General features: G+C 45.9%; 1 protein-coding gene and 1 pseudogene across 2 annotated transcripts; one reads left to right on the top strand and one right to left on the bottom strand.

Moving 5' to 3' along the window:
* Window positions 1–1226: 1226 nt before the first annotated feature.
* Window positions 1227–1725, bottom strand: LOC132487470 (large ribosomal subunit protein uL11-like; annotated as a pseudogene).
* A 13158-nt stretch (window positions 1726–14883) lies between these two features.
* Window positions 14884–68132, top strand: ARID3B (AT-rich interaction domain 3B). Of its 2 annotated transcripts, none has more exons than XM_060097011.1 (9): window positions 14884–14963; window positions 17538–18168; window positions 46123–46194; window positions 46402–46474; window positions 59318–59501; window positions 60752–61032; window positions 61151–61405; window positions 62830–62931; window positions 65668–68132. In XM_060097011.1, the coding sequence occupies exons 2-9, from the start codon at window positions 17617–17619 to the stop codon at window positions 65829–65831; spliced, it is 1683 nt and encodes a 560-aa protein (XP_059952994.1). In that variant the 5' UTR covers window positions 14884–14963; window positions 17538–17616; the 3' UTR covers window positions 65832–68132. The 2 variants fall into 2 exon arrangements, with proteins under 2 accessions (XP_059952994.1, XP_059952995.1); XM_060097012.1 differs by having other exon boundaries at window positions 14887–14963; window positions 17540–18168; window positions 62833–62931.
* The last annotated feature ends 2888 nt before the right edge of the window (window positions 68133–71020 follow it).

Below are 71020 nucleotides of genomic sequence, written 5' to 3'. Positions count from 1 at the left end.
AGAGTAATGACTATTAGAGGGGGCTGGGCATTTCTGTTACTTAACTGATGTTGTTTGGGAGACTAGCATTTCAGGAGGAATTTTACTACATAAGAGTAATCAGCAAAGTTGATGGATTTGACCAAGGTGAAAGGGGCAAGGGAAAACCAGCCATAGAGAATGAACTAAAGGGCCAGTGGAAGACAAAAATTAAGATGCTTTCTGATTTACACCCTGTAATGGAGACCTCTAGCTCCCTACTTATATACATTCTGTCCTTTACAATTTGATATAACCTCTAGACTAAATTCTCTCTAATGGGATGTAAGATGGATTAAGGGGTAATCGATGGGTGCCACTTCCAGGACTGGCCTAGTAAACACCTCCCCCCATACCCACACACAATGAAACTCTTTCTTTCCTCTCCTCCTAGCTGGATGCAAGTGGTGACAGAGCCATGAAAGATGACAGATAGAAGGAATCTTGGTCCATGAATGACAGGGAGGATGAGAGCTGCCCCACCAAGCTGAACACCTGTTCAAGACTGCTAGGTGAGGAGAATCTAAACTTCTGTTTTGTTAATTCATTGCATTTTAGGTTTGCTTATATTAAAGGAATCACAGTTCTTTCAAATCTAGAAAGAAAAACGAACACACAAAATTATTTATTTAAGAAATTATTTATTTCCAGGCAAGGGAGAATGTAAGGAGACAGATAATCTCTGTGAACAAAGTAAAAGATAGGGTTTATATAGGGCTTGGGGGAAATGTGGGGTTTAGGTTAAATATGAGTGATTGGCTATGACTGGCTCAAAATGAAGTGGGGTTAGTCATTGATTAGGTGGATTTCAAGAGCAGACCTATTGTAGCAGGGTTTGGTTGTCTGTGGGTGATTCAGCCCAAGACTGATATTGAATGGTCTTTCCTTTTCCCGTTTAAATACCTGAGGACATGAGTAACATTCTTCAGGCAAGGGTAGAATTTTCGGGGCTTCCCTGGTGGCGCAGTGGTTGAGAGTCCACCTGCCGATGCAGGGGACACGGGTTCATGCCCCAGTCCGGGAAGATCCCATATGCCACAGAGCGGCTGGGCCCATGAGCCATGGCTGCTGAGCCTGTGCGTCCGCAGCCTGTGCTCCGCAAGGGGAGAGGCCACAACAGTGAGAGGCCCGCGTACCAAAAAAAAAAAAATAAAAAAGAGTAGAATTTTCTTTTTTTTGGTTGTCAAATAACCCTTTATTTTTCTTTGCAGTTCTTAACTAGTTGGGCATTCCACTGCACCACTGTTGATGTCATCTATGATGTCGTGAGGGTGGCGGCCATCAACATTGCAGCCCACAGACTGGGTGGCCCCCAGGATCTCTTTAATGGTTCCAGAGAGTTCTCTAGCTAAAGATCGATACCGCATCTGTCAGGCAATGTTGACAATCTCATCAAAAGTGATGTTTCCACTGTGCTTAATGTTTTTCTGCTTCCTTCTGTCTCTTGGCAGTTCCTTGGGGCCTTGATGATCAATCCTCAACCTGGGCTTGTCTGTTCTGGATGGTCAGTTTCACAGTAATCCTCAGACTCTTCCAATCACCAGTTGCCTTGGAGATGTCATCACCAAACTTTTTTGGAGACAGACCCAGGGGGCCAATCTTGGGGGTCAGGGCAGATGTGGCACTGACTTCCCCACTGGTGCACCTCAGGTACACGACTTTGATCTTGTTGGGGTCGAACTTAGGCAACATGGTGGAGGCAGCTGGTGTCCGATGAACCCGGATTTGGGACGACTGAAGAAAGTTGCACCTTGGCCTCCTCTGAGCCAAAAGCTGGAAGTCTTCTTTTTTTTTTTTTAATTTTTCTTGAAGTATAGTTGATTTACAATGTTGTGTTAGTTTCAGGTGTACAGCAAAGTGATTCAGTTATACATATACATGTATCCACTCTTTTTTAGATTCTTTTCCCATATAGGCCGTTACAGAGTATTGAGTAGGGTTCCCTTGTGCTATTTAGTAGGTCCTTGTTAGTTATCTATTTTATATATAGCAGTGTGCATATGTCAATCCCAATCTCCCAATTTATCTCTCCCCTAACCCTTACCCTGGGTAACCATAAGTTTGTTTTCTACATATGTAACTCTATTTCTGTTTTGTAGGTAAGTTCATTTGTACCCTTTTTTTAGATTCTACATATAAGTGATATCATATGATATCTGTCTTTCTCTGTCTGACTTACTTCACTCCGTGTGACAATCTCTAGGTCCAACCATGTTGCTGCAAATGGCATTATTTTGTTCTTTTTTATGGTTGAGTAATATTCCCTTGTATATATGTACCACATCTTCTTTACCCATTCCTCTGTTGATGGACATTTAGGTTGCTTCCATGTCCTGGCTATTGTAAATAGTGCTGCAATGAACATTGGGGTGTACGTATCTCTTCAAATTATGGTTTTCTCCAGTTATATGCCCAGAAGTGGGATTGCTGGATCATATGGTAGCTCTATTTTTAGCTTTTTAAGGAACCTCCATACTGTTCTCCACAGTGCTGTACCAATTTACATACCCATCAAGTGTAGGAAGGTTCCCTATTCTCCACACCCACTCCAGCATTTATTGTTTGTAGACTGATGATGGCCATTCTGACCAGTGTGAGGTGATACCTCATTGCAGTTGTTTTTTAAAATAAATTTATTTATTTTATTTTTGGCTGCATTGGGTCTTTGTTGCTGTGCACGGGCTTTTCTCTTGTTGCGGTTCGCGGGGACTGCTCTTTGTTGTGATGCGCGGGCTTCTCATTGCGGTGGCTTCTCTAGCTGCGGAGCACAGGCTCTAGGTGCACGGGCTTCAGTAGTCGTGGCTTGCGGGCTTATTTGCTCCGCAGCTTGTGGGATCTTCCCGCACCAGGGCTCGAACCCATGACCCCTGCATTGGCAAGTGGATTCTTAACCACTGTGCCACTAGGGAAGCCCCTCATTGCAGTTTTGATTTGCATTTCTCTAGTAGTGATGTTGAGCATCTTTGCTTGTGCTTTTTAGCCATCTGTATGTCTTCTTTGGAGAAACGTCTATTTAGATCTTCTGCCCATTTTTTGATTGGGTTTCTTTTCTTTTCTTTTCTTTGATATTGAGCTGCATGAGCTCTTCATATATTTTGGAGATTAATCCCTTGTTGGTTGCTTCGTTTGCAAATATTTTCTCCCATTCTGAGGGATGTCTTTTCGTTTTGCTTATGGTTTCATTTGTTGTGCAAAAGCTTTTAAGTTTAATTAGTTCCCACTTGTTTAGTTTTGGTCTTATTTTCATTACTCTAGGAGGTGGATTGAAAAAGATCTTGCTGTGATTTATGTCAAAGAGTGTTCTGCCTGTGTTTTCCTCTAAGACTTTAATAGCATCCGGCCTTACATTTAGGCCTTTAATCCATTTTGAGTTTATTTTTATGTATGGTGTTAGGGAGTGTTCTAATTTCTTTCATTTACATGTAGCTGTCCAGTTTTCCCAGCACCACTTAAGAGACGGTCTTTTCTCCATTGTATATTCTTGCCTGCTTTGTCATAGATTAGGTAACCATAGGCTCGTGGGTTTATCTCTGGACTTTCTATCCTGTTCCATTGATCTATATTTCTGCTTTTGTGCCAGTACCATACTGCTTTTTAAAAAAAATTATTTATTTTTGGCTGCGTTGGGTCTTCATTGCTGCGCGGGCTTTCTCTAGTTGTGGCGAGCAGGGGCTACTCTTCATTGTGGTGTGCAGGCTTCTCATTGAGGTGGCTTTTGTTGCGGAGCACAGGCACTAAGCATGCGGGCTTCAGTAGTTGTGGCACATGGACTCAGTAGTTGTGGCTCATGGGCTCTAGAGCACAGGCTCAGTAGTTGTGGCGCATGGGCTTAGTTGCTCCACAGCATGTGGGATCTTCCCGCACCAGGGCTCAAACCCATGTCCCCTGTATTGGCAGGCGTATTCTTAACCACTGAGCCACCAGGGAAGCCCCATACTGTTTTGTTTACTGTAGCTTTGTAGTATAAAGAGTGGAATTTTCCAGTCTCATCTCCCTTTTGGTCCTCATTGACAGATCATGGAAGTGGCTATTAAATATTGTCTAGAACAAGAATGGGCAAATTTTTAAAAAGCTACAAATGAACTTATTTGCAAAACAGAAAGAGACTCACAGATATAGATAACAAAAGTATGGTTACCCAAGGGAAAGAGGGGTGGGGAGTGATATATTAAGAGATTGGGATTAACATACACACACTACTATATATAAAATAGATAACCAACAATGACTTACTGTATAGCACAGGGAACTATACTCAATATTTTGTAAAACCGATAAGAGAAAAGAATCTGAAAAAGAATATACATATATATATGTATAACTGAATCACTGTGCTGTACACCTGAAACTAACACATTGTAAATCAACTATACTTCAATTTAAAAAAAGATATTAAAAAAAGAATGCTAAAAAATATGTGCACAGATATGATAGGACACATTTTATTAAAAATCAGAAAAAAAGAATGGGCAATTTTTTTTCCTGCAAAGGACCAGAAGGTAAATATTTTAGGCTTTGCAAGCCATCTGGTCTCTGTTGCAGGTACTCAGCTCTGCTGCTGTAGTACAGAAGCATCATGGACAATATGTAAACAAATAAGTGTGGTCATGTTCAAATAAAACTTTATTTACAAAAACAGCTTGTTGGCCAGATTTGATCCACAGGCCATAGTTTGCTGACCCCTAGTCTAGAATTCTAGATCTAATCTATCTAGGTTAGATATGGTTATGGTTTTCCCTGCTGGGTGAAATGATGGTTGTAGTGGTCATCATGATTTCATTTTGTTTTTGATTCAGGATCATTTGTTGCACCATCTGATGAGGCAGCCACCACATAGTTGAGTTTAATTCCGACACCAACTACATAGAATATGACTGCAACATAAACAAATATACAACTAGTAGAATAAGGAGGGACTGGAAAGTTCACCAAAGTCATAATTCACATTTTCACAGATTAAACCGCCAGATAAGATCTTCTTCTTTTTTTTTTAATATTTACTTATTTATTTTTATTTATTTTGGTTGCACCGGGTCTTAGTTGTGGCACTCGGGATCTTTGTTGAGGCATGTGGGATCTTTAGTTTTAGCATGCGGGATCTTGCTCTTTTTTTTTTTTTTAAGTTGCGGCATGCAGGCTTCTTAGTTGCAGCATGCATGCGGGATCTAGTTCCCCGACCAGGATAGAACCCAGGTCCCCTGCATTGGGAGCGCAGAGTCTTACTCACTGGACCACCAGAGAAGTCCCAAGATCCTCTTCTTGACCTAAGTTACAGTAATAAGACAAGGAGTATAGACCAGGTTGTTACCTTCTGAAATTTTTTGAAGTTTCTCTCACTTTTTTGATAATGTTGAAAACCTGTCTGAGAGATCTTTGGGAATATAAGCTGCTTCAAAGCAAATAGATCTGAAGTTTCTGAGGGAACTGTATTGCCAAAACCCCCCACAAGCTTGGCCTGAATAAATAAGTAAAGCCATAAAACAACACTTGGGTCTCCAACCCTGCACCATCAGGAAGCAGGCTGTCAAAGCTGTATAGTCCCCAAGGAAGGCATGCTCCCACTTCACGTACAGCCAGGGAGAAAAATGGCTGAGGGAGGACTTGCTAGAGGGCAGAACCAGGGTAGGAGAACAATGACAAGAGAATTATTCTTCGAGAACAAAATAGGGTCTAATCTGAGAACTTACTTCACTGCCCAGAAAGGATGTCTTTTTTTACCCGCCCCCATTTGACTTTTTATTTTAACTGAAGTATAATTGACCTACAACACTGTGTTAGTTCCAGGTGCACAACATGGTGATTTGATATTTCTGTACATTACGAGATGATCACCACAATAGGTTTAGTTACTATCTGTCACCATGCAAAGATATTACATAATTATTGACTATACTCCCCATGTTGTTCATTTTATATCTGTGACTCATTTATTTTGTAACTGAAAGATTGTACCTCTTAATCTCACCACCCATTTCATTTATTCCCCTCCCCACCCCCCGGCAACCACCTGTTTGCTCTCAGTATCTATGAGTCTGTTTCCATTTTGTTGTTTGTTCATTTGTTGTGTTTTTTTTAGATTCCATATATAAGTGAGATCACACAGTATTTGTCTTTCTCTGACTTATTTCACTTAGCACTATACCCTCTAAGTCCATTCATGCTGTTACAAATGGCAAGATTTCATTATTTTTTAGGCTGACTAACATTAGATTGTGTGTATGTGGGAGGAGATATATATATATATATATATATATATATACACACACAAATAGATCCAAAACACGACTCAGCAAAATAGTTTATTTCTCGTTCACCTAATAGTCCTGGACAGATATGGTTGATTTACAATGTTGTGTTACTTGTCTTTTTTTTTTTTTTTTTTTGCGGTATGCGGGCCTCTCACTGTTGTGGCCTCCCCCGTTGCAGAGCACAGGCTCCAGACGCGCAGGCTCAGCGGCCATGGCTCACGGGCCCAGCCGCTCCGCGGCATATGGGATCCTCCCAGACCGGAGCACGAACCCGTATCCCCTGCATCGGCAGGCGGACTCTCAACCACTTGCGCCACCAGGGAGGCCCACTTGTCTTTTGATAATAGCTATTCTGACAGGTATGAGGTGATACCTCAGTGTGGGTTTTTTTAAACTGTTAAACTCATTGTTGTTTTGATTTTCATTTCCCTAATGATTGAGCATCTTTTCATGTGCTTCATCCAGGTTAATTAGAAAAGACTGTGATCCAGATATTGATATGAAATTCAATAATTGAATGGGACTTTTGTCTTCTCCCGTGGGGGAAGGGTGAATATATTTGGTGACCAGAGAGGCTGACTGTAACAGAGACCTTGTCTGTCTACCGAAAGCTATTAGTCTCTGGGACTACTAGTTTCCCATATTCCCATTCAATTTGGGTGTAGCCATATGACCAAATTTTCTCAATGTAATGTGAGTGGAAGCAATATCTACCACTTTCTGGGGATGGTAGACCACAAGATGAACAGATCCAAGGACTCTGAATGATGGCAATGTAGGAGAGATTCCTCCCTGACCTGAATATCTGTCCAGGACTGTTAGGTGAGCAAGAAATAAACTATTTTGCTGAGTCGTGTTTTGGATCTATTTGTTGCAGTAGTTTAGCCTGCATTAACTGATATACACCCCATGAGTCATGCTTGTTCAACATAATGATTATATATATACATCCTCTTTAAACATAATTATTAATGGTATCATACTAAACATCCTGTAACGAGCCTTGCTTTTTTCATTTAACGTCTTGGAAAGTGTTCCATATTAGTACATTAAAAACTTCATTTTTATATTCTTTCCTTTTTGCTTTTTGACAGCTTAAGTACAATGTTACCTAACCAGTTCCCTACTGATGGACATCTAGGCTTTTTCTAATCTATAGCTAGTGTTCTATGTTGCAGTTCTTTCAGCTGGTACTCCGCAAATGCAAGGCACAGTTCAGCTTCAGGTCCAGCAGTGTCTGGCTTTACTCTCTGAATTAGGACTTTACTTAGTTTCTTTTAGACAAATTACAAAGCTAATATTTGACCATATTGATTCTCTGTGGCCTACTATTGTAAAATTCAAATGGTTACAAATTCAAATACTTACATTGATGGGAGGAATATAGCATGGTGGTTAGCAGCACAAATTACAGTCAGACAGCCCTGGGTTCAAATCCCAGCTCTGCTACGTGTAACATGTAACTTAACCTTGGGCAAGTTGCTTAACTACTATAAGCATTAGTTTTCTCACCAGTAAAATGGGGGTTATTTTGAGGATTAAATGATAATGTAAGTGAAGTGCTTAGCGCATGATAACCATCAGTTAATAAGCACTGTAGAATTTTCCTTAATATACAATTTTTTTCTAATCACCAAAGAAAGCAAAAATTAAACCTGAGTCTAAGGTTAGGACATGTATCATAACTATCTTTATTGTTAAGATGGGGAATTGTTTTTTAAAAGATTAAATCATTTTTTCTTTTTCAAAATGATTTTATTTTACATACTTTTCTGTAACTTGCTAGTTTCTTTTTAAATTCTACAACTGACAACTTCCTATGTCAGTAGCAACGTACTGACTTCATTCTTTTTAAAGACTGTAATTTGGGGGGTGGAGGATGATTCATTTTTATTGAGGAGAGAGCCCTCAAATCTTGTGACTATTCATTTGAATTTTGTATCAAACTGTCAGGGTTAGATTGTATTGGGTCCAGGCTGATTCTATATTGCAGGTTCAGGAAATTCAGTCATTGCAGATGCCATAATTAATGTTAAAGCAAACAACACAGAGGCTTCATCGAGTTGGGGAGTGAGAGGGAAGTAGCTACAGAAAACATACACAAACGTAAATGCCATCCTCCTAGCACTTGAATTCCAGAAGTGAAACTGGAGGGTTCAACTGTCCATATTAGGAAATGACTGGTTGCTTGATGACCACAGTGTTAAGCTAAGTATTTTGCCCTATTTATTGGGAGGGTAGGAGGAGGCATGAAAGGGAATTGGTCAGGAGGACATTATTAGTTAATCAGTTTTAGTAAAACTAACAGTTTTAAAACCACTCTATTCTCTTCCAACCTAATCTCAGTGCAGTCATAAGCATTATAAAATCAAACTTTCACTTTAAGTGGAGAGACTGAAAACGGAGCTCAGTTCTTTAAGACGAAGTTTATGAAAAAGATTCCCAAATGGGGTTATCTCCTATTCCCTGAAATTACAGCAGAGTTAAGAACCTGTGTTAAGATTGGTTTGAATCCATCAAAGCCTTCAACATGTGCTCTTGCCACAAAGTAGCAAATGAAGGCATGGAGAACAGACAACCCTTTCAACTTCTCTGGCACTGAATATATTTCACCTTAATAAAATGTCAGGAACTCCCACTAAACTATACTTGGTTTCCTTTAGCTCAGATTCAGGATTAACTAGCATTAAGCTTGCAACAGAAACACAGCTGTGGTGCACGTGCTGTGTGGGAGCAATAAAGACATGATGAACCCGGTGCCCAAACATAACAAAAGCAAGTGCTCCCCTCCCTATATTTGGGAAATTTCTTTTCCACTGAAGTTTCTTCAGTATACCTTGCATCTTCTGAGCTCATGTTTCCAAGATCCTTGCCTGGTCTCCTCCACAACATCTCTACACTTGTCTTGATTTTTTTTCTTTTAACACAGAAAGGACAAGAGTCCTGGCCAACCTTGATGATAGAAAAATGTATGTTACTATTCTTGAGAACTCAACCTTCAGTGCTGGTGCTTGGGAGTAAAGATTTTTGATGGATTCAAGCCCCTGGGCATGTGTAGGTGTCTGTGGACACATTTACAGGAACCAGCTGGACCCACAATTCTCCCAGCCAACCAGCCTCACTGGCAGGCCAACTTCAGCTTGGGCACCCTCTCCTCTTAGTCTCACCAGCACTTGATGGTGTCTGGTTTATAATAGCTCTGTCGGATGGGGGCCACATGGCTCCCAAAGAGCCCTGACGAGAGGCACATATCTGAGACCAGATGTCTCGTTCTAGGACAGATGACTTGAACGGCCTCCTGTTCCCTTTTGCTCTGGAAGTCTAAGTCTGCTGAGTGCCAGGGCCACCACAGAAATCTGGGTGGAGCTTTGCAAAGACAGCTTTCAATTCAGTGTCAAGAAGAGTGAAATGATCCAATGTTTTCAAAGATGAACCAATTGCCTTAGAGGACTGATCTCTTCTATTCCCAGGTGAAGGAAAGAACAACATAGTCCAGTTCACCAAAATGTTGGCAAATCCCAGAATCACAGGGTTGGAAAGGACCTTCGTGGTGAGAGCAGGCTGAAAGGGAATGTGGCAAGAGAGCTGCTTCCTGAAGGGGAAGGCTGGCAGTTCCTCAGAGTTGACTGGCTTGTGGAGGCTGACACATCACAGCTCGAGACATCAGACCATCAAATACCAATTATCTGATTTAAAAGATGAACAACAACAACAAAAATACAAACAGTTCTGTGAAATAAAGGACCCAGGAGTCGGCCTGATGGGCATATGCCCCTCTGTAGGAAAACACATTGGAAGCCCAATCAGGCTGCAGGTAACGTTACTGGTACATCCACCACCACAACAGCAAGGTCCCCTCAGGAGTGTGTGGACTGGATATACCTGCCTTCAGCCCCCTGGCCTTGGACTGTCACCTTCTTTCCTTACACACAGTTAATACCATTTACTCATCAGAGGCTTTACACGTGCTAATGGAGGTTCCGGAGGCTATACCTTGATCTCAAAACAAGAAGAATCTTAATCATCTGTTACATTTTAATTTCCTATTACAGTAAAATGTATAGTAACTGCCTCACTGCCCTTCTGCCTTACCTGAAAAACCTCTTGTAAGGCCAATGCAAGTCGAAAACGTAATCACTGTTAATCTCAATGGGAAAACATTTTATATGTTTCAAGTCCCCAAACTGACATCCCTTCATGTGAAAACACCAGATCTCTTTAAGATGGACACAATTACATCAATAATTAACATTGCTTATCGTAAACACATAAAGGCATTTTCTCTTCATTAATTATTACTAATTACACTATTATTCTATAATATGGCCATTTACCTGTTGTTTCTTAGCTTTTATGCCCTGTACTATTTAAGACTAAATTTATAACAAAACATACATACCAATGATACCCAATATTTATACAATTCAACTTTTATTTTTAACAAGAGAAATACAATCAATGAAAACGAAGCAAATGATATCACCTTTATTGAACAGTTGAAATAAAAGAGACATGATGTAAGATTATCCCTGCTATATTTAAGCAAAACACTAAGAAATGTGATGGGAGGACCTAAGGTAACATGGGCCAGCTATGTGAAGATGATACACGGTGACTCTCTTCTTCAGCTCTAAGAATTACACCAAGTAAATCCAACCTGATAGATGCAAAGAAATGCCTTGGGTATCAGTTATCTTTTATTGCAAAACAAACCACCTCAAAACTTATTGGTTTAACTTTAAAACAATAAACCTAATTTTTCACTGGTCTGTGGGTTTGTCTATGGGCTTCTTCTGGTCTGGGCCAACAAAGCTGGGCCTAGATGGTCTACAATGGCCTGGCTCACATGTTTGATGGTTGGCAGGCTAGTTGGTCTAAGGAGCCACACTCATATGTCTGGCAGTTGCTTAGATGTCGGTTGGGGTGATGACCACAAGTCTTTCATCATTCATCAGGTTAGCCAGGAGTTTTTCACAAGGTGGTGGAAGAGTTCTCAGCAGCAAGAGAGAGCAAGCCATAATTGTAAGCACTTTTTAAGACTTCTAGTATCAGAAGACTGCTAATATCCCATAGAACAAAGCAAGTCACATAGCCAAGCCTAGATTCATAAAATGGAGAAACAGACTCCACCTCTCGATGGGAGAAGCTGAAAATACTATGGCTATTCTGTTCAATGTACCACACCTTGGAAGCCAAAGTAGCGAGATTAAATGATATTCCTTGTAACCAGAATGGGTGAATATCTCAGGATTTAAACACATTACTATGAAAGGGGAGGGGGGTGTTTCTGTTTCAACTACTGAGGTTATCTAGTAAGGCTGCCCTCTTGGGTCCTCTACTACATGTGAGGCAAGGAAATAAAACCAAAGAGGTAGGCAGAGGTTAGGGCTCTGCAGGCCACATGAAGGAATTTGGGTCTTGATCCCAAGAGTAATGGGAAGCCATAGAGCATTTTAGGGAGAGAGATAAGATCACTGGGGCTGCAATGAGGGCAGTAATTCTAGAAGCTTTGCCAGGAAGGGGAATCTTGAGATAAGGCTTTAGTCACAGAATATGGGGTCAAAGGAACGGGGTTTTTTTGTTTTTGTTTTTTCAAAGCAAAAGATGGTTGAAACTGATGGAAGGATCCAATATTGCAAGAGGTTAAAGGGAGAACCCTGAGAATTGGGAAAGGAAACTTAAGCATGCGTGGAAAGTTTGGTTTAAAAAAATTATCATACAATAAAATTGATTGTATTTTTCTAATACAGTTCTATGGATTTTAACACATGTATAGACTCATGTAACTACCACCACAGTCAGAATACAGAAGAGTTCCATCACCCCAAAACCCTTCTTTTTGCTATCCCTTTATAGTCACTCCTCCACCCCTAATTCCTGGCAACCACTGACTTATTCTCCATCACTATAGTTTTAATATTTTCAAGATTTTCATTTTGAGACTAGCTTCCTTCATTCAGCATAATGCCTTTATTGTTATCTTGTTATAATGCCAAGTTGTTGGGTGTATCAATACTTCTTCCCTTTTTATTGCTAAGTAGTATTCCATTGGGGTCAGCTTCTGATAGAATTCCCCAGGTAGTAGTGATATCACTATTCTACCAGTTACTTGGGGCAAAAACCTTGATCACCCTTGACTCTCCTCTCTAACCTATACATAATCCATTAGTAAATCCTGTGGCTTTACTTTCAAAATACACCTGAAATCTGACCAGTTCTTACCACCTCCAATGCTGTCATCTACTTCAGGCCACCATCATCTTCTGCCAGGACTAGTGCTTCCACTCTTACTTCGCTACCCTCATTGTCTATTCTCCATACGACAGCTAGAATGAAACTTTTATTTTTTCATTTATTTATTTTTGGCCATGTGGCATGTGGGATCTTAGTTCCCCAACTGGGGATCAAACCCATGGCCCCTGCAGTGGAAGCTCAGAGCCCTAACCACTGGACTGCCAGGGAATTCCCTCAAATGAAACTTTTAGAGACTTAAATCTGATCAAGTTACTCTTGTGCTCAAAACTCTTCAGTGGTTTAAGTGGTAACAATCCGAAGTTGTCACCATGGCCTACAAAGTCCCACATGACTGGGCCCCTGGCTACCTCTCTGATGTCATCTCCTACCACTCTCCCCCCACTCACTCTGTATCAGCTATAGTGGTCTCCTTGCTAATTCTATAGCATGTCAAGCACACTCCTACCTCAGAGCATTTGAATTTGCTGTCTCCTCTGTCTGGAACATGCTTTCCCTAGTTATCCACATGGCTTACCCCCATCAAGTCAATTCCAGTTTCTGCTTAAGTGTCCCTTATCAATGAGTCTTTCTCCGACTAATGTCTACAATAGCAGCCACCTGAGACCAATGTCTAACCCTTATCCTGCTTTGTTCTTCTTAGAATACATATATATATACATATGTATAAAAACAAATATATATGTATTGTTTTTCCATCTCCGCACATTAGGAAGATCCTTGAACACAAGGAATTTTTTTGTTCTTTGCTCAACAAGCACCTAGATGAGTACATGAGTGCCTCATCTGGCATACAGTGGGACTTCAATTAATTTTTTTTTTTTTTTTTTGGCCGCACCGCACAGCATGAAGGATCTTAGTTCCCCGACCAGGGATGGAACTCGTGTCCTCTGCAGTGGAAGCATGGATTCTTAACCACTGGACTGCCAGCGAAGTCCCTCAATGAATAGTTTTGATTGAGTAACTTATAGGAGGGAAGGACAGATGGGAACACATGTAGATTTCTAGATTTTAGGGCATTCTACATTTCCTATTACTTATACAGTAAGATAATCAGGGGAAGGGGTACGGGAAGCATAGGGGATTAGAGACTTGCCAAGAGTGGAGAGCAGGTTAACTAGAAAAATATAATGAAATTTCCAGACACTGTTCAAAGCCCATTTAAGGCTGACATTATAATATTTAGTGATGCCAATCTGTTCAGCAGTACAATTTACTATGACAAGGTACAGGCATTGAGAAGCATGTTAGTCCACCCGGGGTGGAGGACTTAGTTGGGGAAAAGAGGAGTGTTGGAGCAGGCTTAAGAGTAAGTAAGAGGGGGATTGTAATGATGTACCATTGAATCTAAGATGGATAAGGAGGGAACTGAAGAATGAGAATTAAGTAGAAGCTTTCAACAGATTGGAGGTTCTGATAAAGTAAAAAAGACAGTTATGGTGAAGTTCTTAAGCAGTCAAGCTAAAGGTTATCAGGCTGTGGTTGGACAGAGGGATGTTCGAACTACTGATTCATAACAAGATAGGGTTTCTAGTGACAAGGTCCAGGTTTTTGACTGGGATTGGGAGGTTGATGCAAGGGATGAGGCCTGCATGTTAAATGAGTTGTCCACAGTGACTCTGAATTTATCAAGATGGAAGATGGTTAGAGAAGAGAAAGTAAGACAAGGACCTGGATGCACATATTAGCAGATCATCTCTACAGAGGCGGTTAAATGGGCGGCAAAGTCTTACAAGTAAGCGTCAGAGAAGCAAGGGTTTTTACAAGAGGTGACAGTATATGGCACCTTGCCCCCACTTTTGGAACCTGGGAAGCGAGAATACTAACCCATGTGAGGGAGCTCCAGGGGACGCAGCATCCTCAGAGAACAGAGAAAAGCTGATCTGGAAGCGGGAATCTCAGAGGAAGATCGGTTTGAAGTTAGGAGCCTGGGGAGGGGACCGAAGCAGCAGAAAACCCTGACACTCCTTGTCCTTTATTTACCTTCCTCCCAACCTACCGCCCGCCAACGCTACACCAACCTCCACAACTAGAAAACACTCAGAAAAGAGTGTAAGCAGACCGGCTCTTTTCAACTCCCCGCGGATGTACTCACACCGGAACTCCTCCATGTCTGCGCTTCCCCATTGGCGGAAGCTTCCGCCAGCTTCTACTCATTTCCGCCCACGACTCAGTTGGGCGGGGCTTTCCCTAGAAGTCACTTCCGCCCGACCCCGCCCCTCGTTCCCTTTTTGGCCGTTTCCGGCCTCAGGCCCCGCCCCATATCGTGTGACCCCGCCCCCTCCCCGCCCCGGGCCGGCAACCCGGCCCCACGGCGCCGCTTCCGGTGCGGGCCCCGCCCCGGCTGTGGCCCCCGGCTGCGGAGAAGTCCGAAACGCAAGTGCCGCGCCGGGGCCTGAGTGGCTGCGTCTTCCACCGCCGGCGGACCCGGAGCGCCCCGTACAGGTAAGCCGCGCGGGTCCCAGCTCCCTCAGCCTCGGCGGGAGCGAGGGCTGTGGCAGGTGGAGGGGACGGCGGAGTAGGAGGAGAGGCAGGTGTGTAGGGGAAGACGTGAAAACGCGGGCCAGCGGAGCACGGGGGCCAAGGAGGAAAAGTGAGAGCGCTGGGAGGAGCCCGGAGGCGCCCTCGCCCATTAGGGTGATATGAGATAAAGGGATGGGAATAGTGAGGGGCCCCTGGGAACTGAGAGGGCTAGAATAGGTGGGGTTGGGACAATCTAAGAAGAGCCGGCGGATTGGCTGGGAGGGCTCAGTAGAGGTAAAAGTGATAGAGTTGGGTTGTGGGGGTATAAAGAATAGCGGGGGTGGAGGTGTGGGGCTTAAAGGGGGCTGAGGCCAGAGGGATCCGGCAGCGAAGGTAGAGGGAATGGTGGGCGAGGCCGGCTTCAAAGCTGCAAAGGAGTCCGTTGCGCCGGGCTTAGAGGTTCGGGAACTTTAGGGGAAATGGGGGAGGGAGCCGTGTGAAGGGATGGAGTGGTTTAGATTTCTGAGACCTAAGTTTTCTAAAAGTAGGCAGGAGGTATTGTTGTTTGGATCAACTAGCTGCTTAGGGACGGGAAAGATAGGCTCTTTGGGGGAGGGTGTGTGTATCGAGTTGTAGAACTGAGTCATCTCAGTCTTAACTAAAGAGGCTGTGAGACACCACCCCCTCTGCTGGGGACAGCATACAGAGAAGATGGTGCCACAAGATGAGAAGCAGTTGTTCAATGACTGGCAGGACTTGCATGAAAAATTATCCCGCTTGTGATTGATTGATGTTATAATGTTGTAAGGAGAATTAAAATGACCACCGAATTATTTTCTTTATTCTTTGGTTTACTTTTCTTTGATGCAAATTGTTTTTATTTTAAATGAACACTTTTGGCAACTGGATTTAATGTGGGTGTAAATCTTTTCATGCTTTGTTACACCATAAAAAGGGCTATAGCAGAATGAAAGTATTGCTTCCGGCATAACTCACACTTTCTAAAGTGCCAAGAGAGGAAGTAAAGGGAGTAAGAGGCAAATTGGAATTTGAATCTTTCACAGAATGCAACAGACAAAAGCAGTGCTTCTAAGATTAAACAGAAAATGAGAATTTTAAAATTTCTACTTTTTTGCCTAACTTTTTTCTCTAACCCCGTTTTTAAAAAATGCCTAAATCCAAAGTTTTTATTGCTAGGAGTGTGATTACTTCCCCATGAATTTTTGAAGATACCTAAATATTTAAGTTTTGGGGTTTTTTTTTTTAATCTTTCTACCCAGTCCTAAAACAGTGGAACAACGCAAATATCAAGTCCCAACCTGTGCAGTGCAGCTTCTTCTTTCATGTGATGACAACATTGTACGCCATGTTGCAAGTCCTGTTAACCTAAAATTTGCCCATGCATAGTAATCCATTCAGTTATGGAGACTTGCTGAGGAAGCATAACTCAAGTGAGGTTTGCTGGGGATGGGGGCCTGGAAAGGAGGAAGGGAAGGGGGGTTGGTTAGAGGAGGAGAGGGTGTGAAAGGGGTGTGTGTTTGGAGACTGATTGGTAAGAATGCTGATAAACCTGCCCCCAGAATACTTTTGGCCTGAAAGCCTTTTCGTTTTGTGTTTGTCATAGAATGTCATAGAAGTGAATCAGAAAGAAAGGGGATGTGAAGAGATTTACTAGGCTGTTTATAAAAAAGAAGCTTTGCCTCGTTTAGACAATATTGATACCTGTTTCCAATTAATTACCTTAAAAATCTCCAGAGGAATTCCCCCGTTTGTTTTTTGAGTGCCAATTGCAATTTGAAACTCTTGCCTGCTTGCGTGTTTCTTTCTCTCATGTTGTTGAAATTGGATTCTTTTTGAGGCTATAATGTCTGGTTAGCATTGGCTCAGCCCACTCAAAAAGCAGGCTTGGCAATTTGATCTGGGAAATTTTAAAAGTTTAAACCTAAGTGCAGTTTGCTAGGTTCTGCTTTTCTATGAGAGAAATCTTGCCGTCTGCCTGATAGCTCTGTGTCTTGCTTAGATGGTAATATCTTTCTCTGATGGGCCTGGGAACCTAAGCAATATTCTCTTTCTTGTAGGCAGGCCCTTCTTTCCCTTTTTTTTAGATTGTGGTTTTCATACTCGCAACCTCTGTACAGTGCAAACCCAGTTGCTTTTTCAGTAATAAACAGATTAATGTTTGATAATGTTGAGGAAGAGAGATTTGAACACAGATGTTTGCAGACTCAATGTCATCTGGATTTATTTCACTTTAAACCCACAGTAGTCCACCGCAGCTGAGATTCATCCTGTATTTCTCCTCTTAAATCCTGTTCCTCTTCTGCATACTTTTCCTTACCCAACTCCCACCACCCCCTACCCTGCCCTACCCCACCTCAAACTCCCACCACTTACTCATCTTAAAACTCAGGTTTACGGGCATATGTTTAATGCTCAGAACTCATGCCCTTTACTGGAGAAAAGAAAACCTTTTTATACCTGCTTTACATTGTTGGTTTTTTTTTTTTTTTTTCCTTTTTCTCTTCTCCTTCTTTGTGGTTTCTATTCATCACTTAGAGGTTTACACCCAGTGTGCCTGCCGGGCTGTGCCCAGGTTCAGAGCCATGCCAATCGGTGGGTGAAGCTTGAGGCAGTGATGGAGCCACTGCAGCCTCAGCAGAAGCAGCAGCCGCCGCAGCAGCAGCCACCACACCTGGCTCCTCTGCAGATGGACGCCAGAGAGAAGCAGGCTCAGCAGATGAGAGAAACCCCGTTCTTGTATGCCCAGAAACTGGTCACACAGCAGACTCACCTTTCTGCCACACCTGGGAGGCCTTCTGGCAGCCCTGCCCTGGGTCCCTTAGCCAGAGTTCCACCAGCCCCAGCAGTGGCCCGAGTGTTTGAACGGAGCAAGGTGAACTCAGAGCCTGAGGAGGAGGAAGGACGTTTGGAAGATGAGGATGGGGATGATGAAGTTGCAGAGGTGGCTGAGAAAGAGACCCAGGCTGCTTCAAAATATTTTCACGTGCAGAAGGTGGCTCGCCAAGACCCCAGAGCAGCACCCGTATCTGGTCTGCTTCCAGCGCCAGGGCTCCCACCACATGGACAGCAAGCTAAAGAAGACCATACCAAAGATGCTCCTAAGGCCTCAGCTTCAGTCTCCACAGCAGGGCAGCCGGGCTGGAATCTGGATGAGCAGCTCAAGCAGGTCAGTCTTTCTGGTATGGGGGCATTATTTGTTCTCCCTAAAGGGTAGCCAGGGAGAGGTACTGGACTTCCAGGGTCTGTGCCAATCTGTGCCTTCTCAGCCTACTTCAGCGACCAGCAGCCTAGACATGAATAGACTGAGTTTTTTCCTCATAGTTGTTTTCTTGATTAGAGCAGTGAAATGTGTAAGTTACTCCTAATATAGATTGTTCCAAGTTTAATATGAAAGACTAAGTACAGTCTTTTTTTTTTTTAAAGGAAGAATGAGGTTGCAACAGAGTTATGAGGGATATCTAAAAATGAGATGTGTGGCTAATTTCAGTTTTTCTAGTAGTAATTTGATAAGAGAACAGTCTTGCCTAACACAGTGTTAGCTCCAGGCTAACCCAGGATCATGCTTTTTAAGGTCAGTTTTGTTGTTTTGCTGCTAAACATAGCTGATGAGAACCTTTTGCATTGTGTATATTTTCCAGCAAAGAGCCTTTAGACATGATTTCATTTCACCCTTATATCACCTCCTTTGAAGCAGGGCAGGGTAGACCTCACAATTCCCTTTTTATTTTTTTTGCTGGGCTGTGCGGCTTGCAGGATTTTAGTTCCCTGACCAGGGATTGAACCCAGGCCATGGCAGTGAAAGTGCGGACTCCTAACCACTAGACCTCCAGGGAATCCCTCACTATTCCCTTTTGAGCCAAGGCAAGCTTCAGTGATTCCCAAACATGGCAGAGCATCAGAGTCATCTAGGGAGTTTTTAAAAATATAGATTCCAGGGTCCTAATGAATTATCCTAGGGGGTAGAGCCTAAGGAATCTGTGCTCTTTGCCTTCTAATTCTTCTTGTCTTTCTGACTTGCCATGCCGCTTTTCTTCACCCGAAGAATGGGAGTGATGATCAGTTCTTCCAGGCTAAGTGACCCGTTGGTGATTAGGCAGGGAGTTCATAATAAAGCCGGTAATATTTGGGTACTCCCCATAAGCACATACACTCCATGTGGTCCAGTGATGCTGTTTAGAAATTAGTTGTGAAGGGCTATGGATTTACACAGGGCATCCGAGAAGTCATATGAGAAAGGTCCTTTGCAAACTGAAAACTCAGCATCTTTCTATCAAGGCGCCCTGCCTATGCAGTTGATCTGAGTTTCACAGTAGCAGTGTTTGTAGTAGATCCCAGAGCCAGCAAAGTGGGGTTCAAATCCCATCTATTACCCTTGTGATCCTTTGGTGTAGGGCTCAATTCCTTTGAGCCCTCTGAAATCAAAATAACGAAGCCTACCTCTAAGGATGTTGTGAGGATTAACAGAACCAGCATGTGGTGGGTAGTAGTGCTCCAGGTGCTCTTTCATGCAAACAGTGCCATCCTCTGCGGCATCCACACAGACATGCTCGGAAGCAGGGGAGACGCTGAGATGCACAGAGGTTTTCCCTCAGATCACCAGGGAGGTAGTGGCAGAGCTCGGACTAGGATCAGAGAATGCCAGCTTCCCCGACAGCAGCAGCCTGGCCGCCAGCCCAGATCCGCCTCCCGGCTGATTGCTTTGGTTTAGCAAAACATCTGTGACTTGCCGGCAGCCCCCCGCACTGCTGTGTGGTTGGCAGAGTTCCATGCTGGCCGCTGAGTCAGCTCCTAGTGGGATCCCGCCCTGACAGCACTGGGAAAGTTCAGGCCCGAGGTGGCTGGGCTGCCCCCGCCTTGGCAGCTGGCCAGCCTCTGCGTGTGTGCGGTCGTTCCTAGAAAGTACAGCCTCGTGCGAGGAACAAGTGGAGCTCCAGAGCCTGTCTGTCTTCAGGAAGTGCAGCAGGTGTTGAGGTCAAGCCATTAGAGCTTTGAAAAAAGACACTCTGCAGAAGTGGCGTGTGTGTGCACACACGTGTGCGCCATGCAGGCACCCAACACTGGTTCTAGACAGCATCAGCCCCGTGGCTGCACAGCTCAGTGCTTGGGAGGCTGGCTTTTGGCTTCTGAAACCCTTTGAGTTCATTTTAAGTTTCCGAGGCATACTCACTAATTATAGACTGCCTGGCAGAGCACCTGCCAGAATGTCTTTAAATGCCAGCGGAACTGAGGCCTGATCTCGCACCCTACATTTACCCTCCCCCTGGATTTGGAGATCAAGAGCTGGGTTAGGGGGTCACTGGGCAATGATGACTTTAAACCTTTGATGTGTACCTCTTTTTCTCCTTTTGAATTTAATTTTTCAAGATTGATTTGGTCTGTGCCCTCCTCCTTTATCTAGTCCTTCTCCTAACAGTGGTAAATAATGTTCCTTGGGATTTTTAAAATGTTTTAGTTGTGCTATGGAAGGGGGACTAAAAAAAATAATATCCTAATGGAGAGCCTTTAGAAACTACTACAAACTGTGAGACTAGCTTTTCTTAAAAATTATTCAAAGTCTTTTGTTTCTTATGCAGTTAGCTTCCAGAGAGCGGAAAAAGATCTTATTAGTGGGTGACAGTGTCCATTTTGTTCTTTTACATAACAAACTTTTACAGAGGCTTCTTTAGGCCAGGCCTCTGCTCCAGGGGCTAAGGCATGCTTCTCCCTTGAAGAGCTCACCAGCTAGGTTTAGCAGAGGCAGTGTGGGAACTCAAGGGGGACTGAGTCTTGGGTTGCAACAAGTTTACTCTGTCCTGACTCATTTAAAGCCCAACTGTCCAGTCTGAGCTATGCTGCAGATATTTTAAAACAGTTCTGTTTCAGATATTCATACACCAAGATAAAGTTGATTTTGTCTACAGCATAGCTAACATAGCTTGGTAAATCAACAAAAATACTCAAAAGTATTTACAAGATTTGGGGCTGGTGTGGGGGCCTCAGCGGGCATCTGCCAACTGCAAAGCAAAATTTGGAACGCTTAAGGGCTCCACAGATTATCTTTTGTTTCTGAAATCACATTCTTATAACATGTAAAGTCAAAATTATTTCATATTTTCTCCTTGAAGAAACTCTTAGAAGGTAACTTGCTTCTCAAGGCCTGGATTGTTAGAAAGAGTGTGGCATCCTCTGACACTAGAGCGATGGGAAGATGGATAATGCCGTTGAGCCAAGCTTCTAAAACCCATCAAATTTCAATGGGCAGAGTAAATAATTGTAAAACAAGACAACAGAGAGCTGAGTGTCCCTTCTCTCATGGGAGATCAGTAGAAGCCTGTCAACATACAACCAGCTAGGGGTGTTGCTGGCCTGTTAGGGGTGGTCTTCTCTCCTTCTGGAAAGAGAGCAGTTTAGGCAGTGCAGGCTTTGTTTGTCTTGAGCCCATTAATGGAGCCAGTTTTCCAGAAGGGCATAGACTCCTTCCCATAGGGTAGGAAGATGAATGATGGCTTAATGGGCATATGAGAGCCAGAGAGTGTGTCTGGTTTTCTGTATACTTTGGCAGTCTCTTGGATTACTGTGTGTGAGAAGGAGGAAGGTTGACTGACTGCTTGGTCTCCAGAATCCATTACCAAGAGTTCCTCTAAGTAGTGAGGTGTGGTCTCTCGGGCTAGGCCTACTTTTCTGGGTACGTACTGCACGTCTTTGGAACATTTGATGCTTTTAGTAAAGATTGTGCAGACTATTACCTGAAAATAAATAAGATCATGAGCTTTCTCCACTTTCTTTGTAGGTCTACTTTGCATGGCCTAAGCTCCGATATTCATAGTGGAATCCATCTAGGTCAGTGTTTCTCAATTGGAGGTGATCTCCGCAACCCCTCCTTCTCCCAAGGGATGTTTGGCAAAGTCAAGAGATATGTTTAGTTGTCATGACTGGGGCAGGTGGAGCTGTGCTGCTGACATCGCGTGGATGGAGGCCAGGGATACTACTAAACGTCCTGCAATGCACAGGACAGTCCCCTACAACAAAGAATTATCTGGCCCCCAAATGTCAGTAGCGCCAAGGTTGAGAAACCCTGCTTTAGACTGTGTAATTAGAACGAGAATATATGCTGTGCTTTCAGACACTGCCCTAGACTCTTCCTTTGTGTTTTGGTCCTGGTAACTGAAGTGTTTGGCAACCTTGAGTTTTCTTCACTTCTGTTTTCAGTATCCGTGTTGAGTTTGTGTCTTCTATCATCATCTGGGTGAGCAGACTGTCCATCACTTGGGGGAGGATTGGGACCTAGAACTTGCGCTCTCTTATTTGGCTCTGTCAGTGGTTCTTCAGCCCACTGTTCCATGATATCTAAGATGTCAATGGTGATTTGTGAGAGTGTTCCTTCGCCCTTCTAGACTTTAACCCCAAAAGGTCAAGGCATAAATACTCAGCAAACTTGTTATGTAGTAAAAGATGTAATTATTAAGTCAGCATTGGTTTTGGAGCCAAAAGATGTGGATTTAGATCCTAACTCCACCACTTGCTTGCTATAGTGCTTGGCACAGATGTCCTACCCTACCTTTCTGAACCCATGCATACATTTCTCCCAGAGGATGATAATCCTCTCTTGCCATCCTCAGGGAGCAATTTTAAAGATATTACAAAGATGGAAGAAGAAAATGAGTGTGAAAGATCTTTGTAAAATTTATACCGTTAGGCAAAGATTAGGTTGAATTGTCATTAGCACCTAAATACTTTTTGAAGCTGTAATTTTTCAATTTTTACTATCTTTGTAGGGTAAGATGTTCCATAAATCTTAGTGCTCTAAAGCAACTCCTTTTCAAATTTTCTAGAGCTGTGACCGAACTCTAGTATTCTCGGATTCCCTGAAGCATTTCAGGATTATGTGAGTTCAAGCCATTGCACTCCCGAAGCTGCTTCTTTCCATATTAAAATAGGGATATTTCTCCTTTAGGTAGAAGTAAGCTTTGTTTATGTTGAATTCTTATAAATACATGATTAAGGACTTAACTTGGGTCTTTATCTTTCTTAGCAAAGACTAATCCCTCCATGTGTGTCCCAGATCCCATCCCCTCCTAATTTTCAGGGGCCTGCTTCATCAGTGAACCCATTTCCCTGACTCTTGGGACTCTCTTCTGAAGTTTATTCCACACTAACACATGTTCTACTATCCCCAAATTTAAAAAAAAGTCTCCTTTTAATCAGTAAATCTGCCTGATTTGATTGCTACCAGGAAATGAGAAGTCACTTTTTATTTTTTTAATTTTAATTTTATTTTTTTTGGCCACAACACTTGGCTTGTGGGATCTTAGTTCCCTGACCAGGGATCAAACCCGGACCTTCTGCAGTGAAAGTGTGGAGCCCTAACCATTGGACTGCCAGGAAATTCCCGAGAAATCACTTTTTAAAAACTTTCCCTTGACTGCACATCTCTTTCCAACATGTTCTGTAGTCCTGACTATCCACGCACTTCCCACAACAAAGCCTCTCGGAAATCGTTTGCACTCCGTACCTCCACTTTGTCACCTTCTACTCACCCTCAGCACACTTCAGTCTGGCCTCTCTCTCTTCCATATCCTTGAAGTTCCTCTTGGTAAGGCCTCCTAGTGATCACCATGTTTCCAAGCCCCACCTGCTCCCACCTCATTTGATTTCTCTGCAGTATTGAATTCAGTAGACTCCTCTCCTTGAAACATTTCCTTTTCTTCCTTTCTGTAGCCCCTCCATTGGCTTATTTTCTTTAACCTCTTTCTCTTCTTCTATCTAACCTCTAGAACTCCAGGTTCCCCAGGGCTCAGTTTTAAACCCTCTTCTTTATATGCTTTCCCTGGGCAATTTCTTTTACTTTCATGGCTTTAACTACTATCCACAAGCCACTGACTCAATGTGCATTGTTTGAGCCCATGTTTCCATTCTGAGTTCAATGGATATATTCCCAACTACCTTCCTGGGATGTTTTACTTAGATGTTTTACTGGCACCTCACGTTTAATACATGTAACTCTTAATTTCCAACCTACTCCCATGCAATTATTTCCTCTATTTTCCTTCTCTGTAAAGGACATTTCTACCCACTTCGTCATTCATATCAGAAACCTTAGAGCTGACTATCTTTGTATACCTCCTACTCTGTCACTCCATCTGGTAATGTCCAGTTCATCACCAATTCTTATCAGTTCTCCCATCTAAATATCTAGAATCCTGCCACTTCCCTTCTCCACCATCACCTACTTAATCCACGCTTCTTACCTACTGTTGTAACTATCAACAAGTTTGTGTCTTCCCTCCTCCATTCTCATTCTCCACACAGCAGCTAGAGTGATCTTCTAAAAACCAAATCAGATTATGTCACTACTTTAATGTCCTCGAAGTTTGTCATCAGTTGCTCTAATTGTAAAACCCCAAATCAGCATAATCTGATCCCTGCCTGCTTCTCCAGCCTTATTTTTGCCAGTATCCTGACCTATCACTGTACTCCAGTCACCCTGGCCTTTGCAGTGCTAGTCGTTCTACCTAAAACACTCCTTCAGGCTCTTACCCCAGCTTCCGTTTTCACCTTAAACATCACTTTCTTAGAGGCACTGTCTTCACCTTTAGTGTAGGTCATGTTACAGGCGTAACTTGGAGATATGGCGGATTCGGTTGTGTATATCACAATAAAGTAAGTCACATGAATTTATTGGTTTCCCAGTGCATATAAAAGTTATGTTTACATTATACTGTAGTCTAGTAAGTGTGCAATAGTGTTATATCTAGAAAAACAGTGTACATACCTTAATTAAAAAATGCTTTATTGATAAAGCATACTAACCATTATCTGAGCCTTCAGCAAACTGTAATCTTTTTGTGATAGTAACATCAGAGATCACTGATCACAGATCACCATAACAAATATAATAATAATGAAAAAGTTTGAAATATTTCGAGAATTACCAAAATGTGACACAGAGACATGAAAGTGAGCAGATGCTACTGGAAAAATAGCACCAATAGGTGTGCTCCAGGGAGGTCGGCTCGGTGCTTTGTGACGACCTAGAGGGGTGGGACAGGGAGGGTGGGAGGGAGGCTCAGGAGGGAGGGGATGTGGGGATGTATGTATACTTATAGCTGATTCACTTTGTTGTACAGCAGAAACTAACACAACATTGTAAAGCAAGTAGACTCCAATAAAGATAAAAATTTTAAAAATTGGTGTGCTCAACGCAGGGTTATCACAAACGTTCAGTTTCTAAAAACAATGGAGTACCTGCAAAGCGCAGTAAAGCAAAGCACAATAAAATGAGGTATGCCTGTATATGTTGTCACTGAACATTATACTTTGTGTGGTTTATTTGTTTGATATGAGTCCTGTACTAGATGGTAAGCTCTAAGAGGACAGGGACCTTGTCTGTTTTGTTTATCATTGTGTCCCAGCACCCAGCAGAATAATGTCAGATAATAGGCGCTGCATAAATAATTTGTTTCTTCTGCTTTCTTTTAATTTGCCCTGTTTTTTTTTTTTTTTAATGTAAAGAGCACCATTTCATTTCTTTAAAGAAATGCTTTTTTTTTTAAGAGCAGTTTTAGGTCACAGCAAAATTGAGCAGAAACTACAATGGTTTCCCATATACTCTCTGCCCCCACGCATGCACCGCCTCCCCCCTATCAAAATCTGCACCAGAGTGCTGCATTTGTTATAGTCGATGAACCAACACTGAACCATCATTATCACCCAAAGTCCATAGTTTACATTGGAGTTCACTCTTGTTGTTCATTCTGTGGGTTTTGACAAATGTATAAATGACATGAATCTACCATTATAGTAACATACAGAGCAGTTTGGTTGCCCTAAAAATCCTCTGTGCTCCAGCTATTCATACCAACCTTTTCATATTGGCTTCTTTCACTTAGTAATATGCATTTCAGTTTCCTCCATGTCTTTTCATGGCTTGATAGCTCATTTCTTTTTAGCACCAAATAATATTCCATTGTCTTGATGTGCCACAGTCTGTTTATCCATTCAGCTACTGAAGGACATTTTGGTTGCTTCTAAGTTTTGGCATGTATGAATAAAGCTACTATAAACATCTGTGTACAGGTTTTTGTTAGACATAAGTTTTGAACCCGTTTGTGTAAATAACAAGGGACATGATTTCTGGATTGTATTCAAAGAGTATGTTTAGTTTTATAAGAAACTGCCAAACTGTCTTCCAGAGTGGCTGTACCATTTTGCATTCCTACCAACAATGAATGAGAGTTCCTGTTACTCCACATCCTTGCCAGCATGTCGTGGTGTTAGTGTTGGGGATTTTGGTCATTTTGTTTAAATTGAATTTTCATTGAGATAATTGTATATTCACGTGCAGTTCTAAGAAATAATTTAGAGAGATTCCTGTACACTTTGTCCAGTTTCCCCCAATGGTAACATTTCATAAAACTGTAGTATACTGTGACAGCCTGGATATTGACACTGATATGATCCACTGATCTTATTTAGATTTCCTAAGTTTTACGTGTACTCTGTGTGTCTGTCCTGTTTTTAAGCCTATTTAGTTGTATGTTTAACACATCTGAAATTCTTTTTACTTAACAAATGCATCTGAAGCTGCAGATTTCTCTCAAAGTTGCTCTTTTGCTGTATCCCACAAGTTTTGATATGCAGTGCTTCCATTGGTTAGTACTAAACGTTTCAAAATTTCAGTTGTGATTGATTCTTTAACCCATGAGTTGTTCAAAAGTATTTTTTAGTTTTCGAATATGTGGGTTTTATCTTTTTTAAAAAATATTATAGCTTATAATTAAGCTCTAACCATCGTTGTTAGAGAACTGGTGCGTTATCAGTTTTCTGGAATTTGTTGTGATATCCTTTGTGTTGGCCTTGTGTATGATCAGTTTCTATAAATTCTCCATATGTGCTTGGAAAGAATGTATATTCTATGTTTAATAGAGGTGGGGTTGTATATCTGTATGTTGGATCAAGCTTTTTAATTGTGTTATTCAGATCTTCCTTATCCTTACTAAGTTTGTGTGATCACTTTCAGAAAGAGGTGAATTAAAATATTCTGGTGTAAGACTGGCTTTCTTTTCTTTCTTTCTTTTTTTTTTTTGCGGTACTCGGGCCTCTCACTGTTGTGGCCTCTCCCGTTGCAGAGCACAGGCTCCGGATGCACAGGCTCAGCGGCCATGGCTCATGGGCCCAGCCGCTCCACGGCATGTGGGATCTTCCCGGACTGGGGCACGAACCTGTGTCCCCTGCATTGGCAGGCGGACTTTCAACCACTGCTCCACCAGGGAAGCCCATGATTGGCCTTCTTTTGATTAGTATTAGTGCATTTTTTCCTTGTACATTCCAGTCTTTATATATTGAGACCACATACAAAAGACCTATAATCTGTCTTTTTTATTTGGTTAATTTAATCCATGTAGTTACTAGAACTGGTGATACATTTGGACCTATTTCTGCCCTCTAACTTTGGATTTCCAGTTTAACCATACTTTTTCTTTGCTTCTTGTTTTCTCCTTTCCTGTCTTCTGTTCATTTGATTGAATATTCTTTTCTTTTTTTAAAAAAAATTTATTTATTTATTTATTTTTGGCTGTGTCGGGTCTTCGTTGCTGTGCGCAGGCTTTCTCTAGTTGGGGCGAGCGGGGGCTACTCTTCTTTGTGGTGCACAGGCTTCTCACTGTGGTGGCTTCTCTTGTTGCAGAGCACGGGCTCTAGGTGCATGGGCTTCAGTAGTTGTGGCACGCAGGCTCAGTAGTTGTGCCTCGCAGACTCTAGAGTGCAGGCTCAGTTGTTGTAGTGCAGCAGGCTTAGTTGTTCCACAGCATGTGGGATCCTCCCGAACCAGGGCTCTAACCCATGTCCCCTGCATTGGCAGGCGGATTCTTAACCACTGTCCTTTTCTCCTTTACTGGCTTAGAAGTTATGCTTTCTGTTTCTATTCTTTTGTTGATTAGATTTAGACTTTCATTACTGACTTTTTATACTGCTTTCTTTTTTATTAATTAATTTATTTATTTGGCTGCACTGGGTCTTAATTGTGGCACTTGGGTTCTTTGTTGCTGTGTGCGGGATCTTCGTTACAGCATGTGGAATCTTTAGTTGCGGCACGTAGGATCTAGTTCCCTGACCAGGGATTGAACCCAGGCCCCCTGCATTAGGAGCGTGGAGTTTTAACCATCGGACCACCAGGGAAATCCCCTACGCTACTTTTAAACAATATTAGGATCTCAGAAATTCTAATGTAGCTTGTGCCTCTCTACTTCCATCATCCAATATTCCAATTTGTTTTACCCCCACCCCCAAATTAGGGGTTTTTTTTTCCCCCTACCAGTCAATAGTTATTTAAACTTCCCAACAAGTTTATCCATCTTTTTTTCACCATTACTTCTTATATCCCATCTTTCCCTTTGGGTTCAGTCTTCCTTTTTTAGTAACTCTTTTAGCAGAGATTTGTATATAGTAAACTCAGTCTTGGTATGCCTGAAAAAAATTTTTTTAATGTATGTCTTTCTTGGGACTTCCCTGGTGGTGCAATGGTTAAGAATCTGCCTGCCAGTGCAGGGGACACAGGTTCAATCCCTTGTCCGGGAAGATCCCACATGTCGCGGAGCAACTTAGGCCGTGTGCCACAACTACTGAGCCTGTGCTCTAGAGCCTGCGAGCCACAACTCCTGAGCCCACGTGCCACAATTACTGAAGTCCACATGCCTAGAGCCCGTGCTCTGCAACAGCAGAAGCCACTGCAATGAGAAGCCTGCGCACCACAATGAAGAGTAGCCCCCGCTTGCCACAACTAGAGAAAGCTCGTTAGCAGCAACAAAGACCCAATGCAGCCAGTAAGTAAATTAATAAAAGTAATAAAAAATAAAATAAATGTACGTCTTTCTTTATCTTGCCCTTATTCTTGTACGATTGTTCATAGCTTTAGATTCTAGACTGACCATTATACATCTTAACGCTTTGAGGATATGATCCCATTTGTCTTCTAGCAACTATTTTTGCTGTTGAGAAGTCTGTTATCAGTTTAATTGTCACTGTTGTGGATCTTTTTTTCCTCTTTCGTGGCTTTAAAATTTTTACTGACTCTGCTATTTTGCACTTGCATTAGTGTTCTGGGTTTGAACATATTTTTATTTACCCCACTTGGGCCTTGATCTGCTCCTTCAACCTGATTTGTGTCATTTTTTTTTTCTTGGCTGCTCTTTTTCCTTGACCCCTATTCCTTTTTTTTTCTTTTTAAAAAATATTTATTTGGGCTTCCCTGGTGGCACAGTGGTTGAGAGTCTGCCTGCCCATGCAGGGGACACAGGTTCGTGCCCTGGTCCGGGAAGATCCCACATGCCGCAGAGCGGCTAGGCCCGTGAGCCATGGTAGCTGAGCCTGCGCATCCAGAGCCTGTGCTCCGCAACGGGAGAGGCCACAACAGTTAGAGGCCTGCGTACCGCAAAAAAAAAAAAAAAAAATTTATGTGGCTGTGTTGGGTCTTAGTTGCAGCACACAGGCTCTTTGTTGCAGCGCACAGGCCTCTCTCTAGTTGTGGTGTGTGCGGGCTCCAGAGTGCGTGAGCTCAGTAGTTGCACCCTGTGGGCTTAGTTGTCCCGTAGCATGTGGGATCTTAGTTCCCTGACCAGGGATCAAACCCATGTCCCCTGCACTGGAAGGCAGACTCTTAACCACTGGACCACCAGGGAAGTCCCTTGATGACTATTGTAATAGAAGTATTTGAACCTTCTCATTTAGCCTTCTTTGTATCCTTTCTTTTATAACCTTATCTCTTTATGTCTTTCTCCTGCATTCTGGAATATTTTCACATTCTGTTTTCCAGTTTCTAATTCTCTCTTCAGCTCTGTCTGTACTACTTAATCACTTTTTAAAAAGTTTATCTTAATATTCTGTTTTAATATCTGTTCTTTTTTGGTTTTAAAAAATCTGCCTCTTCTTACCATATGGTTTCTATTTCTTCCTTTAGCTCTTTGATCATCTTTAACTTTTAAAAAACTTTATATGGACTTGTTAAAACTCTTTATTATGGGGATTTCATATATACAAAAGAAGAGAATGGTAATGAACCACCTGTGTCCTTCGCCCAGCTTTTAACAGTTACCAACCAATATTCTGCCATTGTTTAAACATGCTTGTTTTTGGTTTTTTAAAATTTATTTTATTTATTTATTTATTTTTGGCTGTGTTGGGTCTTTGTTGCTGCACGTGGGCTTTCTCTAGTTGCGGCGAGCAGGGGCTACTCTTTGTTGCAGTGCACGGGCTTCTTGTTGCGGTGGCTTCTCTTGTTGCAGAGCACGGGCTCTAGGTGCATGGGCTTCGGTAGTTGTAGCATGCGGGCTCAGTAGTTACGGCTTGCGGGCTCTAGAGCACAGGCTCTGTAGTTGTGGCACATGGACTTAGTTGCTCCATGGCATGTGGGATCTTGCCGGACCGGGGCACGAACCTGTGTCCCCTGCATCGGCAGGCGGACTCTCAACCACTGCGCCACCAGGGAAGCCCCAACATGCTTGTCTTAAAGATGCTTTTAGAATGTCTGTATGTGTATAACTGAGTCACTTTGCTGTACAGTAGAGATTGGCACAACATTGTAAATCAACTATACTTCAATAAAAAAAAATTAAAGGTGCTTTTCGATTATTTTATTATTATCTCTAATTCTTGGGGTGCAAGTTCTTCTTGTGTCATGTTACTCTCCCCTTTGATGGTTTGTTTCCTCTTGCAGTGGTTTGTTTTTGTTTTTCAGTGTAATCCTATTTTGAGTTGGGATTTGTTTCCATGGGAGTCCCATGTGTTTTGGATTATGGAAGCATTCCTAAGGGAGCTTTGTTTTCTCCCCTGCTGGGGCCCTACAAGTTTAGCTGGTTGTCATTGGTTTGGGGTATGAATTTGGAGTTTACATTTGTACCTGGTGAGAGCCTGGGTTTCCATTTCTTATGGACCCTCTTTTTCCATGTGGACCCTAGCAGATGGCAATGTTCATCACTTCTTCTCCAGGTTGGTGGGCAGTTTTTTAGGCCCTAGTTCATGGGAGGGTGGAAGCGTAGTCCTTCCTAGCCTCTGGCTTTATGCATTTATCTCAGCTCTGGTTCCTGGCATGCAGGAGGCCTGCAGCCTGGACTCTTCTCCCATAGGGGTGATTAAATCCCCAGTCCTCAGCCCTCAGCTGTTAAAAACTATATCTAGGTCCCTTTTCCCTTGAGCCCTTCAGCTTCGGTGCCTGCTCAATGCTCCCTGATTCCTTCCTTTTTGTTTCTGGCACTGTGGGCTCTTGGTTTCAAGCTTAGCTATGTGTGTAAGGGGTGTGGAGTATTAAATTTTATCTAGCATGTCTAGTGAGGTTTTCTTTGGAGACGGGGAGGTGGTAGAGTTGGTCCACATCAGACTATCCTTGCTCATGATTCTGTTTGCTATTTTGGTTTTTTGCTTGTTTGTTTTTGATTTTTAATAGCTTGGACTTTTTTTTTTATCTCTCCTGTGCTGGGTATTTGCCTTATTTCAATGAGTTGTGTGAAGTAAGCCCTGATATTATCCCCCCTTTACATGTTTGTTTATTTTACAGGTGAGGAAAGAAGGGTGAAATGGGCTGCTTTTGGTCTCAGAGTTGGGAAGCTGGGCTATGAACACAGGTGGTCCGACTTCTGCCTCCATGCCTCTCCTCTTCCTATTCCAGAGAGAGCAGGGCAAGGATAATCTTTTCTCAGTGGTTTCATTACTCTAAAAGTAACTTTATCTTTTCTGATTTTCCAAGTAATTCAGACTCATTTTAGAGAATATAAAAATTTGTAAAGAAGAAAATATAATCACCACAACCATATAACTTAGGTATAAATGTAAACATTTTCTTCTATTTCCTTTGTGTTTTGTTTTAAATGCCTATTACAGACATTTTTTTTTTGGTTTTATTTTTGTGCCCAACCTTTATTACCTAACAGCCCATGAGCAATTTTTATAAAGTGTTTATTATTTTAAAGTGTTATTTTAAAATAGTTTAATTTTTAAAAAACATTACCAAAGTTATATTGACTCATAATTTTTAAAGTACAGAAATGTGTAAAGTAAACGTCGGCCTTACTTTCCACAGATCATTGTTGTTAACAGTTTGGCCTATACCTTTTCAGAGCTTTTTCTCTTCACAAATACATTTGCTTGTTTTTAACAACTTACTTTTTTATTCGGGAGTTTTACAACTTTTTTACTCAGTATTATGACTGTACTTTGATGCATGTTTATAAAGATTTATTTATTAATGTTTTTATAATCATATCTCAAAATTATATAAGTAATGTAAATAGATGCTCATGAAAAATTGAAACAATATAGGAAAATACAGAGTGAAAACTTACAGTTTTAAAACATATTGTAGTGTTCTGTTGCCTACTCTTCTCCCTTCCATCCCAGAGGAGGCCACAGTTAGGCATGAATCAGCTTCTGTGGCTGTTTCTGTATATTTACCTATTTAATGTGTAGTCACAGAATGTGTGAGAGTCTGTGTGTTTAGTATAAATACAAACTATCTTTGTAGATGCCGTTTGACCCTTTGCCCTTCTGTCTGTATTTCTGTGGTAGGATAGATTATTCTAGAAGTTGAATTTGCTGTATCAGAGGGTATATGTATATTACTATCTTTTCATATGTTTATTTGCCTTTTGTATTTGTTCTGTGACTTACCCTGCTTTTAGCCTTTGCCTATTTTTCTTTCTTTTTTTAACTGTGAAAAGCACATGAGATTTACTCTAACAAATTTTTAAGTGTATAATTCACATTATTAACTGTAAGCATAATGTTGTACAGCAGATCTTTAGAACTTTTCCATTTTGCATGACTGAAACTTATACCCATTGAACAGCAGCTTCCCATTTCCCATCCTTCTCCCCTCAGCCCCTGGCAACCACCATTATACTTAGTGCTTCAATGAGTTTAACTACTTTAGATACTTTATATAAATGGGAGTGGCTTATTTCACTTTATTTACATTTATTTAAATTTTTATTGACATGTTTACATTATTTAGCATAATGCCCTCCAGGTTCATCCATGTTATCACATATTGCAGAATGTCCTTTTTTGTGACTGAATAATATTCCATAGTGTGTATAAACCACATTTTCTTTATCCATTCATCCATTGATGGACACTTAGATTGATTCTATATCTTGATTATTGTGAACGGTGCTGCAATGAGCATGAGAGTACAGATATCTCTTCAAGATCCTGACTCCAGTTCTTTTGATTAAATACCCAGAAGTGAATATTGCTGTATCATATGGTAGTTCTATTATTAATTTTTTCAGAAATCTCTATACTCTTTCCCACCAACAGTGTACAAGGATTCCAGTTTCTCCACATCCTCTTCAATACTTGTTAATTTCTGGCTTTTTGTTTGTTTGTTTTTTATAATGGCCATCCTAGCAGATGCAAGGTGATATCTTGTGCTTTCAATTTGCATTTCCCTGATGATTAGTGATGTTAAGCATCTTTTCATATACATATTGGCTATTTGTCTTCTTTGGACAAATACCTATTCAAGTCTTTTGCCCACTTTTTAATTGGGTTATTGGTTTTTTGCTGTCAAGTTGTAGGAGTTCCTTATATCTTTTGGATATTAATCCCTTATCAGATGTATGGTTTGCAGATATTTTATCCCACTCTCTAGGTTTCCTTTTCACTCTATCTCCTTTATCTCCTTTACTGTGCAAAAACTCTTTACTTTGATGTAGTCCCATTTGTCTATTTTTGCTTTTGTTGGCTGTACTTTTGGTGTCATATCTAAGAGATCATTGCCAAAACTAATGTCATGAAGCTTTCATCCTATATTTTCTTCCAGGAGCTTTACAGTTTCAGGTTTTACGTTTAAGTCTTTAATCTTTTTTTTTTTTTTTTAAGATTTTTTTATGTGGACCATTTTTTAAAGTTTTTATTGAATTTCTTACAATATTGCTTCTGTTTTATATGTTGGTTTTTTGGCCGTGAGGCATGTGGGATCTTAGCTCCCCGACCAGGGATGAAAGCCACACCCCATGCATTGGAAGGCAAGGTCTTAACCACTGGACCGCCAGGAAAGTCCCAAGTCTTTAATCATTTTGACTTGATTTTTTAATGTGTGGTGTAAAATAGGATCCATTTTCATTCTTTGCATGTGGATATCCAGTCTTCCCAACACCATTTGTTGAAGAGACTGTCATTTCCCCATTGCGTATTTTTGGCATCCTGTCGAAGATCAGTTGACTGTATGTACGTGGGTTTATTGCTGGGCTCTGTATGCTGTTCCATTGGTCTATTTTTCTGTCTTTATGCTAGTACCATACTGTTTTGATTACTGTAGCTTTGTAATATGTTTTGAAACCAGGAAGTGTGAGGCCTCAGATTTGTTCATCTTTCTCAAGATTGTTTTAGCTATTGGGGGTCCTTTATGGTTCCATAAGAATTTTAGAATTGTTTTTTCTCTTTCTGTTAAGAAGTGCCCTTGGGATTTTGATAGGGATTGCATTGAATCTATAGATCACTTTTGGGTAGCATGGACATTCTAACAATATTCAGTTCTTCCAATCCATGAACACAGGATGTCTTTCCATTTATCTGTATCTTCTTTGTTTTCTTTCAGTAATGTTTTGTAGTTTTCAGTGTACAAATCTTTCATTTCCTAAGTTAGATTTATTCCTAGGTATTTTGTTCTATTTGATTCTATTGTAAATGGGATTGTTTTTCCTAATCTCCTTCTCAGGTTGTTTGTTGTTAATATACAGAAACAAAACTGATTTTTGTATGTTGATTTTGTATCCTATAACTTTCTGGAATTTGTTTATTAGATCTAACAGTTTGTGTGTATGTTGTGTGTGTGTAATCTTTAGAGTTTTCTACATATAAGTGCATGTCATCTGCCAACAGAGGTAATTTTATTTTTTCCTTTCCAGTTTGGATGCCTTTTTACTTCTTTTTTTGCCTAATTGCTCTAGCTAGGGCTTCCGGTACTATGTTGAATAGAAGTGGTAAGAGTAGGCATCCTTGCCTTGTTCCTGTTCTTAGAGGAAGCGCTTTTAGTTTTTCACCATTGAGTATGATGTTAGCTGAAGACTTTTCATATATGGCCTTTAAAATGTTGAGGCCATGCATTCTTTTCCTAGTTTGTTGAGTATTTTTATCATGGAAGACTGTTAAATTTTGTCAGATTCTTTTTCTGCATCTATTGAGATAATCGTGATTTTTATCCTTTGTTCTGTTAATGTGGTATAGCACATTGATTGATTTTGGTATGTTGTATCATCCTTGCATCCTAGGGATCAATCCTGCTTGGTCATGGTATATGATCCTTTTAATATGCTCTCAAATGTGGTTTGCTAATAGTTTATTAAGTATTTTACATCTGTATTCATCAGGTAGTTTTCTTGTAGTGGCATTTTTTGGCTTTGGTATCAGGGTAGTGCTGGCCTCATAAAATAAGTTTAGAAGTATTCCCTCCTCTTCAATTTTTGGGAAGAGTTTGGGAAGGATTGGTGTTTTAATTCTTTAAATGTTTGGTAGAATTTACTTGTGAAGCCATCTGTTCTAGGGCTTTTCTTTGTTGTGGGGTTTTTGATTACTGATTCAGTCTCCTTACTAGTTATAGGTCTCTTCAGATTTTCTGTTTCTTCATGATTCGGTCTTGGTAGGTTGTAAGTTTCTGAGAATTATCCATTTCTTCTAGACTATCCAGTTTGCTTGCATATAATTGTTCACAGTAGTCTCTTATAATCCTTTTTATTTCTGTGGCATTGTTGTAATGTTTCCTCTTTCATTTCTGAATTTGTCTTCTCTTTTTTTTTTAGTTTAGCTAAAGGTTTGTCAATTTTGTTCATCTTTTCAAAAAACCAACTGTTAGTTTCGTTGATGTTTTTCTGTTCTCTGTTTTGTTTATTTCTGCTCTAATCTTTATTATTTCCTTCCTTCTGCTAACTTTGGGCTTAGTTTGTTCTTCTTTTTCTAGTTCCTTGAAGTATAGTTAGATTGTTTATTTGACATCTTTCTTGTTTTTTAATGTAGACTTTTATTACTACTATAAACTTCTCTCCTAATACTGCTTTTGCTGCATTCCATGAGTTTTGGTATGTTGTGTTTTTGTTGCCTTTACCCGGCTTTCTATTGTTATCTTTTTCTTATTGATATGTAGTAGCTCTTTTGCATAGATCCTTGTCTTTGTGCTTCAAGTATTTTTCACACTTGCTGGTCTTTCAGCTTGATTGTAGTTCTTTCATCAGGTAGTTTAAATTTTTGATGTTGCTAAATCTATTGATTTTTTCCCTTGATGGTTTCTGTCATACTTAAAAAGGCCTTCCCATCCCCAATATTATAAAATATATATAGTTATTATTTTATGGTTGTATTTTTTATATGTAGATATTAACTCCATCTTGAATTAATGGGAAGGATGTGAAGTAGGGATCAAACTCTTTTAAAAGGCAGTGTTAAGTGGCTGCACAGTGTTCTGTCATGTGGATAGCACCTTCATGTGTTGCCTGTGCCCTTATTGTCACACCTTTAGGCTATTGTATTTTTTTGCTATTAAAAATACAATCGTACTATATTTCTAGTTGCTTCTTTCAGGTAGATTCATAGAACAGAATTACAAGATCAGGAGGAGACTAAGAAAGTAAGGCAGTTACAAGCAGGGACTTGAAGGTGCACTGCCTGCATTTGATTCTCAACTTGACACTCTTGGATCACTTTGCAGCCTTCTTCAAGTCACTTCCTTGTGTCTTCCTTGTTCCTTGGTTTTCTCATCTGAAAAATGAGGGTAATAATAGTACCCACCTCAGAGCATTGTGCTGAGGTTTTAACTGTTTAATGCACATAAAACACGGGATAGGTCCTGGCATGTGGTAAGTATTCAATTATTATTGGTTGTTGCTGCTACTGTTGTTTTTACTGTGATGGGTATTTTAAGGCAAGTGACTTTCAGAAAAGGTCATGGTATTTTAATATTTCCCTATGGGAATATAGGAGATCCCATTGCCCCAATCCTTGTTATCATTGAATATTGTCATTTTTTTAAAGCTTTTCTAATTTTACGTATGAATAACGGGCTCCTTCTTTGCCAGCCTGGGAGAGGGGGTGCACTCTCCTCTGTGTATCCTTTTGAACCTCAAAATTAAACTGTTTTCTTTAGGAAATGGCTTATATTGCCTTCTAGATCCCTTTTATGGAGTTGTATTTTAGAACTTGAAGTCCACCTGCTTTTCAGTATGTGATTTTTTTCCCCAAAAAATTCATCAGTTAGCCCACAGCAGTTCTCCTAAGTTCATTCCTGTGGCTTGTTCTTCAGGTACTGATATTTATTTGAGCCCCTACCCTCTGCCAGGCCCTGTGCCAGGTGCACAAGCCTCACAGAGGAGTAAGTTACTGTCTCTATATGAGAGAGACTTAGCCTGGGCGAGGCAGCGGGCAGCACAGGGGCAGCTGGCCTCAAAGTTGGAATGTGTATACCGTAGTGCTGTCCCCCAGGGTGTGGGGCCATGAGGTTGGGAGAAGCCCTAGGAGATGCTCTCTAAGTTGTAAACGGGGCTGACTTGAAACACAAAGTGCACCTGTGTGTTCTGCCTGAGGAGACCTTCTCTGTGGAATCCCACACTTGAAAAATTTTTTTTACTTTATAAAATAATTCATCATAGCATTTTTTAAAAAGGTGTTCTTCCGGGCTTCCCTAGTGGCGCAGTGGTTGAGAGTCCACCTGCCAATGCAGGGGACACGGGTTCGTGCCCCGGTCCGGGAAGATCCCACATGCCGCAGAGCGGCTGGGCCCGTGAGCCATGGCCGCTGAGCTTGCGTGTCCGGAGCCTGTGCTCCGCAACGGGAGAGGCCACAACAGTGAGAGGCCCGCGTACTGCAAAAAAAAAAAAAAAAAAAAGTGTTCTTCCTATACATTTAAAATATGTAGTTTGAAGAAAAAAGTTTGATGACACTTTTCTGAAGCACCAACTTCGGGCAGGTTTCTTGACTTCTCCTGTTCTCAGACGAAGGTCAGATGAGGTGTTCTCCCACTCAGCTCAGCTCTGGCTGAGCTGAGCTCTCCAGCTCTGGCTTTCTGAGCTCTGTGGTGTGAAGTGATGTCAGCAACCATTATGGACGTTCAGGTGGTAGGTAGTTCACGGGCTGGAATAAGCAGTGCTGCCAGCTTGGATTCTGCAGAGAAAAGGATCTGGGACTTTCCTCTGTGGCGCTCAGACAGACTTGGCTGGGCCACTTCACTCTTTGGCATAGAGGTGTCCTCATCCCCAACAGTGCATTTTAGTTTTTCTTCCTCCTTTTGTAGAAACACCCCATTTCTGGGCAGTCTTCTTGATTATTGCATAGAGTGATTATATGCCTAGATGGAAAGGTAGGACTGCCACCCTCTCTCCCCTCCCCCACCCTTCCTCCTTTCTACTGCTTAATCAGAAAAGTGTCCCTTGGCTCTTTCCAAGCCACCGAGTTTGAATTGATCTTTGTTGCTTGTAAGAGGTGGGGAGGCACTTTCTGGTTCCTGCTAAAGTTACCTGACAGCGGAAGGTGTGCATCTGATAATTATAACTCTAGTGCTTCCAAGGCCTGAGCGATTGAGCTAAGAGCAGTAATCCTGATCTTATCAGGAGGGTTTTGTAGTCCAACAGTGTTGCTTATAACAGTATCTGTTTTACTTCCTGGGGCTCCCCTCTCCTTTTAGGATTCTCCTATAATCCTGCCCATTACCCCCTTGTGCATGTCTCATTACCTCCTGGGATCAGTTAAAACTGGGGGGAGGGCAGAGATGTTTTTCTTTTCTTCCTCCTGAGATCTGGGAATTGGACTTTTAACATTACAACATCATCAACCCGTCCAGTAGTAGGATAGTCACAAGTGTGGTATAGATAATACCTACAGAGCCACAGGTGTAGCCAAAGAAAAGTTAGTTTATGTGTTGCTTATTAAAAAATATAATAACAATACTAACAACAGCACTATTCAGCCCGAATACTTTTGTTACACTTCGTATTTCAAAGTTATTAACTGATATCCATGAACCTTGGGATCAGCCCTTTGAAGTCTAGTGATTTAGCTAATGACTACTTTGAGGTTCAAGTCCCAGGAATTTGCCCAGATCCGAACCTTGGGTGGGATTCAGAATCTATTAGATTATAGAGGGTAGACGGAAAGGAAACACATGAATGTTTGTGTCTTCAGAGAACGCTCAAGAATCTCTATAAAAGTTGTGGTGTGTGTGATGGTGTTCTAAGGATGGGGCAGTTTCTGAGAGGTTTCAGAATATGGGGAGCTCAAGTGAAGAGTTAGTAGCTTAGCCTCTGCGCTTTAAACCTGAAGGAAGGGGTTAACGCTTGCCTTGGGGAGGAGTGAGGAATGGGAAGTAAAATTGCTTTGGACATCTGAGCTGTGCTTTAATAAGATATTCCAGGTGGTCAAGGAGTAATCCTAAAATAGCCTAGATACTTAATTGCTTTTAAAGTCAGGCGCTCCTGTCTCTGGGGAGGTACAGCTCTAAGGAATGCAGTACTGGCTCCTAAGATCTTAGAGGCGTGGTCTGGTTGGGCTTTTTTTTCAAATCCCAGTAAAAAAAACCCAAGGTACGTTTCTTGGGTCAGGAGATGCTGGTTAAATGTCTCTCTTCTCACTGGAAGTTTGGCAGTAAGCCTTTGGCCCTTGCTGCTGCCAGTTGCCATAACCTGGCGTCCTCCAGGGCTGTGGGATTGTTCTTGTCACCCCCGATGCAACCCCGGAGACAGTGGTCTATTTTCATTAGTGCTCAAAGACCTCCTGCTTGATCCCCTGCCCAGCGTCTCTCCATTTTCATCAGAACATACCTTTCTCACGATAAGATTCAGATTCATCCTTCTCTTTCTCTTTCATCCCCTCAGTCCAGATCCGGTTGATTCTCTGACTTGACTGCTTCTTAAGACAGTCATTTCTCCCTGGTTCTACTGCTTTCCCCACCCCCAACCCAGATTATCAGCGTGGGCTACTGCATAGCTGGCCAGCCCCAGTTCTGGCTTTCCCTCTCAAATCTTCCATACCGTTTACAAAAGTAATATGTTAACGTTGTAAATCATTACTGAGGAGCATTAAAAATATATTTAATTAAATGAAGAGTCATATTGCTCTCTTATATTGTGATTGTGTCAGTTCATTAAATTATTCTGTAATTTCAGTGCAGTCCGAATTTTCTTTGTTGCGGGGGGTGGGGAAGAAGCAAGTGATGGGTCTTGACAAATGATTCAGACGTTAATCTAGAAAAAATAAACAGTTTTTTAAATTGTCTCTCTCTCCCTCTCCATTAGACTGTAACTTCCAAGAAGTCAGAGGTTCTTATCTGTCTTGTTCTTTTTCCCTCAGAACCTTTCACGGTATCTAGTATGTCCTAGCGATCAGATGTTTGTATGTGAATGAATGTAATGAAAAAATTGAAAAGTGAAAATCCCCCATGATTCCAATCCGATTAGGTGCCTATATACATTTGTATGTGTATATTATATATTTTCCAACAAAAATGGGTCATTAAAATCATCTAAAACACTGATTTAATCATTTATTTTTCTGTTCAGAAAACATCCACCGCCTCCCCCCTCTTCACAGTTCAGAGTTTAAATTTCCTCCTGGTATTCAAGGCATTTCACAGCCCGTTTCCACGTTAACTATTCAGACTTGCATCCTCCCTGCCAAAACATGCCTTGTTTATCCCCCACTCCATGCTCATTGAGACTGTAAATCTCTCAGCCCATTCTTCCAGGCCAGCTTCATCTCCACCTCTGAGCCGCCTCCTTTCTTCCACCTCCTGGGCACTTTGTGTTTTGGTACTTTGACTTGCTCTATCTGTTAAATGCTGTGTGTGTTCAGCTTGTTTTTCCAACTCTGTGGTAAAACTCCTGGTGGTGGGAACCACTTTTTGCGAGGAGTGGGTAATTCTTCTCAGCAGCTTGCACAATGCTCTAACTGGGGTGGGTTCTCAGGAAATCAGCGTTGAATGAATTTGTCCTAGGCTCTTCGCTTCTCAGGACAGAAAGGGCCCCTAGGGGCCCTCTCATCCAGCCCTATCTCATGTTGGAATCCACACCATGACATCCCAGACAGATGGTCATCTAGGGACAGGAAGCTGCCCACCTCCTGCGAAGTCCCACTCCATTATTGGGCAGTTCTGATTGTTAGAAGTCTTTCTTCTAATCGACCTGAAATCTTCTCCCTGTTAACTTTTGCTCAGTAACTCTAGTTCTGCCCTCTGGGGCTTTAGAGAAAAAAGGAAAGGGGGGAAAAAAAAAGACAACCCTGCTTCCTCTTCCACAAGGCAGCCTTTTAGATTTTCAAGGATAGTGACTACATTTCCCCTTCCAGGGTTGAGGTGTTGAGGAAGCACTATTTAAATTTTGAGTAGCAGTCAGATTAGACTTCGATTTGTTGTTTTTTCAAGGCCTTTTATTTGCATGCTGGCCGTGCTAGGTGCCATATTCTTCTAGTCCCCTCAGAGGCATAACCCACTTGTCTGTCTGTCTGTCTCTCTTCTGAAAGGAATGTGGGGGCTCCTCTTAGCCAGAATGTTCTGTTTTGGAGGTAGTGGTAAAAGGTTAGCAGGGTTTTTTTTTTTTTTTTTTTTTTTTTTTTGCGGCACGCGGGCCTCTCACTGTTGTGGCCTCTCCCGTTGCGGAGCGCAGGCTCAGCGGCCATGGCTCATGGGCCCAGCCGCTCCGCAGCATGTGGGATCTTCCCGGACCAGGGCACGAACCCGTGTCCCCTGCATCGGCAGGCAGACTCTCAACCACTGCGCCACCAGGGAAGCCCAAAGGTTAGCCGTTCTTATTCCAGTACCCCCAGTAGCCCCAGATAAGTCTCCTGGGCAGATGTTGTGTGAGGGCTGGTTTTCTGTTTGGCTGTACCTCCCAGATGAAGCCAGTGAGAAAAATCAAGGAGCAAAAGAATCTCCCATTGATAGAGCCGCCCAAGGCCAAGACTTGGCATTTGTAGACATTCTGTGTACAGAGGACATTATTCTTCTTTTCCTCCCTTTCTCCCTTCCTGATGTCCCCACCCAGAACACTCTACTGTTCTTTCCACCCACGAGGCAGGGTGGTGTAACAGAGAGCCAGGCAGACCTGGGTTTTAATGCTGACGCTACCATTTGGGAGCTCTGAGACTGTAGGAAAGGTAACTAACCTACTCTTTGAGCCATTGTTTTCCCATCTCCAAATAAGCACCTCTACATTGTAGAATTAAGGGAGAAAATGCTTGGTAAGCTCCCAGTCTAGTCTTTGTTACACAGAAGATGCACAAACACTAGCTTCCTGTTCTGCTTTCTTCTTTCCCCAGCCTTCTTTCACTACCAATTTTGAGAGATTTACAGGCAAAACACCCGGTGGCCTCCCTGGGGAAAATGAGCTGAATGTGGGTATGCTAGCCAAAGCTAGCCTTGGGTGGGTATTTGGGAACAAACTGTCAGTTTCCTGTGAGCTCCTGGTGAGATCAAAGCCGTTAAAGCGAGCTCTCAAGTAGGAGAGGCTGAGAAGGTCGTAAATGGCAGTGAGCGGCCGCTCTGGCTACTGTTGATCCCACACATTTCTCGGCTGTTGAATGCTGCTGCCTGCTGCCCACAGGGAACAAAGCCTCTTCCCCCGGCTGGTGGACTTGCACGTGGCGACACTTCAACTGAAACGCTTTTCTCGGGGACCCCTCTTGATCTCTAAACTGTTGAGTGGGGTGCGTTTTCCTCACACTTGATTCTACCACTCCCTCCTTTCCTCCACCACTACAGTCTCAATCAGGCACATTCTACATTCAAGAAATTCAATCATTTCTGAGCTGATAACTTTCTAGCAGGCACACCCACACCCCGCTGATAGGCCAAGAAACCTGCACATAAACTTGAAGTGCATAAGTGAGCTGTGTTTTACAGCAGTTGATCAGAGTTAAGAACCAAGAAAATAACTGCTGAAGCCTGTAATCCTCCCAATGAAAGGAGGAGGGGAAGATAGGAGTTGTGGGGTTGGAGGTCCCATGGGGGAGCCCATCCCTGTCTCTGAGCAGATGTGTCAGTGCTTTTTGTGTGCCGGGGGCTGGGGGTACCCTGACAGGATGCTTACAGACTGGGGACACAAGCAGGGGCACAATAACCAGAACATGAGGTGACACAGCCCAGAGGAGAAAGACACTGGTGGGCAGAGAGGCTGCACGGAGGAAACAGCATTCCAGCTAGACGGTGAAGGGTGGGCAGGGCTTAGGAATTACTCTCACCTCAGCCAGAAAATCCTGTGAATCAGGGTTGAAGTTTAATTGCCTCAAAACAAAGTAATGCAGAGAGAGTGGACATTTCCCCATCAAGCCCATCTGAATGTTTTAAATTGTATAATGGCCCAATTTTGCCTTGGACAAAAGAAAACACCTCCGCCCCTGGGCAGCTCTTTTCCTGTGTTTTCTTTAAATAGTAGCTGACACTCCTATCTGTGTAATGGGTCAAACAGTGGGATTGCTCAAAGAATGTAGTGTCCTATTTCCGTTCTGTTCTGACAAGTCTCCCTGTCCTCTGTGGTCACCGACCTAGTGTGTGTCAAGCTAAAATCCCGTCTCTAAGCAGATTTTGAATCTGAGTGGTTCTTACTTAGTGGGCCGTGGCTAGTGCACGGTCTGACCATCCCACTGCTCGGACTCTGCTGAGATTTGGGCAGAGCTGGTGAAAGCCACGGGGCCACAACGACCCCCATCCCCATCCTACAAGGCATTCTCCTCCGTTCCGGAGCTGAGCCCTCACACTCGGGTGTTTATTTTCACACGTAGTCATACCTGTGGTGGCACTGGCCCTGGCGTGCTTGTTTTTACACACTCCCTTACTGCTGTGGAAAGCCCTGTCTGAGATTCTAGGCTGTGGATTCCATCCTCCCCACCCAACTGAGTGTTAAATAGTTTTTGAGTGAGCATTCAGAGTGCCTAGAAGTTACTGTGATTAGCAGAAAACTGTGTTTTCATCCCTCTTGGTGACGGATAAAGAATCCTCCTGTGAACAGAATCAGCTTCAGATCTCCAGCTAGAGAGTTGGGAATTGAGCTGCCACAGTAAACAGCTGACATAACAGAAGCAGCAATGATCCCCCATTAAATGTCTTTCAGCTGATAGGGGCCCCAGGGATAATTGACTTTCCAGCAGGAATTACTGGCTCAAACAAAATCACTGGGCATTAGGGTGACCTACTGCAGCCTTTGAAAGGGGACTGTAACTCTGTCTGGTTTTGCTGAGCTGACAGGCATAATTCATCTTGATTATTCATTGTGCTAGTTGCCAGCAGATGACACCAGATTTCTGTTGACTGTAATTACAATGTGGGGGTGGGTTTTAGCTTTTTTTTTTTTTTAATAGTGTTCCTCCTGCTTGGTTGTTGGCCTCCCTGAGCTGAAGGTGCTATAGGAAGATTTCTACAGCATCTGCCTGGGGAGATGCTGTGTGCACAGTCAGATAGCATTTCCTGAGCACTTCCGTACACACGTCTTTTACTAGATAAGCAGGGAAACAATTTGATGTAGCCTGTTTCATGTCAACTGACAGGGTGTCACTTCTTGGTTATACTTACCTCTGTGTGCGCTAAATTGCTGCTCTCAGAAAGTGGGTCTACATCTCAGAGCCCACTTTGAGTAGGGGAAGCAAACTATGGCCCCAGAATTTAACTGAATAACCTGAATAACCTCCTGCTTTCAGGCAAGCTTTACTAAAGAGAGAGAATGGAATTAGAGCACGCTTTCATTTACTGGCATGATTTTACGAGATCCCTAAGCAATCCAAAGAATGTCCTCCCAAGAAACCTGTCCCCCAACCCCAGATGTCTCTCCCCAGCCACTTACACACCCCAGCCAGCTGGGTGGCACACGTGTGTGCTTGTGCCTATGGGCACCTTTGGTCCTGGGGGAGAAATGAGAGAGTGATGGTCTCAATGTGTCCATTCCCATCCCCATCCCTGGGTCCTCCACTGACAGGAGGGATGAGGTGAACAGGCGACTTCTGCTCTGACATTTCATACTCCCCACTAGCAGGGGGCCTTTTGGACTCTTCTGTATGGTATATATGTCTGTATATTTTTTGAAGAGCTGCTCAGTTGGTTCAAAAAAACAGTTAATGCCTTTTAACAGTGATTATAGTTCATCAGGTATTCACTGGAGCCTTATAAGTGTCAGGCAGTGTGCTGCGTGCTAAAGGTACAAAGATGAATAAGACACTGCTCTCAAGGAGGCTACAGTATGTGGGGATGACAAATAATTCCAAAATAGTATGTGGAATTCTAAGCTTGAAATGTATACAGAGTGCTTCCAGAGTACTTGTGCAGCTGGGTGTGAAGGGAAGGTTTCCCATAGAAGATGATGCCTGATTTGAGAAATAAGAGTTACCCAACTGAATAAAAGTGGGAAGCAGATTTCAAGAACATAAACAAAAGCATATTTGCCATTTCCTCCTGTTCAGTTGAATGGTGTTGGTTTGACCTAATCAATTGAATTAGGTTTAGGTTTTCATTACTTCTCTAATGAAAATGAACTTCACCCTAGTGGCACAGAGTCTCTGTGCCTTGGGAATAATCTCAGGCCCTGAGGGCCCTTATAACCACTAGGCAGTTCTCATCACTAGAGTTAGGGCTTCTGGTGGTGAGGCTTGGCTGAGAGACCACAAGATCTTTGAGATCTTCGAGATCTTTGTCTTGCTCCCTTTGACCCTTTATCTTCCACTTAGAGTGTTGTGTGGGAGGCCAGGCTAGGTATCCTCACAACATACCATAAAATATACAAACACATCATAAAACATACAAACATATGCCATATAGAACCTGCAGGAGAGTGGTACATCTCAGAGTGATGGCTTCCAGAAGATGAGCTAGGGATGAGCAGGTTCTCAGAAACTTGGGCCTTTGTGTCCTCCTTCTCCAGGGTTATCAGGGATAAGTAACACCCACCCCCCTCCAACAAATGGAGATGATTCTTCCACGTGACTCCCTCTGGTTCTGGAACCATAATTGAAAGCATAAAAACAAGATGTCCCTGTTAGGGTGGCAGGGGCAGTTACTCGAGCCGTCAGTCTTTCAGTGTGAGCCAGGAGGGCACAGTTGCTAAGGGTCCTCATCTGCACCCTGAACGGTTGCCTTTCCCTCTCTCACTCTCTTCCTACTCCCTTCTGAACGCTGTGCTTTGTTCCCCTTTAGAATGGTGGTTTGGCCTGGAGTGATGATGCGGATGGAGGCCGGGGAAGAGAGATCTCCCGTGATTTTGCCAAGGTCTGTAATGTTTCCTTTGTGATGGCGAAAGGGGCAGTTCTGCAGTGGGTTGTTGTATCTGATCCCCAAGGAATAAGGATAGAAGTGGCCTGTGAGTCACATTTGTAGTCAGTCAGATGGTTGTGTATCACTGGTGTAAGACTTCCTTCATAAGATGGAATTTTTCATTGTGGTGTTTTTTTCTCCCCTGGGGGTTTGGGATTGCAGCTGTATGAACTGGACAGTGATCCAGAAAGGAAAGAGTTCCTGGATGACCTCTTCGTCTTTATGCAGAAGAGAGGTGAGTGTTCAGTCTACTCATCATTTCAATTCACTGAATATTTATTGAGTGCCTACTGTGTGCAGGTCACTGTTAGCCATCCTCCCTGCGGAGTGCCAGCATCTTAGCCCAGGAGGACGGGAGCCATTCACTGCCAGTTGGTCCCATACTTATCAGAATAATTGACAACCAGGTTGAAGGGGGCAAAGAGGGCCTGGGTAGAAAATGAATGGAATGATCATCCAGATTTGGTCCTGCTTTATTTTTGTCACTGTTCTGATTAACTGGTCTCTGGAGTCATTTCAAATTCAATTATACTTTTTTCTTAGCCTTATAGCAGTCCTGGACATCACTTAAACTGGTATATGGGGCTTCCTGCTGGTGCATCTAGCTTAATAGAGACTTAGAAGGGCCAGTGAAAAAATAGAGGCCCTTCAAGATTTGTTGGGAGGATCTGAAATGATCCGCGAAAAGGAAAAGCTAACTCTTTTTTTCTTATCCATTGGCTCTTTGATTTTTGCATTCACTGGCTTGGTTGGGGTGTTCCTGCAGTTTAAGTGTAGGGCACATGGGCATCTGCCTTAAAATGCACCTTCCCACTTCCCTGTCCTTCTCTCCTTCTCACTCTTACCCGCCCACCCACCCCCAACCATCTCCACTTTGGACGATGGTATGTCTGAGTCTTGAGCCCAGTGACTCAACTTCCTGGCTTTGTATCCTGTCACAGCAGTGGGTTCACCAGCTGGGTCAGCCCTCAGGAAGCATGGTCAGAACCCCAGCCTCTCTAGGAGATGATCCTCTGCAACCTGTGTAGCTCCATCTTCTTCACCTCAGGACGAAGCTGTAAGGGAGAGCTGCTCCTGCCAGCATGTTCCCTGGGATCCTGCCTGATCATGTATCCCTTGGTTTCTGTGTCACCACCTCCTTTATTGAGACCTAGGAATGAAATCCTCCTCTTTATCCTGGGCTGAGCTATAATGACAGCCCCCAGCAACTAAATATTCTGAGTTAACTCCTCTCCCTCCCTCTTCTTCTCCCCACCAGCCCCATCCCTCTTTCTCTCCCCCTCCTTCCCCTTCCTTTACCTTCCAAATTGCCTTCTTAGTAGCACGCCTATTACTGCTGGTTTGCTTACAAAGGCAATCGAAAGTTTTGAGTCTCGGTTTCCCCCCATCTCGAAGCCTATCAAAGCAGTCTAAGCAGCTCTAATTAGTTTACTCCTCCAACTGTTACCTGGAGCTGCATGTGTCAGTAAAAAACAAGAATATAATCCCGAAAGATAACGTGACTGGCAGCAATGAAACTCCCTGGTTGCCCTGAGAGAGAGAAATCCACTTAATACTTTGGTCTCCCCCTCCAATTACCTTTTAATTATTTACAAGCTCCACAAGCCCAGCTGGTGCAAACCCGGGAGCTGATCTCATCTCAGAGGGGCTGCTATAACAATATAGATTTTAATCAGCAGTGTGGCTCCACTGCTTTATAGTCTATTGATACTTTATTGTTTTTCTCCCTTCCCAAAAGGATTTTTAGTTATATCAGCCTAGCCAAGAGTGAAGATCAGTAATTGTTTGTTTACTTCTATATGTCCCCACTAGACGAGGTGCTCCTTGAGGACAGCCGCTTTGTCATTTCTCCAAGTCCCCAGTGCTAGCACAGGGCCAGACCTGGAGGCGGGTGCTGCTTAGGACGTGTTTGCTGTAGGAGCAGTCCTGTTGGTTTTCCTAACTCAGCTGCCCCACGCAGGGAAGCCGAGCTTCCCCTCCCCCACCTCACTCCCACCCACAATTAGACAGCGGCCCTTGATTGGAGGTCAGCAGTAGAGAGCAGTGTGTGCTGAGTGTCCCCCTATTGCACAGCGCTGGGGCTACCAGACTGCCATCTAGTCTATTCCACCCAAAGCAGGAGTAAGAAACTCTCTTTGATCATGTCAATTTATGGTTATTCAGGCCCTGAGTAAATCTTTTTTCTGTCTTCAGCACTTATGTTAGGTATTTCACTATTTGCTGGCATCAGCAGTAGAAGGGAGACAGTCAAGTCAGTTTTGCTACTTGTTAATTACTCTAGTATAAGGTTTCTCAGCTTCAGCATATTGACTTTGGGGATTGGATAGTCCTTTGTTGCGGGGGGCACCCCAAGTCTTGATAACCAAAAATGTCTGCAGATATTGTAAATGTCCCCTGGGGGACAAAACTGTCCCCCTGTTGAGAACCACTGCCATAGAAGGATAGGAAAGAAGGTGAAGATCAAAAATTTCCTCTGCAGAGAAACTCTTCAGGGAAATCATCTTGTCTTCACTCAGGTAGCAATGCCTGAGGGCGGTCGGGCAACAGGATGAACTCCCCATCCGTGGCTGAGTGCCAAAGGAATGGGTGCTGGGGCCCCATCCTAGGCTGGAGTGTAGGGACCTGAGAGTTGCTGTAGCTCCAGCATAGGGAGAGTGGAGGCAGAAACGCGGGGCATGCGTGGTGTACGTGGTCCAGGCACGGCTGAAAGAACCCTTGTCTGTGGCCTGAATGAATCAGCTGGCACCAGACTGTGAAGAGCCGTATTTGGCCAAGAAGTTAGCACTCCTGTCTGTGACATAGCTGAGTTATTGAAGTTAACACATGAGAAGTATCGCCAGAGCTACGCTTTCAGGAGGTTTGCTGTGGCAAACAGTGTATAGTTGGGCTGAAGAGGGAAGGAAGGCTGAGGCAGGGAGACTGTGGAGGTTGTTCCCTTTAAAATCACAGTGTTCTCCTCCCTGGAAAGCTCATGGTTGATGGTCTAAATTAGAATGGGCAGTTCAAGGGGACTGGGAGCAGTTTGCGCTTCTAACCATGTGAAGCTTGCTGTCTTTACTCTTCACAGAATGGTGAGACCAAGGGCCCCCAGACATTTGTGACTTATTTGTCACTCCCAAATTGGAGTGTCTGGGGCACTTAGGAGCCCAATCTTGTTAGCTGGCTGGGTGCAAGGAAAAGCCTCATAGACCCTGGCAGTGGGTCAGCAACTCATCCTCCAGAGCTAATATGAAGGATAAGCAGTAGATTTCAAAGGAACCACTGAAAGCAACCTGAGTTTGAAAGGCCCGGTGATGCCCACCTGGGCCGTGAGTGGGCCGGGCAGCTTTGACGTGGAAGGCTCCGCTGCAGAGGAAGTGGACCGGGCTCCAAGGGTGGCAGGACACAGCAGGCGGCCCCAAATGACTGCAGCTGCAGGTGATAAAACAGCTGTCCAGTGGGAGAGGGGCCCAGCCGTAACCGCTGCTTTGTGCTGGGTCTCTCTGGCTTGTTAACATGTTTGGGTGAATTGACTGCAGCAGATGGGCCTTTCAGCTCGAGGCACCTTGGTTTCTAGGCCAGACCGGGTGACTTGCACCTCGCGACCCCTCCCCCACCAGCAGAACAACCCGGCCCAGAAGGCCCCTGAGAAGAGGCCGAGGCAGTGCCCAGTCGGGCTCCCTGTGTCCTGCCTGCCTCAGGAATGGCCGCTGCAGCCTGTCGGGAGGCATGTGGAGGGGGATAGAGCTCTGGACTGAGGAGTGTGAAACCAGTGCTAACATCCCACCCTTCTCCACGATCCTGAGCGAATCCTTCCTCTTCTGGGGGCCACAGTTTCCTTATCTATAAAATGTGCAGGTTCAGTTAGGGTCAATCTGGAAGTTTCTTCCAAGTTCTCTGTTCTGTGTTATGTGTCCCTGATTGTGTCTGTTGAGCTACAGAACAGATAATGAGCCACCCTCGATAACCAAAATAGAAGAAAAGCCCCTTGAGCAATTTTCTATCAAAATAGTTGTGTAAAAACTACACCAGGGACCCCCAAAACCAAATGCTTCACTCCTTTCCTTGGTGAATCATGTGTTTCTTCTGCTGACTGAAGCCAAACTGAATTAAACAAGTTTCCTTTGATTGTGCTTCCCCCACAAATGTTTCTGTAGAAAGATGGGTTAGATCTCAGAACACCCATGCCTCTTTTTCCTCACCTTTTGCCATGTGCACGTGCACACACATGCGCACACGTTTCTTTGTCCAAAAAAAAAAGCCAAACATTTGTAAATAAAATTCTCTGTCTAATTTAACTCACAGTGGGTGATTCCTGAAGTATCATTCCCTGGTAGATTTTCCAGTGGGTACGGAGAGGGGGCGGTGCTAGTTTGGAAGTCTCATAAGCAAAGGCTTGTAAACAATTCCATTCTTCCTTCATCACTAAGGAAGAAGAGCTTGTTCTCTTGTTCCCCAGGCAGTGAAACAGAAGTGTGGTTTCATCAAAGAGGAGGGAGATGATTTTGCTCTTAATTTTATTATTGTTACCCCATGTACTTTATAGAACCCTTTCAACCCATTATCTGATGTGCTGCTCCCCACAGCTCCAGCTCTGTGGGGTGGAGAGAGCAAAGGTTATCACCTTAGCCATGAAGGATCAGCTCCCACGTTAAATGACTCACCTGAGGCCACAGAGCCAATTTAGCACTTGGTCTCCTAATCCCCAGGCCAGGACTTTTTCTCCTCGCCTGCACTGCCCTTGAGAAACTTGGCCCCTGGCACCAGCAGCTCCATCACTTCCCGCTGGGACTGTGGACAAGCCTCATCTCTCCTTCAGCCTTCTGAGCCACAGAGACAGTGGCCTGCCTCCACAGGTCGGTCTCCGCTAGGGTCTGACAGCATCTAACTGATTAACACGAGGTAGAACTCTTGATGCAAGAAGAGTCTTCATCTCAGGGTAAGGCAGCTTATCTCTCAGGGAAGGGCAGATGTGACAGTTCACAGTGGCTGGCACAGAAGCTGCCATCTGTCAAGGCAGGTTGGGGTTGGGGGCACAGGAGACAGAAGCCCTAACGGTAGCATCTTGCGCGCACCCGGGGTGCCCACAAGCAAGGATCTCCCCTCCAGCCCCCGTCCCAGCTCGGCCCACCAGGCTAAGGACCTGCTTGGTCATGTGGAAGACAAGTTTTGTCAAGACCTCACTGGAGAACTGCCGTCCCTCCCCCACCAGTTCTGTTCAGGGCTGCAAACTGACCTTGGTTTTCCCAAATGGATTGTTGGATCTGTTTTTGATGTGTATATACAAAGAATTTACTGTGGGAAAAGGGCTTGGTCTGCCTCGAAGTGCCATTTGAGTGTTTTTCCTTCTGTTGTGTGCTTATCTATCCATCTCAGGCAAGGAAATGTTCGTGACATATATTGCTTTGCCTTTTGGTGGAGGGAGTTTCTTGTATATTCTTTGTATCTTGCTGTAAATGGTCTGTGCCATGGCCACTCTTCCTGATAGACTAAAATATGTTTGTGTTTGTCAGATAAAATAGGCTTCGGGGCTTCATATTCTAACTTTACCCACAAATGAAAGTCCAAAATGCAAATCTGTCTTAGGCCAGATCTTTTTCTCTCCCCAGGTGATCCAACCTCTGTTCAAGTACTGGGGGTTTTTTTCCCCCCACTTTTAAGTCATTTAAATACCTTATAACTACCCAGTTATCCACGATAATGAGAAGAGACCCCGGTTTTTGAAAGTCATGATTAATTTGAATAGCTCACTTTTGTCTTTAAATTCAACCTCTTCCCCTTCAAGATCATTTATTGGTACTTTTAGCACTTGGTAAAATGGGGTTGATAGTTTTGCCTCCTTTTTTCCAAGATGAGCCAATATTCAATAAATCGTCCTAAGGCTGGTGTAGGGAAAGTTTGAAGGGAGAGTTTGACCCAGTTACACTGTGGGAAAATCTACTAGGTCTTGAGAGGGAGGGGCATGGATTGGCAATGGAAGCTCAGACAGCCATGCGCTGCTCAGGCCAGAACACCCCTGAGTTGTTGGACCTCTCCCCGGCCAGCCTTCCACCCCCGCTCCTGGAGACTCGGGCCAGGTCTGTTGACCAGAAGCAGGCGAAGCAGAGATGACCCGACGGTCCACCTCCTTCTAACTCCTTAGCCTGCTTCTCTGAATGTGGTTTTTATGGAAGGAAACAGCACAGCCGTAACCATAATTTTACTATTGTAGAGTACAGCACTGCACATACTGTTGAACTTCACCTAAAGCAATTAGTCTGAACTAGAGTATCAAGAAGGGTAATGGGTTTAAAATTAGCCTCTCAGGTTTGGTGCCTCCAGAACTCCCATGCATTGCTGGTGGGAATATGAATGGGCATAACCACTGGAAATCTGTTTGGTAATGTTTACTAAAGCTAAACATATGCCAACCCTATTACCCAGCAATTTCACTTCTAGGTGTATCCCCAGTAGAAATGAGAGCTTATGTTCACTGAAAGACACATGCGAGAATTTTCGTAGCAACACCATTCATTATAGACAAAGAGTGGAAAGAACTCAAATTTCCATTGGTAGTAGAATGGATGACTAAATGTTGGCATAGTCCTGTAGTGGAATACCACACAGCGACAACAAAGAATGAATTGTTGCTGTACCCAACTGGGATGACTCTCACAGGCCTAACGTGGAACAAAAGAAGCCAGACACAGAAGACTATATACTGCGATCTTCCATTTATGTAAGGTTCAAGAAAGTCACCTATAGTGATACATGTCAGGATAATAGTTACCTCTTGGGGGGTGGGTAGGGCATGCATATTGATTGGGAATGGTAATGGAAGAGTTTTCTGGGGTGCTGGAAATGTTCTGTATTTTGATCTGAGGAATGGATACAGGGGTATATGCACAGCAGTAAAGATCTGGTAGGCTGTATACTTAAGATTAGTGCACTAGGCTCTATGTCAGTTAGACACCCCCCTCAGTGGGAAATCGGAGGTAGAGGGCTGAAGCATACATGTTGGTATTAGGATATTTGCGCATCCTTGCCTCTGCCCTGACCTGTGGAACAGTCATCTACTCACTGCATGGCACACCACCAGAGCCTGCTGCCCAGTTTCCTGGTGGGAGGTATTTTCTACATGAACAAGTCGGGGAAAAAAAATCACCAGTCATTCCTCTGCTTGTTGCTGGGGAGCAGGACTAGAGCAGGGCGGGAATTAATATGCAGAGGAATAAGCAGGAGGCCTGCCTGCCTGTCTGCCTGTGCACATTCCCTGCTTAACATGGGACTTGACTCTTCTAGGCTCCCTGGTCAGCTGCCCAGCTCTCTTGACAGGCTATGGAAATGATTAATGATCTTGTTCAAAGTCAGGAAAAAGCAGCGAGGGTCCTTGGCAGGGCCACGCCCTGGGTCCTGGGCCCTCACCCCTGACCAGTAGGCAGGAAGGCAGCCATGCGACTCTGTCTTGGGTCCCTGCCCCCTGATTGCTTCTGGTCTTGACTGGAATGTGCCCATTCTCTGTGGTGGGGAGGAAGTGGCCCTCCCCCCAACATTCCTGCCATCTCCCATCTCTGTCTCTAGTGCCAGAGGAGGCCATCTCCCTGCTCTGCCCTCACCCCCACTAAGCTCTGTCTCCACGGTCTGAGTGCTGGGAAGACGAAGACGAGCCAAGTGCCAGGGAGCAGCTTTTGTTCAGCTCCATCGGCTTTGGCCTGGATCACGGCTTTGGTCTGCGAGCGCCAGTGCCTAGCGTCACTCCCACCTCCAAGGGTTAAAGCCCCAGGAGCCCCCACAGCTTCGCTGGGTCCTGGCCTCATAAAAGCCTTTTCCACATCTCCCTCGGGCTGCCTCAGGCTCCCCTGCTGAAATCTGATAAGGGGCCTCTTTGTTGGAACTGTCAGTCTCCTTTATTGAGGAGGGAACTGGAGACCAGCGGCATTTCTTGGGGTACAGATAAGGCCCTGGATTGCTGTCAGAGGGAGCATGATTAATTACCCTCAATCCTAGCTCCTGCTTTGATAGCAGTGACTGACAGTCCACAGGCTTCCCCATCAGGTGCTCCCGCCCCTTCTGGGAGGTGTGATGGGGCGGAGATTCGGCCTCCTGCAGGGCCAACACTGGTGACCCACCAAGAGCTCCCTGCAGTGGCTGCTGGCCTCCTTCCTGGTTCTCTGCAGGTTGCATTTGCATTTATTGTGGACTGAGGCCTGTCCCCTCTCAGGTGAAGAGCCTCTTTAGAGGAAGATGTAATCCAGCCCAGAGAATAGGCCAGAGACTCCCCCACTTCCCCACAAGGCTAGAGAAAGAGCCATTGCTTATGGACTTGAACTTCACAGACCTGGTCCTAAGCCACACAGGCGCCCTTCATTGGAGAAGATCCCAAATCATCCATCTCAAGGTCACCTGGCAACATTATTTCATAATTCAGGCAAGCTCCTAAAATCAAGTTACCTCCCTTGGTAATAGTCACAGCTATCAATTTTTTTCAATTTAATTTTTTTATACAGCAGGTTCTTATTAGTTGTCCATTTTATACATACTGGTGTATATATGTCGATCCCAGTCTCCCAATTCAGCACACCACCACCACCACCACCCCACCCAAACTATCAATTTTTGTTTTTAAGTTTTTATTCATAGACTCATAGGACTTTAGAACTGGAAGTCATCTGGAAGCAAATTCCTTGCTTCACACTGACAGAGAAACTGAGGCCTGAATATTTTCGATCCCCCCCATCCCCACCCCCAGCGTGATGTATTGGTTTTCTTTCTTGTTCAGGTAGGGAAACTCAGCTAAAAGGCCTTCTCCCCTTCTCTTCATAGTTGAGTCTCCTTGGGACAAGGGAGGTGGCTACCAGGCCCACTAAGCACAGAGCAGACTGCAGAGAGAGACCAGCCTGAGGACCCTGCCTCTCTCTTAGTTGTCGAACGAATGGAAGCCAGGGCAGTTTTTTGTTTTTGTTTTTGTTTTTTTTTTTTTTTTTGCGGTACACTGGCCTCTCACTGTAGTGGCCTTTCCTGTTGCGGAGCACAGGCTCTGGATGCGCAGGCTCAGCGGCCATGGCTCACGGGCCTAGCCTCTCCGCGGCATGTGGGATCTTCCCGGACCGGGGCACGAACCCGTGTCCCCTGCATTGGCAGGCGGACTCTTAACCACTGCGCCACCAGGGAAGCCCCAGGGCAGGTTTTGTGTCTGGATTGGCTGCATAATGTGAGAAAACCATGATGTCATCTAGAGCTGGGTCTCAGAATAGCTTCAGCTTTGTTTCTGACGGTACTGAGGGGCCCGCCTGCACTGGGAGCTACTTTTAGCAGTTTCGTGGAGGGCCAACCATGAGGAAGAAAATGCCCATTCCCCTTACCCACTGATCCTGGAACCGGGGTGCCTGGCCAGGCCATAGGGGCCCTGGTGAGAGAAGTTAGGACCCCCACATGCCCAGAGTGGGGCTGGGTTGCAGAGCAGCCCTGGCCTGTGTTTTCTCTCCAGTGGTGCTGGGAAGAGGTCACTCTGGGGACTTGAAATGCCACTTTGCTCCTTCCTTGTCTTCTCAGGTCCGGTATCTACCTGTTTCCCTTGCCCCTGAGCAGTTCCCAGCCTAATGCAGTCACTCTCTGTGTGACTATAAAAAAGGCTAATTTTTAATGAAATTTCTACATCTATGACATTGTTGCCTTTGAAAGAAGCCATCTCAAATGACTAGCCATTTAGTCTAGTGACTACTCCGAGCAAATCTATAATTCCTCTCTGGGGAGTTGCCTTCAGAGGCAGTTTGAGCCACACTAGATAATCTGTCATGGTTTATGGCCACACCTCATCTTCACCCAAAATCAGTATAAACAGCCTGGTTACTTCATCCTATTTTTCTGGCTTGTTTCCATGAATGACCATTTCTAAAAGTAAAATACACCCTTTACATTTGAAGATTTACCGCCCTTGGAGAGAATCAAATGAAAATAGTGTAAACTCTGAAAGCTCTTCACAAACGGAGCTGTAGCTGGCTGTCCAAGGTGACAGTTCTGAAGGACAGCACTCCCTCGGCTGGGCATGCCCTGCTTGGCGGTCACGCACTCAGCCATGCCTGTTCTGTGGGCATCACAAACCCAGCCCCCTTGCCCTCTTTAACACCTGTCTCCCCTTCTCTTTGGCCCCACTGAATGAAGTCATGGTTTCTTTACCTTCTCAAAACCCCCAGCTCTCCATCCATTTCTGTGCTGCCAGTCCTCTTACTGTAGGACTCAGACACAAAGGGCTTAACCACTCTGGGCCTCGGTTCCCCAGTCTGTTTAATAAGGGTCGTGACCCCCTAATGAACCTGCCAGGACCTGAGAGGAGAGGGTGACTTCTGTTCAGGGCTGTCAGCAATTAGATACTTCGAGTTAGTGACAGACCCTGGTGGGCACACCACAGCAGGAAGGAAATGCGTTTAATATTCCCAGTTGGGTTAACAGAGCTGGTTGCTTTGACTCTGAGAAGCAGGTTGGTTGGTTGGTTGGTTGGTTGAATCTGCATGGTAGTTTAGCCTATTAAACATTATAATATTCAAGACATGATGAAGGAAAAACAGTCCCTGCCTTCACTGAGCTTACAGTCCTCCTGGGATACCAGACGAACATATGTGAAACAAGTGTAACTATTTGCTGAACTTGTAGTGGTTATAATAGAAATTCTGAGAGGAAAGAAATCCATGTGAACTGGGGTAGTTGGAAAATTCTTCCTGGAGGGAGTGAACGTTGAAGGCCAGCGTAGAGAGGATTTGAGCACAGACAGGTCATTTTAGGCTTGATGATGAGGGAGAGTAAAAACAAAAAGTAGAGGAGAGAGGAGCTTGGCTTTAGGGGTGAGGGTGAGAAGACCCAACTGATTGGAGTGAGAGTGAGTTGTTGGGACCTGCTTAAAATACATCGTACGTAATCTTCTAAGGAGTGTTGGGGAACCCGAGTCATGAGAGTGAACATGTGAGGTGGGCTGGGTTGGCAATAAGAGTCACTGTGGGTTTTTAAAGTAGGAAGCGAGGAATGGCGGTGGAAGTGGTGTTTTCATTAGATGCTCTGACAGCAGGGTGCAGGTTGAGTGCGTGGATTCAAAGCTGCTGGGGGCATCTGATGGTGAGCCAGCGAGGGCCTGGCCCAGGGTGGTGGCTGAGGGCCGGAGAGGAAGATGGTTTTGAGAGGGGCCTCAAAGCAGTCATCGGTGAGCCTCCCGACAGCCTAAAGGTGGGTGAGAGGAGGGAGAGGAGCCGTTGCTGCCTTGGAGGTTCCTACCCAAGACCTCAAAGAATGATGGTGCTGCTGGAAGAAGAGGAAGTGATGGGAAAAGGGAGCTGGCCTAGGGGATGAAGGTGAGCTCACTGTGAACATCTGACCTGGAAGTGAACAGGTCACATGTGTAAAGATGTTCTGGGAGCTTCTGGGATGGAGAGCTTCGGGGTCTTGTGTGAGGGGGCCTTGGGAGTGGTCCTCCCAGACTCTCCAGGTGATGCCCTGAGGGTATGAACTCGCCAAGGCCATGAGTGTTCTCAGGCAGACAGGCCTGCAAAGAAGGGAGACCTTAGCCTTGTCCTGCCAGGAGACCAGTTCTGCTGCATGAGACTTGTGCTTATGACAGGAATAAGGTCTACTGTCCAGAACAGCACAGGGAGAAGTAGTTAACCAACATGCGAGCTGTCGTGCCAGCAGTCCTCTGATATTTTACCAATGAATCTTTGAACTTAACTCTATGGCCCCTTTGTCCTTGACCTTCCAAAGACCAGCTGGTCAATATAAAGGTCTTCAAGACCTCTAGCTCCCTCCCCACACTGAGAAAAGAGGCTGGGTCCCACCATAGCAGTGCCACGTGTTTGTGCTCACGCTACTTCCTCCTCATAAACGTGGGACCCTTCACTCCACTCTGGCTTGAATTACCCTATAAAAGAGTTGGTGAGGCCAGTGTTGTAGAGCTGAGAAGAAAATGCCATTCCTTGAGGGGAAAGAAGCAGGAGGAGCTGAAACAAACAGCCCTTCTCTAATCAAGCTGGCGTAACTCCACCAGGCAGTCAGTGAGACCTCAACAAGCCTGGGGGTGGGGGGTGGGGGGTGGGGGGTGGGTGCTCCGGCACAGGAGGAGCAGCCTACGTACAGTAAAAGGACTTGCCATCAAAAGGCAACAAGTCTCATACCCTGCCCTGGACGGTGACCCTTCCTGCTGGAATTCTCCCCTCTGACCTCCAGATCATTAATCCCGAGGCTGCCAAATGACAGTCATCCATCACGCCTCCTGACGAGCATCCCAGCCGCCGGAGAAAAGAGCCTGGCCCCGCCCTCCCTGCCGTCCCCCGGTGCTCATTAGTGGGCCTTCCTGCTCGGTGCCAGGTTTCCTAATCAAGTCCCTGGCTCCTCTCACTTCCCTTCGGGGCCAGTGGGCGGAAGCGGCTCTGACCCTCCCTCTTTCAGAGGCCAGGGAGGGGTTGGAGTGATTAGCGGGGAGAGAATTGTTGAGTGGGTTTTCATCCCCCTGGAGACCTGTGTGCCCAGCAGCTCCTTTGACATGGCGGGTACACAGGAGAGAAAAAACCATTTCTCTGTCCTGCAGCAGGAGGAGAGATGAAGAAAAAACAGGCAGTATGCAAATAAAAACACGGTTATAAAGTGTACTGAGAGCTGCAGAAGAGAAGCTGAGGAAGCTCTCCAGGTGGACAATGGGGCAGGACCTCACCTGTCTTGGGAGTCAGGGAAAGACTTCCCTGAGGAGGCAGCTGAACAGCTTCTGAAGGCTCCAGAGGACTGAGTTGCCAAATCATTAGGAAAGAATCTGGAATCATACTGCTAGCAAAAAAAAAAAAGAAAATCTTTGAAGTCATTTAGTCTGGCCCTCTTATTTACAGATGGGAAACAGACCCAGAGAGGCTGTGTGTTTTACCCAAGGCCACACAGCCTGTGAGTTGGACCTATCTTTCTGTTCTTCCCAAGGAGAACTGGCAGCTAGTCTGATAGCTTCCAGGCTTTGAGAGTTTGAGTCAAATTATACTTCTAAGCAGATTTATGAACATATTTCCAACTCAGCAAAAGGTGGGCATCCACAGATGTCTTCTTTCTCTGCATGGTAATGACACAACCCTCTGTTTCTCTCTTTGCACAATCACAGGGACCCCCATCAACCGAATCCCCATCATGGCCAAGCAGATCCTGGACCTGTATATGCTGTATAAACTGGTGACGGAGAAGGGGGGCCTGGTGGAGATCATCAACAAGAAGATCTGGAGGGAGATCACCAAAGGCCTGAACCTGCCCACGTCTATCACCAGCGCCGCCTTTACCCTGCGGACCCAGTGAGTGGCCAGAGCCTCGGGGAAAGGAAGCTAAGACTGGAGAAAGGGGATGCTTTAACCTAGAGGAGAGGAAGGAAGGAAATTCCACTGTATAGTGAACAAGATGGGCGGAATTCCTGGAAGGGCCAGGAGCTTTCTGAGATGTGTCCCTCCCTCACCTAAGAAACCCTGAGAGCGCCCCTTCCCAAGCGTCTCCTGTGTGCTGCTGCTTCACTGTTCTGTTTCATTCAAACCTCACCAGCAACCCCATCAAGAAGGTTTCTGTCCCTGTTTCCCAGACAACAAGAACTCAGTCTCAGAGGTTAGATCATTTGGTCAGAGCCATACCAGCTAGTAAGTAGTCAGGCTGAAGAGTCACGCCTGGGCTTCTGTATCTGAAATCCACACTTTTTCCAGGACGTCATCTCCTACACAGTGCCCCTACCCTAAGCCTGGCCCTTCCTACCTGACACTGAACTTGCCCAGCAACAGCGGACCCAGAGGGAGGCAGGCAGGCTGGCCCCACTGGGATCGGCGACCCGTTTTTCTACCCATTTGAGTTAATTATAAGGGTGATAGAAGCAGTGAGAACAGGAGGAGCACTGGCAAATGAGGGCCAGAGGGGAATCTGTTCTTTCGGAACTCTGGACGTTGTTCTGTGAAAAATACGGAAAGATCAGCCATGTATAGGTTAGGTGGCATGTTAAGGCCTTGTTGAAAAGTAGAAGGGTTTTATCTAGTGAAACTGTTTCAGGAGAAGTTGGGAACAGAGCAGTTGCCAGCGTAGCAGTCCTTCTCCCAAGGTTCTTGGGTAGCAAATTGCTTCTTGGGACATCTGACACAAAGAGGGACAGCACTTCTAGGTCCACACACAGTGGGAAGAATTGCTCCTGTCTGACCAGCCTGACTCAGAACGGTTAGGAGATCAAGGAGCCAGAAAGACATTGCAAAACATGGCATTTCTCATTTCTCCCAGGGCACTAGAAAGGCGCCACACAAACATGAAATGTTAGCGAAAATATCTATTTCCCTAATGAACCGTGCCTCCACTTCGAGCTGCGTTTAGAATTGGGTAGCAGTTAGAGGGCCTGGGGTGGGGCATCACTGTCCGGGAGGTTCCTCTTCCATCAGGTGCACCGGGTTGTGCTCCTTTGTCCTAGAGGACAGAGCCTGCCCCACAGAGCCCGCTTCCAGAGGCCCATCGACTTAAACTGGGCAGTCCTCGTGCCACATTTTGGATGACTCTGGCTTCCTTCCTTCCTTCCCTCCAGGTATATGAAGTATCTCTATGCCTATGAGTGCGAGAAGAAAGCCTTGAGCTCCCCGGCCGAGCTCCAGGCAGCCATTGACGGCAACCGGAGGGAGGGCCGCCGGCCCAGCTACAGCTCCTCCCTCTTTGGCTACTCGCCCGCTGCTGCCTCTGCCGCTGCCACTGGGGCCCCTGCCCTCCTCTCCCCAGCCAAGATCCGCTTCCCCATCCTCGGGCTGGGCCCCAGCAGTGGCACCAATGCCAGTGGCCCTCGGATATCCCCCGCAACCACTCTCAGGAAAGGTCTGCAGGGCCCTTGTGAGGAGGAAGGGCAGGGAGGAAGGGCGCCAAGTTCCCTGGGTCCAAGACCCAGGTGGGAGGGTGGGTTATGGGTTGGGTCCAGCTCTGGTGCCTTTGTCAGGTGATGGAGTCCCAGTGACAACCATGCCCGTGCCAAATCGCCTGGCTGTGCCCGTGACCTTGGCCAGCCAGCAGGCCGGTACCCGGACGGCCACGCTGGAGCAGCTGCGGGAGCGGCTGGAGTCGGGGGAGCCCCCTGAGAAGAAGGCGTCCAGGCTGTCAGAGGAGGAGCAGCGCCTGGTGCAGCAGGCCTTCCAGCGCAACTTCTTCAGCATGGCACGGCAGCTGCCCATGAAGATCAGGATCAACGGCAGGGGTGAGCGCCGGGCCCAGGCGCCAAACCCCGGCTCCATTCGAGGGCCCGTTTACATCCCGGGGACTGGGGTGGAGCCCCTCCAGGTTCTGCCCCCCCTGGCCCCCAGAAGGATCTAGAGGCCAAAGAGCCACCTGAGGCTTTGGTGGCCACAGAGGTCTCAGTTCACCAAAGCTGAAGGCATTTTGCAGGGGACCTGCAGTTGCCTCAGGCGTGCCCTGTTCTCTAGCAGAGGAAAAGCAGTTGTTCAAGGAGGAGCAGGAGGCCTTGAGGGACAGCTGCCGCATCTTCCCTGTCCCCTCCTGCCTTTTGATCTGTCTCAATTAAAGGGCTCGCCCTTCACCCCAGTGCCTCACCGTCTGGGAGAAAGACAGCACCTCCTTTCTGGAGGCTCAGTGAGGGGCCAGAGCTGCCTTGGGCCAGGCTGCCAGTGACCCCCGGGAGAGAGGGGAGGAGGAAATACAAGTTTGGCAGCATAACTGGCATCTTTTCCCTTCCCCGCCACATTTTTCAGGTGCCCCACCTTCTCCCCACCCCCCCCCCAACCACACACTCCACATCCCTTGTTCCTCTTGCTCCCCTTTCCCCCTCACATACATTTTCTTTGCCATTCTCGACTCTATCTCAGAACAAACACAAGCAGGCTCGTGTTGGGAAGAAATCAGGTGTGAAGAGAGCTGTGCGTGTTCCCAGGCAGCCCCTCCCTGTCCCACTCCCCCCTGGCGAGGAGCCGAAGGGAACTGGAGGTGACAGCCCGGACAGCAGGGCTCTGCCCTCTTTACCCACTCAGGCCAGGTGCCCCTGGCCCTGCACAAGCCAGAGGCTAATAGATGAGGCAGCTCATCTGGAAGAATTCTTGGCTCTCAACATCATGAAAGGGCAGAGTCTCAGGTGAGCCAGGCAGAGGCCCTGTGTGCCAGCGCCTGCAGCCTTCCACAAGCCACGGAGGGCTCAGATTGAGAGGGAGTGCCAGGTGCTGGGCAGGTAGGCCCTCTCCTTGAGGACCTGCCAGCCTGGTTAAGGGGTGGAGGAGGCAAGGCGAATCCTCAGAGGAAGGGGCTGGGTCTTAGTGACCTCTGACGCCCCACCCGGTGAATAGTGGGTGCTCAGGGTTTGCTGAATCGTGTTGAAAGCATCAGTGCGCAACTGCGAGCTGAGGTCAGCCTCCTTGCCTATGTGATGCCTCTTCTCTGAGAGCAGAGGGAGTTGGGAAGATGAAGTGGTTCAGTGGAGAAAGCAAGCCGTAGGACGTTTACCAGCCTGGTTCTCCTGCCACACCTTACACTCGGCAGAATGTTATCCAGGTGCTTTCTAACTCTGGGAGGCCTCAGCCTGCTGTGGCCAGGCCGGGAGGGTGGAAGAGCCTTGGAGGGAACGACAGAAATGCTGGAGGGCTTGACCAGGCCTGCTATCTCCCTTGTCCCTAGCAGAGGACAGAGCAGAGGCCTCGGCTGCAGCAGTGAACCTGACCACGAGCAGCATTGGGAGCATCAACATGTCTGTGGACATCGACGGCACCACTTATGCAGGTGAGGCTCTTGGCACTCTGAAGGAGGCGGCAGGGTGGCAGCCAGCCTCAGTACAGCTCCCTGCAAGACCCCCTTGTCACCCTCCTGTCTGAACCCCTTCCCAGGGGTGGCTTCCTTTCAGGGTTCCAAAGGTAAAGTAGTTCTTCCGGACAAGGAGGGCTGAGGATTGCTAATAGGATGACAGATCCCCCTCCACCATTTTTTTTTTTTTTTTGCGGTACACGGGCCTCTCACTGTTGTGGCCTCTCCCGTTGCGGAGCACAGGCTCCGGACGCGCAGGCCCAGCGGCCATGGCTCACAGGCCCAGCCGCTCCTCAGCATGTGGGATCTTCCCGGACCGGGGCACGAACCCCTGTCCCCTGCATCGGCAGGCGGACTCCCAACCACTGCGCCACCAGGGAAGCCCCACCGCCACCACCTTTGATGGAGACCCCTTGTCTAACCCTTTTTCGACCAATGCTTGGCTCGTTATTTGAAAAAGTCATTTAACGTAAAGAATCATAATCAACTATTCACACCTTTAACGTTGTATTATAAGTTAAATCAGTGTCCACCATTCCAGTCTTTCAATGCATGGGTCTCCTTTCTTTGACTGGTTCAGCTCTTCTCTTCCTGAACATCATCTGTCATGGTCCAAGAACTGACACGGGCAAAGGAATCTTGAGTGCAGCAGAGTCAGCCTATATTTTCATGATTTTCCCCCCAGTCTTTTACAATTGTCTCTTCCTAAATCTAATTTGGCAACAGTTTTTTGTTGGTTGGTTGGTTTAGCACCTTTACGAAGACTTTCCAAGGTGTTCAACGTAGTTTTCATAGAAACAGCAATCCGTTTCCCACTCCCATTTCGTTAGTGTAGAGATGAGTTTGGGGATAAAGCCAGCTGACTGGTTTGTGTTTTTTTTGGCTGCATTGGGTCTTTGTTGCTGCGCACGGGCTTTCTCTAGTTGTAGCGAGCGGGGGCTACTCTTCGTTGCAGTGCGCGGGCTTCTCATTGCGGTGGCTTCTCGTTGCGGAGCACAGGCTCTAGGCCCGCAGGCTTCAGTAGTTGCAGCGCACAGGCTTCAGTAGTTGCAGCACACGGGCTTCAGTAGTTGTGGTGCATGGGCTCAGTAGTTGTGGTGCATGGGCTTAGTTGCTCCGCGGTATGTGGGATCTTCCCGGAGTAGGGATTGAACCTGTGTCCCCTGCATTGGCAGGCGGATTCTTGACCACTGTACCACCAGGCAAGTCCCTCCAGCTGACTCTTGTTAAGCACAGCTTGATGAGTGGGGGCCCCAGAGCACGGGCACACTGGCCAGTGGCCTCCTGCTGGGAGGCTGGACATCAACCACCTGTTTTAGAGAGGGCATGGGGAGGTGCCCAGTGGAGGGGGGTTAGAGCTGCACCTTCTATCAAAACCAGGGGCATTTCCACAGGGCATGCTTTGAGTGCTCCTGCTCTGGGGACTGGGGCCAGGGCCACTCTGGATCTCTGCCGGGCTACTTGCTGGGGGCATCATGCTTGGGGCCAGGGAAGGGGCAGAGTTCCTGGAAGCAGCCTGCAGAGAAGCAGGGACGCCAAGCTGCCGAGCCACTCACCACAGAGTCAGCGCTTCAGAGACCATGCCACGTTCAAAGGTCTCTGCCTAACACAGAGCCCTCAAGGAGACTGGGCGAGCCGGCGGGTAGGGCCTGGATGCCCTTTGACTTCTGGTGGTGCCGTGTGGTCGAGGAGGTTTGGGGATTGGGAGTGGGTCTGTGCGGAAAGCAGGGAAGAGGGAGATCAGTGCCTGGCTCTCCATCTCCTCTCATCCTCTCTCAGGAGAGAGGAGGATATGCCTCCTCTCCCTCAGCATGGGGAGCAGTCAGAAGAGAGTTGAAGGCTCCCCAAACCTCACCTGCCTCAATCCTGTCCCACCTGTGTCCTTTCTCAGTGGCTGTGCAGTCACCCAGACCCGGAGCCTGGAAGTCACTCCTGAGAGCCCCTCAGGCCCATCACCCCCCAGAGCTCAGCAGACGCCACTGCTCTGCTGCATCCCCGCCGCATGGCCCTGGTTCAGACCTCTCTTCTCCCCTGTTAGAGTAGCTCTGACTTGCAGGCTTCCATCCACCCACATCCTCCCAGCCCACAGAGAGCTCGGAAATGCCCGTCTCGTGATGTCCGTCCCCTTCTTCCCCTTCTTAAACTTCAGGGGCTTCACAAGCCCCACAGGGTAAGACCCCGGCAGCCTAGAGACACGCAGGCCTCCATTTCCTCGCCCTGCCACCTCTCCAGCCACCTGTGCCGCGTGCCTGCCTTCAGCTCCCCCCGGGCCTACCACATTGCTGCACCAGCCTCCAGCACGTTCGCCGCCTCTCTCTGTTCTTTGTCCTCTCAGATTGCCTCTGCCTGCCACACCGGCTCCTCCTCGTCATGTGGCCACTCTTTCTAAAAAGTCCAGGCATGCTCTCCCGCCGGAGCTTCTCCTGACCCACTTTCCCCCGCCCTCCAAAGCCACCTTTTTTCCCCACAACACACTGGGTACACTTCACTTAGAGCCTTTGTGACATTTCAGCAAAATGACTCTGTCTGTCCCCCTCACCAGCCTGTAAGCACCTGCAGGCAGGGCAGTGTCGGCACCTAGCGCAGCGTCCAGCGTGGAGCCTCCTCGCCCAGAGTTGGGCGGCAATAGATACAGTGGGATGAACTGAACCCCTGAACCTGTCCTTCCTCTTCCCATGTGCTCACACTTCCTTCTCCCCGCCCCCACTTGCTCAGGTGTGCTGTTTGCCCAGAAACCTGTGGTCCACCTCATCGCAGGATCCGCTCCCCAGAGCATCGGCAGCAGCGCCAGCAGCAGCAGCAGTTCTCACTGCTCGCCAAGTCCTACCTCGTCCCGGGGCACCCCAAGTGCAGAGCCCTCCACCAGCTGGTCCCTCTGAGGGGCAGGACCCAGCTCCCAACTCCCTCCACCCTCCCATTGAGAGTGGAGGAAGCTGATGCACAGAATTTACCTCATCTCATGGAGCCCACATCAAACACCATTTGGCCAGATGTTGAGAGTTTGGACCTGTCCGTCTGTCCAGGCTCCATCAGGTCCTGCTGTACTCTAGAGGCAAGGAGAGGCTGGAGGGGCCTGACAGGGCAGCGTTGTCCAATCAGGGATTGTCCTGGAGAACTGGGCGGGGTCTGTGGGCGTCCAGCTTCCTCCAGGGCTCCCAGGCCACCTCCCAACCCCGGGCACAGTGTATTGACAATCTGTAAGCTGACACAGGGCTGGAGGCCCTCCACATCCCTTCCCCTTTAATTTATTTCCCTTCCCCTGCCTTCTGCCATGACCCCAGGGTCACTGGTCTCTTCCCCTGCTCAGTCCCCCAATCTTTGACTCCAGTGTGGGGCTGCTAGGAGCCAAGAGCATGTCTTTGTGGCCCTTCTCTGCTGAGCATGGCATGGGGTCCTCCCAACCCACCTTGCCTCCCATGTTTGGTTCTTGGGGTGTGGGTCTCTCAAAGTCAAGTCTTGAAGCAGTCCTCAGGGCCCCATATCCCCCTTTTAATGGTCCCAAGACAGGGATCATGAGGGCAGTCCTCAGGACCCAGGGCCTGCTGGGCATCTGCTGAGGGAGAGGCAGAGCCTCAGGGGCTGCCCAGGCAGGCCCTGGCACCCACTCCACTGACCCTTTTCTGACCCTGCCAGACCTCACGCCCCCACTCATCCCTGTTGGCCAGCTCTCCCAGGAAACAGCCCACTTGTCCCTTGGGCCCCTCTTCTTCTCGTGGGGCCCAAACCTGCCAATGTCAGGTTCATTGAAATACCTCAGATTTGTAACTGTTGCTGTTTGATTCTTCAGGAAGTATTTGCATCTCTGAAATCTTTTTTATATGTGTTTGCTGACTTTTGTGTTTTTTTTTACTTTAAAATTTTTATTGTTGTTATTGTAGCACCAAAGAAATGAAAGCAGACCACCCCCAAAGCCGAGCGAATGATTTGGTGCCCCAGCCCCCCGGCCCTTCCCCAAGACCCCAGTGAGGGTGCGAGCGGGGCAGCAGGAGAGCTGACTCAGGGATCACAGTGGCGGGAGGAGGAGCGGAGAGGCCCGCCGTCACACAGCTTGGATCGGGAAACCACACCGGTTCTCGAGACGGCCCTTGACCCAGTTCCCACCAGAGCAGGGCAGTCCCAAACCCCAGCGCCCAGCTCGCCAGGGCGGGGGCACGGCATCTTCCCTCACTCAACATTCCCACCTCAGGGCAGGAGTGGGCTGTGGAGGCCATGGGCCTTAGAGAAGTCGAGCTGCCCCAGAGGGTGAGGAGATGCCGAAAGAGCTCTGTCTCTCCTCTTGGACCCTGGGGTGGAGTGGGCTGTGCCTGTGTCATAAAGAAGAGGTGATTCTCACACAAGGCTCGCCTCTCAGTCGAGTAAGCTCCGCAGTGTTCAGTGGAACTCCACCCGCTGTGACATCATCGTGCTGTGGCGGTGGGAGACCATGGTGGCACAAGCCCATACACGACTAACGCTCAGTCCGTCTAGGAAAGGAAAGGGAAACCATGCGCTTGAGCACAAAACACATACCTCAGCCCAGTGAGCTGCAGCTGCACTGACGGCATCTTCTCTCCCTTCCCTAGCCCTCCACACTGTCTCACACTCACACATACTCACATACACAGCCCCATCCACTGGGGGCTGACCCTCTCCTGGCCTCACCAGGCCGGCGCAGGGCCTGGCAGAGAAGGGCATCTGAGGTCTGTGTCAGGGAGGAGCCCAGTTGGCTGGCGCTGGGCCCACTTGAAGGCGTCGCAGACATTTGGCCAGTGTGTCTTTCTCAGGGCTTTGGTCACAAAGGATGGACTCTTCCCACCTGGAGGACACAGGGGTGGTGCACTGTGTCTTCCTGGTTGTTGGATCCTCTCCCTTTCCTCAGGCAGCTTGCCCAGCTTGCCCTCTCAGCAAGCTCTCGCTGCCCTCAAGGGCAACAGCAGGGTCTCAGCCTGAAAGCCCGAGGGTGGGAGCGCCGGCAGGTGCCCCCAGAATGGGGGCCTGGGCCAAGAGGAGCTCTCCTGACGGTGCGGCCCTGAGGTCACATGGCAGCCATTGGCCAGGGCCGCTCCGTCCCCTCCCCCTCCCCATCTTACTTGTATTTAACCAGGAAAAAATGTGATAGCACATGGGTAGCCTAGGCAGTGGATAAATACCTCAGAAGTCCTCTTGCAGCAAGTGTCTGTATATGTTGTGGTCATTTTCTATCTTACATGTTCTCGAATGTTTATATTTCAATAAACCTCTACCTCTTCACACAAGCAGGTCTCGCGGGCGCTTTCAGTGACTCATTTGACGGTACTAGGGAAGAGGCGAGGACCTTCAGAATAAAAGGGGCTAAGTGAATTACTCCTCTGATGCCTTGATTTTTCCTAACCCTTCTCTTCTTCGCTGCTCACCCATCGTTTTCCCAAAGCGCTTATTCTCAGCCTGTCTTCTGTATTAGCCGGGCACCGCTGATATTGCATGATCACCCAAACGGACTCCCCTGGTGTCACGTCAGGGTCCCAGCAGGCACAGGGCCAGGGGTCTCCTCCATGAGCAAGCCCTCTTTGAGCTCCTGCTGAATAAGTACAGTACCCACGCTCACAGAGCTCACACTCTTGTCTGGGAGGCACACACGACTGTAGACAAAAACCGAGTCTTCAGAATACAGCATGACTGGGACCAGTGGGGTAGATAAATGCTGGAACAGCTCACTAGGGAATCTGGAAGGCTTCCCAGTGGCGGACATTTCAGCTAGAAGAATGAGGTGGCCAACTGGAGGTGTGAGGAAGAGCAGAGGAAGTGATACATGTGGAAGCTCGGTGGCATCAAAGGACCTGGCATTGGGGAACTGTGGGCAGTGCCTAGGGTTGGGGGGTGCTGGAAAAAAGTGTGGCTGGGGCCAGGATGGAGCCCAGGCTAAGGAATTTGGGCACCATCCTCTGAGCATCGGGACCCTGCTGACATGTTTTAAGGAGGACGTAGGCTTAGAAAGAGGCTTTCCTAGAAGGGTGATCTGGAGCTGGGAGACATTCTAGGCATGGACACCCTGGGACACTGCCACTGAAACAGGCCTATACCCAGACTGCTCAGCCTTTTTCTCTGCCACGATGCGCATCGTAGGGGCACAACCTGGTTTTGGCAAAACCAAAAGAAATGGGCAGAGAGGTAAAGCACTGGGTGGGTTTGTGATTGCCCCCCTCCATCCATAACAATATACACCTCGCTTGTCTGCAACCTCTGAGGCACGGGTGGGGGGGTGCTCTCTGCCATTTTGAAGTGCTAGAAATTGAGGGTGACACTGGGACAGTCGAACCTCTCACTGACTTTTTAAAATCTTTTGAAAGAAATAACCAACCCTTTAGTACTTTAATTACTAACCAGTAGTTGGGATCACACGTCACAACCGCCTGTGACTCACCAGGGGGCTGCCCCATGGAGAGTCAGTGGGCCTGGTATAGGAGGAGGCCCAGAGATGAGGAGAAGCAGGGTCCAGAGACATTTGAGATAGAAGTATGGAGTGGATGTGAGGGGACGCTGAGGGAGAAGTGGCAGCTGAATAAGCCTCCTGATAAGAGGTGGAGAATCTGCGAAGAACAAGGCACTGAGCCACTGCAATTCCATCCCACTCTAAATTAATAGAAAAAAATACAGGAGAATATCTGAGACCTCGAGAAAAGGAAGAATTCCTCAAACTAGACCCTCCGAAAAAAGTTCATCAAAAGATACCATAAGATAAGACAAACTGGGAGGAGATGCTTGTAACACACGACTAGTCAGAATTTCTTTTTTTTTTTTAATGCTTATTGTTAAGACAAAAGCAAAAAGAAGGATTGAGGAGAGGGGGCAAAGTCATGAACAGGTGTTTTGCAGAAGAGGAAATAAAATGGTCCTCACTAGTAATCAGGGAAATGCACAAAAATCCATTCCACACCATCAGATTGGCACAAACTGTATTCTTAAAATACCAGGCCTTGGCGAGGATAGGGAGCAATGGGAACTCTCACAGATTGCTGAGGGGAGTGTAAATTAGCCTAACTCTGGAAAACACTTTGGCTGTACCTAGTAAAGTGGGACGTGCCCATGCCCTGGGGCCCAGCAATTCTGCTCCCAGGTTTGTACCCCAGAGGAACTCTGAACGTGTGCCCCAGGACATGGGTTGGCACTGATGGTAATAAGGAGGCTGTGAAAACTACCAGTTACCGAACACGTGTGTGCCAGGTGTGGTTTAAGTTCTTTGCATGAATTAACTCGTTTGCTCCTCTACACATTTATGAGTTTGGAGGCGCAGAGAGGTTGAGTAACTAGCATGAGGTCCCAGAGCTGTGAGAAGAGCAGTCGGTGGCTACGGAGTCCAGAATCTGCCCTAACCACGAGCGAGGCAAAGCACTCTGTGCTCAGTGTCTCATTTAACACTGCACCCATAGACCTGTGAGGCAGTGTCTTTGTTCATTTTACAGATGAAGAAACTGAAGAGCAGAAATGTGCACGAGGTCACATACGTAGTGAATGGCAGGGCTGGGAACGGACTCGAACGCAGCTGTCCAACTGCTCCCGCAGATGCCTCTTTTCAGTTAGGGCAGGGGTAACCCAGCGCGGTTACGAGAGGGAAATAGAGGACGCGGAGAGGGGAGTCTGATTATCCCACGTCTCGGCTCTTGCCCCACCCGACCCCCCAAGCCTCGCACAGCAGTGGGGGTCCTCTGAGGGACCTGAGCATCTCCGGGACCAGCTTTCCCAGCCACTAGCCGCAGCTTCCCCCACCTCATTGGCCAGGGCTGGGCATGTGCCCTTCGCGCAGCCAATGGGGCGAGCGGGGGGTGGGGGGGCGGCTGGGAAGGGCCTGGGGCCCGAGCGGCGCTTGGAGGGTCGGACTGGCGCCGACGGCGTCTCTGCCCGCCTCCCTGTGAAATGTGCCGGTTACTGCCCGGAAAGGAGGGGGAGTTGGTGGCTTGGGACTTATGAAAGAGAAGGTTTGTAATCACCACCGGAAGGAAGGGGAGAAGGAACCGACCAGACCAGCAGGACTGGGAAGAGTGGGGCTGCGCTTGGAGACAGTGAGTACAAACCCTGTCAGCAGCTGGGACACAGGGACACACAAGAAGGCAAA

The sequence above is a fragment of the Mesoplodon densirostris genome, chromosome 4, assembly GCF_025265405.1.
Source record: "Mesoplodon densirostris isolate mMesDen1 chromosome 4, mMesDen1 primary haplotype, whole genome shotgun sequence".
NCBI classification, from domain to species: Eukaryota; Metazoa; Chordata; class Mammalia; order Artiodactyla; family Ziphiidae; genus Mesoplodon; species Mesoplodon densirostris.
This window is presented reverse-complemented; position numbering and strand designations above follow the sequence as displayed.

Bases quoted from the DNA above. Each gene is read 5' to 3' on its own strand.
- ARID3B (XM_060097011.1), top strand. From the start codon at position 17,617: ATGGAGCCACTGCAGCCTCAGCAGAAGCAGCAGCCGCCGCAGCAGCAG. The intron at 46,195-46,401 runs GTCTGTAATGTT...TTGGGATTGCAG, and splicing joins TCTCCCGTGATTTTGCCAAG to CTGTATGAACTGGACAGTGA. The intron at 62,932-65,667 runs GTGAGGCTCTTG...CCACTTGCTCAG, and splicing joins CGACGGCACCACTTATGCAG to GTGTGCTGTTTGCCCAGAAA.